Source organism: Arachis hypogaea, chromosome 11, assembly GCF_003086295.3.
Source record: "Arachis hypogaea cultivar Tifrunner chromosome 11, arahy.Tifrunner.gnm2.J5K5, whole genome shotgun sequence".
In the NCBI taxonomy this organism is placed as follows: domain Eukaryota; kingdom Viridiplantae; phylum Streptophyta; class Magnoliopsida; order Fabales; family Fabaceae; genus Arachis; species Arachis hypogaea.
In genome coordinates, this window is record NC_092046.1 from 47425757 (window position 1) to 47497845 (window position 72089).

Consider the following 72089-nt stretch of genomic DNA (forward strand, 5'->3'; position numbering starts at 1 on the left):
TCCCTCAATTTCAGCCAGAAAATACCTGAAATCACAGAAAAACACACAAACTCATAGTAAAGTCCAGAAATGTGAATTTAACATAAAAACTTATGAAAACATCCCTAAAAGTAACTAGATCCTACTAAAAACATACTAAAAACAATGCCAAAAAGCGTATAAATTATCCGCTCATCAGTCAGCAGCTAGCAGATTGCTCAGAGGTTTTGCAATTTTTGAAAAATCCTTTGTAAACCTCCTATAGAATCCTGCATGCCCCAAAAAGCTTCTAATTGCCTTAACATCGACAGGTGGTGGTAATTTTTCAATTACTTCCACTTTAGCTTGATCCACCTCTATTCCCTTGTTTGAAATTTTATGCCCAAGGACAATTCCTTCAGTCACCATAAAGTGACATTTTTCCCAGTTTAAAACTAGGTTGGTCTCTTGGCATCTTTTCAGAACAAGTGATAAATGGTCAAGATAGGAGCTGAATGAGTCTCCAAACACTGAAAAGTCATCCATGAAGACTTCCAAAAATTTCTCTACCATATCAGAGAAGATAGAGAGCATGCACCTCTGAAAGGTTGCAGGTGCATTGCATAGACCAAAGGGTATCCTTCTGTAGGCAAATACTCCAGAAGGACCTGTGAATGCTGTTTTCTCTTGGTCTTGAGGATATACTGTAATTTGGTTGTAACCTGAATAGCCATCCAAAAAGCAGTAGGATTCATGACCTGCTAGTCTCTCTAGCATCTGGTCTATGAATGGTAAAGGAAAATGATCCTTGCTGGTGGCTGTATTGAGCCTTCTGTAGTTAATAAACATACCTCGCCCTGTAATTATTCTTGTAGGAACCAGTTCATTCTTTTCATTATGAACCACTGTCATGCCTCCCTTCTTGGGGACAACGTGGACAGGGCTCACCCAGGGGCTATCAGAAATAGGATAAATAATCCCAGCCTCTAGTAACTTAGTGACCTCTTTCTTCACCACCTCCTTCATGGCTGGATTTAACCGCCTCTGTGGTTGAACCTCTGGCTTAGCATCATCCTCCAATAGGATCTTGTGCATGCATCTTGCTGGGCTAATGCCCTTAAGATCACTTATGGACCATCCAAGAGCTGTCTTGTGTGTCCTCAGCACCTGGATTAGTGCTTTCTCTTTCTATGGATTTAAAGCAGAGCTTATGATCACCGAAAAAGTGTCACCTTCTCCCAGAAATGCATATTTCAGGGATGGTGGTAGTGGTTTGAGCTCGAGTTTAGGAGGCTTATCCTCTTCCTGAGGAATTTTTAGAGGTTCTTTTATTTCCTCTGGTTCCTCCAGATCAGGCTGAACATCTTTAAAGATGTCCTCTAGCTCTGATTTGAGACTCTCAGTCATATTGATCTCTTCCACCAAGAAGTCAATAATATCAACGCTCATGCAGTCATTTGATGTGTCTGGATGCTGCATAGCTTTGACAACATTTAACTTGAACTCATCCTCATTGACTCTCAGGGTCACTTCCCCTTTTTGGACATCAATGAGAGTTTGTCCTGTTGCCAGGAAGGGTCTTCCTAGAATGAGAGTTGCACTCTTGTGCTCCTCTATTTCCATCAAAACTACTTGCTTTGATGGGAGGTGTACAGATGCTACTCCCATATGCAGCTGTAATGGGGTTAGCATATGACCCCAAAGTCCTTCTGGACTGCTCATTTCCACTTAGGTCCATGATGGAGAAAGGGAGATGATGTGGATTGCAAATAAAATATACTTTTTTTTTTTTGAATACCGAAATTAAAATAAAATAAAATAATTGAAAATTTGAATATAAGTTCGAAAATTAGAAGAAAATGAAATAAAAGCAAATCGAAAACTAAATTAATTAAAAAGATTTTGGAAAAAGAATGCTTAGTTAATTTCGAAATATGAAAGAGAAAAGTAGTTAGGTGATTTTTTTTGAAAAAGATTTTGAAATTAGCAATCAAAAAGATATGATTGAAGAAATTAAAAAGATTTGATTTTTGAAAAAGATTTGAAAAGATCAATTTTTTTGAAATCAGAATTTTGACTTGACTAAAAAAAGGTATGATTTTGAAAATCTTTGACTAATTTAATGCAAAATTTCAAAATTTATGAATAAAATAAGGAAAAGATATTTTTTTAATTTTTTAATTTTAATGAGAAAAGAGAAAAACAACAAAATGACACTAAACTTATAAATTTTAGATCAAAACAAAGAGAACAAACAAGAAAACTTTGAATGTCAAGATGAACACCAAGAACAAATTTTTGAAAAATTTTTAAGTAAATAAAAGCACAAGGGACACCAAACTTAAAATTTTTAGAAAATCAAACACAAATTTTCGAAAATTTAAAGGAAAACATAAAGAAGACACCAAACTTAGAATTTTTAAAGATCAAGAAAGACTAAGAATATGCAAATTCAAAAAATTGAAAGAAAATACAGCATGCAATTGACACCAAACTTAAAATATAAAACTAAACTCAAATGAAAGACTCAAATTTAGTGACTCTAAACCAACAAAAATAAATTATTCCTAATCTAAGCAACAAGATAAACCGTCAGTTGTCCAAACTTGAACAATCCCCAGCAACGACGCTAAAAACTTGGTGCACGAAATCACAATCACACTTTTGCAATTCCGCACAACTAACCAGCAAGTGCACTGGGTCGTCCAAGTAATACCTTACGTGAGTAAGGGTCGATCCCACGGAGATTGTCGGCTTGAAGCAAGCTATGGTTATCTTGTAACTCTTAGTCAGGATATCAATAATTCTCAGATTTAATCGGAATGACTAAAAGGACATGGATTAAATAATACTTGTTATGCAGTAATGGAGAACAGGTTGAGGTTTTGGAGATGCTCTGTCTTCTGAATCTCCGCTTTCCTACTATCTTCTTCTTCACGCACGCAAGGCTCCTTCTATGGCAAGCTGTATGTTGGTGGATCACCGTTGTCAATGGCTACCATCCGTCCTCTCAGTGAAAATGGTCCAAATGCGCTGTCACCGCATGGCTAATCATCTGTTGGTTCTCACTCATGCTGGAATAAGATCCATTGATCCTTTTGCGTCTGTCACTACGCCCAGCTCTTGCGAGTTTGAAGCCCGTCATAGTCATCCCTTCCCAGATCCTACTCGGAATACCACAGACAAGGTTTAGACTTTCCAGATCTCAAGAATGGCTGCCAATAATTCTAGCCTATACCACGAAGACTCTGATCTGAATCAGGAGGCTAAGAGATAAACACTCAGTCTAAGGTAGAACAGAGGTGGTTGTCAGACACGCGTTCATAGGTTGAGAATGGTGATGAGTGTCATGGATCATCACATTCATCAAGTTGAAGTGCGAGTGAATATCTTAGAATAGAAACAAGCGTGATTGAATGGAAAACAGTAGTAATTGCATTAATTCATCAAAACACAGCAGAGCTCCTCACCCCCAACCATGGGGTTTAAAGACTCATGCCGTAGAAGATATAAATTCAGAAATGAAATGTCATGAGGTACAAAATGAATCACTAAAAGTAGTATTTATAATAAACTAGTGACCTATGGTTACAGAAAATGAGTAAGCTAGAATAGTTAGTGTAGAATCCACTTCCGGGCCCACTTGGTGTGTGCTTGGGCTAAGCATTGAAACTTTCACATGTAGAGATTTTTCTTGGAGTTAAACGCCAGCTTTTGTGCCAGTTTGGGCGTTTAACTCCAGCTTTTATGCCAGTTCTGGCGTTTAACGCCAGAACAGAGCATGGAATTGGCGTTAAACGCCAGAAACAAGCAGCAAGCTGGCGTTTAACGCCAGACATGCATTCTAAAGGCGTTTTGCACGCCTAATTGGAGTAAGGATGCTAAGTCCATGACCCCACAGGATCTGTGGACCCCACAAGATCCCCACCTACCCCACCTCTTCTTCTTTCCTCTTCACACCTTTTCATAACTCTCTTCCCCAAATACCCTTCACCAATCACCTCCATACCTCTTCCCCAAATACCCTTAACCACTCACATCTATCCACTCTTTCCCATAAACCCCACCTACCTCCAAAATTCAAATTCTTTTCCCTCCCAAACCCAACCCTAATGGCCGAAACCTACCCTTCTCCTCACCCCTATATAAACCCCTCAACACTACTCCATTTTCACACATTACAACCACCACTCCTCCCCCTTGGCCGAATACCCCTTCTCCCTCCATCTCCTCCATTTTCTTCTTCTTCTACTACTTCCTTTCTTCTTTTGCTCGGGGACGAGCAAACCTTTTAAGTTTGGTGTGGTAAAATCATTGCTTTTTGTTTATCCATAACCATTAATAGCACCTAAGGCCAGAGAAACCTCAAGAAAGAGGAAAGGGAAGGCAATTGCTTCCACCTCTGAGTCATGGGAGATGGAGAGATTCATATCAAGGGTCCATCAAGACCACTTCTATGAAGTTGTGGCCAAGAAAAAGGTGATCCCTGAGGTCCCTTTTAAGCTCAAAAAGAGCGAATATCCGGAGATCCGAAAAGAGATTAGAAGAAGAGGATGGGAAGTTCTCTCTAATACTATTCAACAAGTCTGGATCTTAATGGTTCAAGAGTTCTCTGCAAACGCATGGATCACTAGGAACCATGATCAAAGTATGAACCCGAATCCAAAGAAGTGGCTTACCATGGTTCGGGGGAAATACTTAGATTTCAATCCGGAAAATGTAAGGTTGGCGCTCAACTTGCCAATGATGCAAGAAAACGCACGCCCTTACACTAGAAGGGTCAACTTTGATCAAAGGTTGGACCAAGTCCTCATGGACATATGTGTAGAAGGAGCTCAATGGAAAGTTGACTCAAGAGGCAAACCGGTTCAATTGAGAAGACCGGACCTTAAGCCTGTAGCTAGAGGATGGTTGGAGTTCATCCAACGCTCAATTATTCCTACTAGCAACCGGTTTGAAGTTACTGTAGACCGGGCCATCATGATCCATAGTATCATGATTGGGGAGGAAGTGGAAGTTCATGAGATTATACCTCAAGAACTCTACAAGGTGGCTGACAAGTCCTCCACTTTGGCAAGGTTAGCCTTTTCTCACCTCATTTGCCACCTCTGAAATTCGGCTGGAATTGACATAGAGGGAGACATCCTCATTGAAGAGGACAAGCCCATCACTAAGAAAAGGATGGAGCAAACAAGAGATCATGGACCTCAACAAGAGCATGAGGAAATTCCTCACCATGAAATCCCTGAGATGCCTCAAGGGATGCATTTCCCTCCACAGAACTATTGGGAGCAAATTAACACCTCCCTAGGAGAATTAAGTTCCAACATGGGACAACTAAGGATGGAACACCAAGAGCACTCCATCATTCTCCATGAGATTAGAGAAGGTCAAAGAGCTATGAGAGAGGAGCAACAAAGACAAGGAAGAGACATAGAGGAGCTCAAGAGCACCATTGGTTCTTCAAGAAGAGGAAGACGCCACCCTCACTAAGGTGGACCCGTTCCTTAATCTCTTTGTCTATTTAATTTTCTCTATTTTTCGTTTACTATGCTTTATGTTTATGTTTGTGTCTTATTACATGATCATTAGTATTTAAGTGTCTATGTCTTAAAGTTATGAATGTCCTATGAATCCATCACCTTTCTTAAATGAAAAACGCTTTAATTACAAAAGAACAAGAAGTACATGAATTTCGAATTCATCCTTGAAATTAGTTTAATTATTTTGATGTGGTGACAATACTTTTTGTTTTCTGAATGAATGCTTGAACAGTGCATATGTCTTTTGATATTGTTGTTTATGAATGTTAAATATGTTGGCTCTTGAAAGAATGATGAAAAGGAGAAATGTTATTGATAATCTGAAAAATCATAAAATTGATTCTTGAAGCAAGAAAAAGCAGTGAATACAAAAGCTTGCGAAAAAAAAAAGAAAAGAAAAATGGCAAAAAAAATAAAAAAAAGGGAGAAAGAAAAAGAAAAAGCAAGCAGAAAAAGCCAAAAGCTCTTTAAACCAAAAGGCAAGAGCAAAAAAGCCAATAGCCCTTAAAACCAAAAGGCAAGGATAAAAAGGATCCAAGGCTTTGAGCATTAATGGATAGGTGCGCCCAAAAGGAATAAAATCCTGGCCTAAGCGGCTAAACTAAGTTGTCCCTAACCATGTGCTTGTGGCGTGAAGGTGTCAAGTTAAAAGCTTGAGACTGAGCGGTTAAAGTCGTGATCCAAAGCAAAAAGAAGAGTGTGCTTAAGAACCCTGGACACCTCTAATTGGGGACTCTAGCAAAGCTGAGTCACAATCTGAAAAGGTTCACCCAGTTATGTGTCTGTGGCATTTATGTATCCGGTGGTAATACTGGAAAACAAAGTGCTTAGGGCCACGGCCAAGACTCATAAAGTAACTGTGTTCAAGAATCAACATACTGAACTAGGAGAATCAATAACACTATCTGAATTCTGAGTTCCTATAGATGCCAATCATTCTGAACTTCAAGGGAAAAAGTGAGATGCCAAAACTGTTCAGAGGCAAAAAGCTACTAGTCCCGCTCATCTGATTGGAGCTAAGTTTCATTGATATTTTGGAATTTATAGTATATTCTCTTCTTTTTATCCTATTTGATTTTCAGTTGCTTGGGGACAAGCAACAATTTAAGTTTGGTGTTGTGATGAGCGGATAATTTATACGCTTTTTGGCATTGTTTTTACATAGTTTTTAGTATGATTTAATTAGTTTTTAGTATATTTTTATTAGTTTTTAAATAAAAATCACATTTCTGGAATTTACTATGAGTTTGTGTATTTTTCTGTGATTTCAGGTAATTTCTAGCTGAAATTGAGGGACTTGAGCAAAAATCAGATTCAGAGACTGAAGAAGGACTGCCGATGTTGTTGGATTTTGACATTCCTACACTCAAAGTTGATTTTCTGGAGCTACACTAGTCTAAATGGCGTGCTCTTAATTGCGTTGGAAAGTAGACATCTAGGGCTTTCCAGCAATATATAATAGTCCATACTTTATGTGATTTTAGATGACGCAAACTGGCGTTCAGTGCCAACTTTCTGCCCTATTCTAGCGTTAAACGCCAGAAACAAGTTGCAAAGCAGAGTTAAACGCCAGAAACAAGTTTCAAACTGGCGTTTAACTCCAAGGAAGACCTCTACACATGAAAGCTTCAATGCTCAGCCCAAGCACACACCAAGTGGGCCCAAAAGTGGATTTCTGCATCATTTACTTATCTCTGTAAACCCTAGTAACTAGTTTAGTATAAATAGGACTTTTTACTATGGTATTTATATCTTTTGATCATTTTTGAGACTATCCTTGTATCACTTTTGATCTTTTGATCACGTTTAGGGGGCTGGCCATTTGGCCATGCCTGGACCTTCTTCTTATGTATTTTCAACGGTAGAGTTTCTACACACCATAGATTAAGGTGTGGAGCTCTGCTGTTCCTCATGAATTAATGCAAAGTATTATTATTTTTCTATTCAATTCAAGACTATTTCTTCTCTAAGATATTCATTCGCACACAAGAACATGATGAATGTGATGATTATGTGACGCTCATCATCATTCTCACTTATGAACGCGTGCCTGACAAACACTTCCGTTCTACATTCAAACAAGCTTGAATGCATATCTCTTAGCCTCCTGATCTATGATCAGAGTCTTCGTGGTATAGGCTAGAATTATTGGTGGCTATTCTTGAGATCCGGAAAGTCTAAACCTTGTCTGTGGTATTCCGAGTAGGATCTGGGAAGGGATGGCTGTGACGAGCTTCAAACTCGCGAGTGCTGGGCCTAGTGACAGACGCAAAAGGATTACTGAATCCTATTCCAGTATGATCGAGAACCAACAGATGATTAGCCGTGCGGTGACAGCACATTTGGACCATTTTCACTGAGAGGATGGGATGTAGCCATTGACAACAGTGATGCCCAACATACAGCTTGCCATAGAAAGGAGTATGAAGGATTGGATGAAGGCAGTAGGAAAGCAGAGATTCAGAAGGAACTAAGCATCTCCATACGCTTATCTAAAATTCTCACCAATGAATTACATAAGTATCTCTATCCTATTTTATGTTTTATTTATGTTTTAATTATTAAAACTCTATAACCATTTGAATCCGCTTGACTGAGATTTACAAGGTGAACATAGCTTGCTTCAAGCCGACAATCTCTGTGGGATCGACCCTTACTCACGTAAGGTATTACTTGGACGACCCAGTGCAGTTGTTGGTTAGTTGTACGAAGTTGTGACAAAGAATTAAGATTATGAACGTGCGTATTAAGTTTTGGCGCCGTTACCAAGGAATGAACAATCACGATTTCGTGCACCACTGTATGATCCTCTCGGATGAAAATAAATCCATATGCGCTGTCACCGCACGGCTAATCATCTGTCGGTTCCCGCTAGCATCGGAATAGGACCATTGTCCTTTTTCACACTGTCACTGCGCCCAACATTCGCAAGTTTGAAGCTTGTCATAGTCATCCCTTCCAAGATCCTACTCGGAATACCACAGACAAGGTTTAAACTTTCTAGATCTCAGGAATGCTGCCAATGGTTCTAGCCTATGCCACGAAGATACTAATCACACGGACTTGGTCCGTGTATTAGACATCCAAGAGAGTATACTCCAGCTGTCGTCCAATGACTACGTTGAACATCATGTAGATCGCTTTGTGGTTGTCAGGCACGCGATCTTGGCTAAGCGAGTAACGAAGATTGGGTGATTGTCACGGGTCACCCCTTCATTCTGACTTAACTGAATTAAGAACGAGAGTATATCTTGGAGAAGAAGTAGGCATGAATTGAATAGAAAACAGTAGTAATTGTCTTAATTCATGAAGAACAGCAGAGCTCCACACCTTAATCTATGGGGTGTAGAAACTCCACCGTAGAAAATACATAATTAAAAAGAGGTCTAGGCATGGCCGTGAGGCCAGCCTCCAAACATGTACAATGGTCTCTCCGATCAAAGTGATCAAAAGATATTCCAAAGATCAAAAGATATAAAATAAATCTCTAAAAGTAGTTTTTATACTAAACTAGTAACCTAGGATTACAAAAAATGAGTAACTAAGTGTAGATAGTGCAGAAATCCACTTTCGGGGCCCACTTGGTGTGTTCTTGGACTGAGTGTTGAAGCTTTCACGTGCATAGGCTGTTCCTGGAGTTAAACACCAGCTTTGGTGCCAGTTTGGGCATTTTACGCCAAGATATTTTAGGCTGTATTTGAACATCAGTTTGGGCCATCAAATCTCGAGCAAAGTATAAACTATTATATATTGCTGGAAAGCCCAAGATGTCTACTTTCCAATGCAATTGAGAGAGCGCCAATTGGGCTTATGTAGCTCTAGAAAATCCACTTCGAGTGCAGAGAGGTCAGAATCCAACAGCATCTACAGTCCTTTTTCAGCCTCTGAATCAAATTTTTGCTCAGGTCCCTCAATTTCAACCAGAAAATACCTGAAATTATAGAAAAATACACAAACTCATAGTAGAGTCCAGAAATGTGATTTTTGAATAAAAACTAATAAAAATATAATAAAAACTATGTAAAAATAATGGCAAAAAGGGTATAAATTATCCGCTCATCACAACACCAAACTTAAATTGTTGCTTGTCCCCAAGAAACTAAAAACAAAATAGGTTAAAAAAAGTGAATATATAATGAATTCCAAACTTATCAATGAAGATTAGCTTCAATTAGATGAGCGGGACTTGTAGCATTTTTGCTTCTGAACAGTTTTGGCATCTCACTTTATCCTTTGGAGTTCAGAATGATTGGCATCTATAGGAACTCAGAATTCAGATAGTGTTATTGATTCTCTTAGTTCAGTATGTTGATTCTTGAACACAGCTATTTTATGAGTCTTGGTCGTGACCATAAGCATTTTGTTTTCCAATATTACCACCGGATACATAAATGCCATAGACACATAACTGGGTGAACCTTTTCAGATTGTGACTAAACTTTGCTAGAGTCCCCAGTTAGAGGTGCCCAGAGCTTTTAAGCACACTCTTTTTGCTTTGGACTATGACTTTAACTGCTCAGTCTCAAGCTTTCACTTGACACCTTCACGCCACAAGCACATGGTTAGGGACAGCTTGGTTTAGCCGCTTAGGCCAGGATTTTATTCCTGTGGGCCCTCCTATCCATTAATGCTCAAAGCCTTGAATCCTTTTTCTACCCTTGCCTTTTGGTTTAAAGGGTTACTGGCTTTTTTTGCTTGCTTTTTCTTTTTCTTTCTTTTTTTCTTTATTTTTTTGCCTTTTTTTTTTTGCAAGCTTTATATTCACTGCTTTTTCTTACTTCAAGAATCATTTTTATGATTTTTTATATTATCAATAATATTTCTCCTTTTTTATTATTCTTTCAAGAGCCAATAATTTTAACATTCATAAACAACAAATTCAAAAATATGCACTGTTCAAGCATTCATTCAAAAAACAAAAGGTATTGCCACCACATCAAAATAATTAAACTAATATCAAGATAGAATTCAAAATCATGCAATTCTTGTTCTTTTGCAATTAAAATATTTTTCATTTAAGAAAGGTGATGGATTCATAGGACATTCATAGCTTTAAGACATAGACACTAGATACTAATGATCATGTAAGAAAGACACAAATATAGACAAAACATAAAGCATATAATTTTCAAAAAAATAGAAAAAATAAGAACAAGGAAATTAAAGAACGGGTCCACCTTAGTGATGGCGGCTAGTTCTTCCTCTTGAAGATTTTATGGAGTGCTTGAGCTCCTCTATGTCTCTTCCTTGCCTTTGTTGCTCCTCCCTCATGGCTCTTTGGTCTTCTCTAATTTCATGGAGGAGGATGGAATGCTCTTGGTGCTCCATCCTTAGTTGTCCCATGTTGGAACTCAATTCTCCTGGGGAGGTGTTGATTTTCTCCCAATAGTTTTATGGAGAAAAGTGCATCCCTTGATGTATCTCAAGAATTTCTAGATGAGGAATTTCCTCATGATCTTGTTGAGGTCCATGCGTGGGCTCTCTTGGTTGCTCCATCCTTTTCTTAGTGATGGGCTTGTCCTCTTTAATGGGGATATCTTCCTCTATGACAATTCCAACTGAATTGCATAGGTGACAAATAAGATGAGGGAAGGCTAACCTTGCCAAAGTAGAAGACTTGTCCGCCACCTTGTAGAGTTCTAGGGATATGATCTCATGAACTTCTACTTCCTCTCCATTCATGATATTATGGATCATGATAGCCCGGTCTACAGTAACTTCAGACCGGTTGCTAGTAGGAATTATAGAGCGTTGGATAAACTCCAACCATCCCCTAGCCATGGGTTTGAGGTCAAGCCTTCTTTGAACCGGCTTGCCTCTTGAATCTCTCTTCCATTGAGCGCCTTCCACATAAATGTCCCTAAGGACTTGGTCCAACCTTTGATCAAAGTTGACCCTTCTAGTGAAAGGGTGAGGATCTCCTTGCATCATTGGCAAGTTGAATGCTAACCTCACATTTTCTGGACTAAAATCCAAGTATTTCCCCCGAACCATTGTGAGCCAATTCTTTGGGTTCGGATTCACACTTTGGTCATGGTTCTTAGTGATCCATGCATTAGCATAGAACTCTTGAACCATTAAGATCCTGACTTGTTAAATGGGGTTGGTGAGAATTTTCCAACCTCTTCTTCGAACTTCATGTCGGATCTCCGGATATTCGCTCTTTTTGAGCTTGAAGGGGACCTCGGGGATCACCTTTTTCTTGGCCACAACTTTATAGAAGTGGTATTGATGGACCTTTGAGATGAATCTCTCCATCTCCCATGACTTGGAGGTGGAAGCAATTGCCTTCTCTTTCCTCTTTCTAGAGGTTTCTCCGGCCTTAGGTGCCATTAGTAGTTATAGAAAACAAAAAGCTTTAGCTTTTCCCATACCAAACTTAGAATGTTTGCTCGTCCTCGAGCAAAAGAAGAAAGAAAAGAGTAGAAGAAGAAGAAATAGAGGAGATAGAAGGGAGGAGAAGATTCAGCTAAGGGGGGTGTATGTTGTGTGAAGATGAAGGTGGTAAGGAGGGGTATTTATAGGGTAAGGGAGAGAGGGTATTCGGCCATGTGTGGGTAGGTTTGGGAGGGAAATAGTTTGAATTTGAATGGTGAGGTAGGTGGGGTTTAATGATGGATGGATGTGAGTGGTGAAGAGAATGTGGGGAAGAGAGTAGGATTTGATAGGTGAAGGGTATTTGGAGAAGAGTGTTATGGAAAGGTGTGAATAGGAGAGAAGAAGAAGTGGGGTAAGTGGGGATCCTGTGGGGTCCACAGATTTTGAGGTGTCGAGGAATTTGAGTCCCTGCACCATTCTGGCGTCTAAACGCCCATTCTGTGCCAAATCTGGCATTTAACGCCAGCTCTGCTACCTTTCCTGGCATTAAACGCCAGTCTAATGCCCATTTTTGGCGTTAAATGCCAATCTGTTGCCCATTTCTGGCGTTTAACGCCAGCCAGATGCCAGTCAGCCCTTTCTGGCATTAAACGTCCAAAGTGCTACCCATTCTGGCGTTTAACGCCCAGAATACTGTCAGGCTGGGCGTTAAACGCCCATTCTGCTATCCTTACTGGCGTTTAAACGCCAGTAAGCCTGTCCTCCAGGGTGTGCTATTTTTATGCTATTTTTCATTCTATTTTTTATTTTTTAGCTGTTTTTGTGACTTCACATGATCATCAACCTAAAGAAAACATAAAATAACAATGGAAAATAAATAAATATAATTAAATGACATTGGGTTGCCTCCTAACAAGTGCTTTTTTAATGTCAATAGCTTAACAGTGAACTCTTAGAGAGCTTCACAGAGATTTAGAGCTTAATGATGGCCTCCCAACACCAAACTTAGAAGTTGAGTGTGGGGGCTCTGTTTGACTCTGTATTGAGAGAAGCTTTTCATGCTTCTTCTCCATGGTTACAGAAGAAGATCATTGGGCTTTAAACACAAGGTAGTCCTCATTCAATTGAAGAACTAGCTCTTCTCTGTCCACATCAATCACAGCTCTTGCTGTGGCTAGGAAGGGTCTTCCTAGGATGATGGATTCATCCTCATCCTTTCCAGTGTCTAGGATTATGAAATCAGCAGGGATGTATAGGCCTTCAACCTTCACCAAGACATCCTCTACAAGTCCATAAGCCTGTTTCTTTGAATTGTCTACCATCTCTAGTGAGATTCTTGCAGTTTGTACCTCAAAGATCCCTAGTTTCTCCATTACAGAGAGGGGCATGAGGTTTATCCCTGACCCCAAGTCACACAGAGCCTTCTCAAAGGTCATGGTGCCTATGGTACAAGGTATTAAGAACTTTCCAGGATCCTGTTTCTTCTGAGGTAATTTCAGTTGAACCAGATCATTTAGTTCATTGATGAGCAATAGGGGTTCATCCTCCCAAATCTCATTACCAAATAACTTGGCATTCAGCTTCATGATTGCTCCTAGATATTGAGCAACTTGCTCTTCAGCAATATCTTCATCCTCTTCAGAGGAAGAATACTCATCAGAGCTCATAAATGGCAATAGTAAGTTTAGTCGAATCTCTATGATCTTTATATGAGCCTCAGATTCCTTGGGTTCCTCATTAGGGAACTCCTTAGTGGCTAGTGGATGTCCATTGAGGTCTTCCTCATTGGAAATTACTACCTTTTCTTCCTCTCCAGGTTCTGCCATGTTGGTTATAGTTATGGTCTTGCACTCTCTTTCTGGGTTCTTTTCTGTATTTCTTTGGAGAGCACTAGGAGGGAGTTCAGTAACTCTTTTATTCAGCTGACCCACTTGTGCCTCCAAATTTCTAATGGAGGACCTTGCTTCAGTCATAAAACTGAGAGTGGTCTTAGATAGATCAGAGACTACAGTTGCTAAGTCAGAATGGCTCTGCTTAGAATTCTCTATCTGTTGCTGAGAAGATGATGGAAAAGGTTTGCTATTGCCAAACCTATTTCTCCCACCATTATTGTTACTGAAGCCTTGATTAGGCTTCTGTTGATCCTTCCATGAGAAATTTGGATGATTCCTCCATGAAGGATTATAAGTGTTTCCATAAGATTCTCCCATGTAATTCACCTCTTCCATTCTAGGGTTCTCAAGGTCATAGGCTTCTTCTTCAGAGGAAGCTTCCTTAGTACCTCCTGATGCAGCTTACATTCCAGACAAACTTTGAGAAATCATATTGACTTGCTGAGTCAATATTTTGTTCTGAGCCAATATTGCATTCAGAGTATCAATCTCAAGAACTCCTTTCTTCTGAGTTGTCCCATTATTCACAGGATTTCTTTCAGAAGTGTACATGAACTGGTTATTTGTAACCATTTCAATGAGTTTCTGGGCTTCTGCAGGCATCTTCTTCAAATGAAGAGATCCTCCAGTAGAGTGGTCCAATGACATCTTGGACAATTCAGACAGACCATCATAGAATATACATATGATGCTCCAACATGTCAGAAGGACACCTTCTGATCAATTGCTTGTATCTTTCTCAAGCTTCATAGAGGGATTCACCTTTCTTCTGTCTGAAGGTTTAGACTTCCACTCTTAGCTTGCTCAACTTTTGAGGTGGAAAGAATTTGGCCAAGAAGGCATTGACCAACTTTTCCCAAGAGTTCAGGCTATCTTTAGGTTGTGAGTCCAACCATGTCCTAGCTCTGTCTCTTACAGTAAAGGGGAAAAGCATAAGTCTGTAGACCTCAGGATTAACCCCATTGGTCTTAACAGTGTCACAGATTTGCAAGAATTCAGCTAAAAACTGATGAGAATCTTCCAATGGAAGTCCATAAAACTTGCAATTCTACTGCATTAGAGAAACTAATTGAGGTTTAAGCTCAAAGTTGTTTGCTCCAATTGCAGGAATTGAGATGCTCCTTCCACAGAAGTTAGAAGAGGGTGCAATAAAGTCACCTAGCATCTTCCTTGCATCTCCACCATTGTTGTTGGGTTCGGCCATCTCTTCTTCTTTTTCGAAAAATTCTGTCAGGTCCTCTCCAAAGTGTTGTGCTTTAGCTTCTCTTAGCTTCCTCTTTAGAGTCCTTTCAGGTTCAGGATCAGCTTCAACAAGAATGTTCTTATCCTTGTTCCTACTCATATGAAAAAGAAGAGAACAGAAAAAAATAAGAATCCTCTATGTCACAGTATAAAGATTCCTTTATGTGAGTAGAAGAATAGAAGAGTAGAATGAAGAAGAGAGAAGATGAAGAATTCGAACACAGAGAGGGAGAGAGTGTTCGAATTATAAGAAGAAGAGAAGTGTTAGTAAATAAATAAATAAATAAAAAGAGATGAGAGAGAGAGAGAGAATTCGAATTTTAAATTAAAATAAAAGGAAAATATTTTTGTTTTTATTTTAATTATTAGTTAGTGTTCGAAAATTATAAAAAGGAATAAAATTAAATTAAAATTTAAAACAATTAGTTTATTAAAAAGAATTTTGAAAAGTGGTGAGGAGTTTTCGAAAATAAGAGAGAGAAAAGTAGTTAGGTAGTTTTAAAAAAGATAAGAAATAGTAAACTTTTTAAAATCAAATAAAAAGTTAAGTGGTTAATTGAAAAAGATTTGAAAATCAATTTTGAAAAGATAAGAAGTTAGAAAAGATTTTGAAATTGATTTTGAAAAATATATGATTGAAATTTATTTTGAAAAAAGATTTGAAAAGGAAATTGAAAAGATTTTATTTTTGAAATTAAAGTTGATTACTTGATTAATAAGAAACTAAGAGATATGATTTTAGAATTTAAAGATTGATCCTTTCTTAATAGGCAAGTAACAACTTGAAAATTTTTGAATCTAAACATTAAATGTTAGCATTAATTTCGAAAATATGAAATAAAAATAAGAAAAAGATTTTGAAAATCAAATTTTTAAAATTTTCGAAAATATTAAAAAAATGAAAAAGATTTGATTTTCGAAAAAGATTTGAAAAAGATAGAACTTTTAATTTGAAAATTTGACTTGACTAATAAGAAACAACCAAATTTTAAAACTTTTGACTAAATCAATTCAAATTTTTGAAATTTATGAGTAAAATAAGGAAAAGATATTTTATTGATTTTTTATTTTTAATGAGGATAGAGAAAAACACAAAAATGAAACAAAACATAAAATTTAAGATCAAAACAAAAATGCATGCAAGAACACTTTGAGTGTCAAGATGAACACCAAGAACACTTTGAATGTCAAGATGAACACCAAGAACTTATTTTTGAAAAATTTTTAAGAAAAGAAACACATGCAAGACATCAAACTTAAAAATTTTTAAACTTTAGACAATAAGAATTCAAAAATGCATATGAAAAACAAGAAAAGACTCAAAACAAGAAATGTAAAGATCAAACAAGGAAAATCATCAAGAACAACTTGAAGATAAATGAAGAACACATGCATGAATTTTTCGAAAATTTTAAGAAAAGTTAGAACATGCAATTGACACTAAACTCAAACAAGAAACACAAAATTTTTTGTTTTTATGGCTTTATTAATTAATTTTTTGGATTTTTCGAAATTATGTTGGAAAAAGAAAAATAAAAAGATACAAAATTTTTAATAAGAATTCCAGGAATCATGCAATGTTAGTCTAAAGCTCCGATCCAAAAATTTAGACATGGCTTAATAGCCAGCCAAGCTTTATGTGAAAGCTTCGGTCCAAAAGATTAGACATGGCCAATGGCCAGCCAAGCTTCAGCAGAGCATTACATACAACAGCCAAATTGATGGGAATCAAAAAGCTCCTCAATGATAAGTGGAAGCCTCGATCCAAGAAAAATTAGACATGGCTTAACAGCCAGCCAAGCTTCAACAGATCATGATGAAACTCTAGAATTCATTCTTAAAAATTCTGAAGAATTTTTAGAAAATTAAGTATTATTATTGATATTTTTTTTTGAATTATTTTTTGAAAATAAAATTAAAAATAAAATGCTTAAACATAAAATAAAATTACCTAATCTGAGCAACAAGATGAACTGTCAGTTGTCCAAACTCGAACAATCTCCAGCAATGGTGCCAAAAACTTGGTACGCGAAGTCGTGATTGTTCGTTCCCTGGCTACAGCGCCAAAAACTTGGTGTGGGAAAACGTGATCTCAAGACTTCTTACACAAACTCGCATAACTAACCAGCAAGTGCACTGGGTCATCCAAGTAATAAACCTTACGTGAGTAAGGGTCGATCCCACGGAGATTGTCGGCTTGAAGCAAGCTATGGTCATCCTTGTAAATCTCAGTCAGGCAGATTCAATTGGTTATAAGGTTTTGATAATTAAATTATAAATAAAACAGAAAATAAGATAAAGGTACTTATGTAATTCATTGGTGGAGATTTCAGATAAGCGTCTAGAGATGCTTTGTTGCTTCTGAACTTCAGCTTTCCCACTGCCTTCTTCCAACCATGCGTTACCTCCTTCCATGGCAAGCTGTATGATCTTCTCGGATGAAAACAAATCCATATGCGCTGTCACCGCACGGCTAATCATCTGTCGGTTCCCGCTAGTGTCGGAATAGGACCATTGTCCTTTTGTACACTATCACTGTGCCCAACATTCGCAAGTTTAAAGCTCGTCACAGTCATCCCTTCCCAGATCCTACTCGGAATATCACAGACAAGGTTTAGACTTTCCGGATCTCAGGAATGCTACCAATGGTTCTAGCCTATACCACGAAGATACTAATCACACGGACTTGGTCCGTGTATTAGACATCCAAGAGAGTATACTCCAGCTGTCGTCCAATGACTACGTTGAACATCATGTAGATCGCTTTGTGGTTGTTAGGCACGCAATCTTGGCTAAGCAAGTAACGAAGATTGGGTGATTGTCACGGGTCACCCCTTCATTCTGACTTAACTGAATTAAGAACGAGAGTATATCTTGGAGAAGAAGGAGGCATGAATTGAATAGAAAACAGTAGTAATTGCCTTAATTCATGAAGAACAGCAGAGCTCCACACCTTAATCTATGAGGTGTAGAAACTCCACCGTAAAAAATACATAAGTGAAAAGAGGTCTAGGCATGGCCGTGAGGCCAGCCTCCAAACGTGTACAATGGTCTCTGCGATCAAAGTGATCAAAAGATATTCCAAAGATCAAAAGATATAAAATAAATCTCTAAAAGTAGTTTTTATACTAAACTAGTAACCTAGGGTTACAGAAAATGAGTAACTAAGTGCAGATAGTGCAGAAATTCACTTCCAGGGGCCCACTTGGTGTGTGCTTGGGCTGAGTGTTGAAGCTTTCACGTGCATAGGCTGTTCCTAGAGTTAAACACTAGCTTTGGTGCCAGTTTGGGCGTTTGACTCCAATCTGGTGCCAGTTTGGGCGTTTTACGCTAAGATATTTTAGGCTGTCTTTGAACGTCAGTTTGGGCCATCAAATCTCGAGCAAAGTATAGACTATTATATATTGCTGAAAAGCCCATGATGTCTACTTTTCAACACAATTGAGATCGAGCCAATTAGGCTTCTGTAACTCCAGAAAATCCACTTTGAGTGCAGGGAGGTTAGAATCCAACAACATCTACAGTCCTTTTTCAGCCTCTGAATCAGATTTTTGCTCAAGTCCCTCAATTTCAGCCAGAAAATACGTGAAATTATAGAAAAACACACAAACTCATAGTAAAGTCCAGAAATGTGAATTTTGAATAAAAACTAATAAAAATATAATAAAAAGTAATTAAAACATACTAAAAACTATGTAAAAACAATGCCAAAAAGGGTATAAATTATCCGCTCATCAAAAACCTTAATAAACCTCTCAATCATATCAGAAAGAATGGACAGCATTCACCTTTGGAATGTGGCAGGTGCATTGCACAAACCAAAGGGCATGCGTCTATATGCAAAAACACCATAAGGGTAAGTGAAAGAAGTCTTCTTTTGGTCTTTAGGATCTACTACAATCTGGTTGTAGCCTGAGTATCCATCCAAGAAACAGTAGTACTCATGTCCAGCAAGCCTCTCCAACATTTGATCCATGCATAGTAGAGAAAAATGGTTCTTCCTTGTGGCTTCATTAAGCTTCATGTAATCTATACACATGCGCCATCCAGTCACTGTTCTTGTTGGTAGTAACTCATTTCTTTCATTTGGCACCACTGTGATTCCTCCTTTCTTGGGGACTACTTGAACAAGACTCACCCAAGGACTGTCTGAGATTGTGTAAATCACCCCTGCTTGCCACAACTTCAGCACTTCTTTTTGCACTACTTCCTTCATTGTTGGATTTAATCTTCTTTGTGGCTGTATTGAGGGCTTAGCATCCTCCTCAAGAAGTATTTTATGTATACACATTGAAGGACTAATCCCCTTTAAATCTAAAAGTGTCCACCCTATGGCATCCTTGTGTTGTTTCAACACCTTAATGAGCTCCTCTTCTTGTTCCTTGCTCAAGGTTGAATTGATAATTACTGGGAAAGTGTCATTGCTCCCCAAGTAAGCATACTTCAAGCTTGGGGGCAGGGTCTTCAACTCCAGCTTTGGTGCTTCCACTTTTTCTTTGTTTCCCTTGTCAAGCATGATTGAGCCTTCCATAATTTCTTGTGGTAGCTCACCACATGATGTTTGTTGCTCTTGTTCCATTGCATCTTCAAGTTTGTCTTCTTCTAGGACTCCTTGAACCAGCTTCTCCATTGTGTCTACCATCATGCATTCACCAATGGACTCCTTTGGGTAGCTCATTGCAGTAAAAATATTGAACACCATCTTTTCTTCATGCAGCCTTAAGACTAACTCTCCCTTTTGCACATCAATTATAGCTCCAGTTGTTGCCAAGAATGGTCTCCCTAGTATAATTGATGTATTAGTCTCTTCCTCCATGTCAAGCACCACAAAATCAGCTGGGAAGATGAACTCTCCCACTTTAACCAACAAATCTTCCACTACCCCATGGAGAAACTTGAATGTCCTATCAGCTAGTTGAAGTGCTATCCTTGTTGGTTTGGCCTCTTCAATTCTCATTCTCTTCATCATGGCCAAGGACATAAGATTGATACTAGCTCCCAGATCACACAATACTTTTTTAATGCTAATATCCCCTATGATGCAGGGGATTTGGAAGCTCCCAGGATCCTTCATCTTTTGAGGAAGCTTCTTTTGTATGATGGCACTACATTCCTCTGTGAGCACCACAGTTTCTTTTTCTCCCCAGTTTCTTTTCTTAGTCATGAACTCTTTTAGGAACTTGGCATAGAGTGGCATTTGCTCTAGTGCCTCAGCAAAAGGTATGTTAATTTGAAGCTTCTTAAAGATATCCAAGAACCTAGAAAATTGGTTGTCCTTCCCATCTTTTCTCAGCCTTTGTGGGTAGGGTGCTTTTGGTACATAGGGCTTCAAGACTTGCTTTGGTGGAGCTGGACCAGGTGTCTCTTCTTCCTTCTTAGTTTTTGAGTCATTTACAGCTTCTTTTTCTTGCAAGTTGTGGTTTGAGGAGATCTCCTCCACCACCTTCCCACTTCTTAGTGTGATGGCCTTGCATTTCTCTCTTGGGTTGGTCATGGTATCACTGGGAAATGTATGTGTAGGCATTGGTATCTGTTTAGACAAGCTCCCTAGTTATAATTTCAGCTTTGAAATTGCTGCCCCTTGGTTCCTTATGTTGGATCTAGCCTCCTCTTGGATTGCATCTATCTTTTTTTCAGCTTGCAATTGTCTCTCTGCAATAGTGGTAATACTCCCTGGCAATTGTGACATAGCAGCCTCCAATCTTGTAAAGTTGTTGCTGTTATCACATGGTTGTGGGGCTGAGGATGATACATTTTGAGAATGGTTGTTGTATGATTGTTGGTTGGATTGGTATGGGGCATTGTGTGAATTATGGTAGGGTCTATGGTTGTTTGATTGATGGTTGGGGTTAAGGTTGTGGTACTGGTTAAATTGATATGGTTTGTGGTCTTGTTGGTTTTGTTGGTTCCTCCACCCAAAATTTGGGTGGTTCTTCCAACCTGGGTTGTATGTTTTGGCATTAGGGTCATATGGTGGTCTGGATGAATTGTTCACATGGTTGGCTTGCTCCTATTCACATTTAACTTCTGGGTTATCTTCTTCTTGCATAGGTGCTTGAGCATGGATAGCTGAGACTTGATTCTTCTCTATTTGCTTGGTTAGAGCTGCTAGTTGAGCTGTGATCACCTTGTTTTGAGCCAGCAGAGCATCCATAGAATTGAGCTCTAATACCCCCCTTCTTGGGTTTCTATCGGAGGCATAGAAATACTCATTGTTGGCCACAGTTTTTATGATGTCTATGGCCTCTTCAATTGTCTTCTTCTTATTGAGAGAACCTCTTGAAGAGTGATCTAAGGCCTTCTTTGATTCTTGTGACAATCCTTCATAGAAAATGTGCAGCTGTACTCATTCATTGAACATGTTCGGAGGGCATTTTCTTGTCAACTCTTTGTATCTCTCCCAAGCTTCATAGAGAGTCTCCCCATCTTGTTCTCTAAAGGTTTGCACCTCATCTCTCAACCTATTAACTCCTTGGAGCGGGTAAAATCTTGCCAAGAACTTATTCACCACCTCTTCCCAAGTTGTCAAACTCTCCTTTGGAAAGGATTCTAACCACTTTGATGCTTTATCCCTGAGAGAAAAGGGAAATAAAAGCAACTTATAGGTGTCCGGGTGAACACCATTAGCCTTCACTGTATCACAGAATCTCAAAAATGTGGTTAGATGTTGGTTTGGATCTTCTTGAGCATTTCCTCCAAATGAACAGTTGTTCTGAACAAGAGTGATTAGCTGTGGTTTGAGCTCAAAATTGTTGACATGTATATTGGGTCTCAAGATGCTGCTCCCACAATTTCCAGGATTGAGATTGATGTAAGAGCCTAACACTCTCCTCTCTTGTGGGGGAGCATGGTTGCCCACTACTTCATCTGGATGGTTGTGTGCTTCACCTTCCATATTTTGAGTTGGATTCTCTTTCTCTTCTTCTTCACCAACCACCCTTTTGCCAAGCTATTGCCTCCCTTTTCAATCTTAGAAATGTCCTCTCAGGTTCAGAATCGTAGGAGATTACAGCTCCTCTCCTTCCTGTCATATACAACACAGAACACAATCTAAAACAAGGATGAACACCCTCTTGGGAGAAGGGTGGGTGAGTCAAGTTACTTGATACAGAGCCTCAAACAGTTAATGTGCTTCTTGTTAGAATGGATATATAAACAATGAATGATTGAAATTTTAGTTGCAAAGAAAATAAAGAAAATAAGGACTAGACTTAAAGTAATTAACAAGTAAAAAAAATAAAATGCTTAATCTAAGTACCCATTAACTTAATCATTGTCAATTCAAAACCAATCCCCGGCAACGGCGCCATAAACTTAATGACCGAAATTCACTAAATCAATATAATGAACACGTCTTTGGCAAGTATACCAACTATCGTCAAGTAATAACTCACTATGAGTAAGGTTGAATCCCACAGAGATTGACTGATTGAACAATTTTAGTTACTGGTGATTTAGTCAAGCTAATCAAGAATAATTGTGAGTGCAGAATTCTAAACAGCAAAATAGTAAATAACTTAAAATAAAAGAAAGCAATAACGTGCAGGAATGTAAATGACAAGAATGTAAAGTGCTGAAAATATAAATGACTTTATTGTAAATGGGGAGTGGGTTGATAGCAGAAATTAAAGAAAGCTATAAAAGAATGGGGAAGATTCATTGGAGTTGGGAGATATTGCTCTCTTTGGATTAAATTCATATCATCTCATCTTCAATCATGCAACTCATTGACCTCTTGGCAATCATGATTGATTGAATCCCAATTCCTTGGTGATTCAATCTCTCAAATCTTGATAATCAGCCAATTCTTTGGTTTAATTGCTCATGAAGAGAGATAAGCTTGGTCCCTGATTTTACCACACATCATCATAGATCCAAATATTTAGGTAGATTTCATGTCACCGTATCCAGTCCCAAAACCCAGATCTACTCAATGTGAGAAGGGATTTCAAGCATGATTTCATGTTTCCTTTTCCAAGGCTCCCATGAAACCCAATTTGTATTCAACCTCTTTTCCAAGATGATTGAACACTAAGCATGAAGAACGAAATTCCTTCTAGCAAATCAAAGAGAAGATGAAGAGAAGAAGAAATTCACTATCAATTAATCCATCAAGTATAATAGAGCTTCCTCCCCAAATGAGAGGGAAGTTAGCTACTCATAGCTTCAGGTACAAAAACGGAAATTCAAACTGGAAAATAAAACTAAGTACGAAAGTAAGAACAATTCAAAAAGTTCAAAAGTCTCCAGAAGCTCCAAAAGTCCTTTTCTAATTCAGGGTACCTCCTATTTATACCAATTTTACTAGCTTCTCAGGTGTACTTGAAGTTTCTCAAAGTGGGCCTTTCACACTTTCGTTAGTCCAGTCCATTTGGCTGAATATTCTGCTCCCAGGATAACGTAGCACATTTCAGGAAAGCGTTGCGTTCGTGCGTCCACGCGCACGCGTCACCCACGCGTGCGCGTCATTAAGCTTTTTGGCACTTTCACGCGTACACGTCACCCACGCGTACGTATCATCTTCAGCGCTTTTGGGAAAGGCACAGCGTTAGCGTCAAAGGTGTTCTTCCACGTGTACACATCACCCTCGCGTACATGTGGCCTTCAAAAATGCCACTTTCTCACCGCTGCTTCATCCATGCGTGTGCATGCTCCTTTAAAATTAGCATTTTCACGCGTACGCGTCAGCCACGCATACGCGTGACCCTTCGAGAATGTCACTTACACGTGTACGCGTCACCATTCGTACGCGTCACCAACGCGTACGCGTTACTAGCCAAATTTTTCCCACTCTGTATCGCATGCGCTCTTGTTAAAAACGTAGCGCCAAAGGTGCTCTTCTTACTATAGTGCATAGCGCTTTTCAGGAAAACGTAGCGCCAAAGGCGCTTTTCTTTCCTGGGTTGCATAGCGCCTTTGAGGAGAACGGAGTGCTCTCTAGATTCTGCTGTGGAGCGCTCTTGGGGGAACGTAGCGCCAAAGGTGCTTTCTTGGAGAGTGCATGGAATTGTTGTGAAAGCGCAGCGCCAGAAGTGCTCCCCTGTATCCAAGTTCTTCTCTATTTTTCTTCTTTTTCTTGCTTTCTTCATCCTTTGTTGCTCTTTTTACCTGAAATTCAAGCAAGACTCATTTCAAAGCAATGTCCCATAAAGTCATCATATAGTTCATATAATTGCATCACTTGAATAAGATTTTACCAATTCAAGCAAGACTCATTTCAAAGCATTGTTTTTTGGCTAACAATAGGCCTACTTGATGAGTTGCTCATTGAAAGAGGCTTCATGTTGCTGAATAGAATTGGAAGTGGCCTCTTTGTGTTCTTCCTTTTGGTTGGCCTCTTACTATTAAAGGGCCTATTTTGTATTGGAGGTCTAATTTGTAGTGATCTTATAGGTACTAGTTGAGTTGAAGGCTGGTTGTCTTGAGGAGAAAACAATGGAGTAGGATTTAATAGAGGGGGCATGTTTGGTATCACCTACTTAAAGAGAAAATAAATGCAATAAAGTTAAAAATTATAAGGTTCTCCTTAAACATAAAATAAATGAAATGAAGCTACAAAATGAGAAAATATATCAAATATTTGGTATTGTAACATCCTACCACACAGAGCTTTATGCTTAACCCGTAAAATAGAGGTGTTGTGGTATTACGACCTCTAAAATAGTGGTGGTAGTAGTAGTAGTAGTGGTAGTGGTGGTGGTGGTGGTAGTTGAAAGGATATTATAACGAGGAGCCTCAAAGGATAGCTTAAGCAACGAGTCATAAAAAGAAAAGTGCATCGCTCACGAAGACGTGAAATCGGGGTAAGCCAAAAAGGATAAAACGTGAAAATAAAAAGAATAGAGTACCAAACTAACAGATTATCAAGCTCCAAACTCGTCCTGCGAAGTCAAGGCCAGCCGAAGAACATCATATATATATATATCCCCAAAACATAAGACAGTAACCTGCTTCTCCACGTCGACTTCTAAGAGAGACAAACACAAGTTATATATACATAGGAGAATCTATAAATATAAATACATAACCAACAGTCCAAAATATAACATCCCAAAACTAAACTTCGCTTGCTCAGAAACTCCAAGCGCTCAGCGAGGTGCCGCTTGACCTGCATCAGAAAAACGACAACATATGTATGGAATGAGAATCGAAAGTTCTCAACATGGTAAAGGTGCCAACGTACATAATATATAAGGTTCCGGGAAAGCTAGAGGCAATCCTAGAACTCCAATACTCAGATTTAAAACTTAGTTATAAACAAGAAATCAGGTAATCTATCTAAGGTACTTAGGTTCTAATCTAAAACACAACTCAACCCCTCAATCTCACTCTCCTCTAATCCTCCAAACTCAGGTGGAACTACCGTCAGCGTTACCTCCGCCAGCATGAAGGATCTCTCAGTTGCATAGACATACAATGTAGACAAGAAAAACACAGATAGAATGCAGTTACAACAGGTAGAACATATAGCAATTATACATAGTTAATCAAATAAGCAAACACAAGTAATGCACACTCAAACAAAACAGACGAATGCATATGATGTATGCCTGCCCTATGGCTAATGAGTCTTATCTGTCGGTTATAAAGCCAAACCCAACATGTCCGGTAGCTAACCCTTGACAGAACACCAAACACGAAGCAAGTGGGACAACGCTGCAATCTTTGCATCTTACCCGTGTACTCGGAGCAATGGGACAACCTCACCCTTGCCTCTTTCCCAGGCGATGATACAATTTTCAACCCAGAGCAAGTAGTGACAGAATTCAACCCTTACATCTTATCCGGAGTCTCGAACTCTTATCCAGAGTAAGTGGATAACACTACTACATCTTACCCGGAGTCTCAGCTTATACCCGGAGTGAGTGGACAACACCACCACCTCTTACCCAGTCACATATATCTCATTATCATCCAATTCATTGAGATAGCATACTTTAAAATCATTCCTCATAATCATTCGTTCAAATTCAATCATCATCACTCCTTCATTATCATCATCATATTTATTAGCCACTCCTTATTTAACATCACCGACCATTCATTAATTCACATCTTAAACAACTTCAAATACACTCAAAGTAATCCCCTAACCATTTCATCCCATCCACAACATTCCCATATTCCATTTTGATTAGAGCTTCGGATTGAGAGATATGGTGGAATGAAATTGAAGTTAGGGTTTGAAACACTCCCCTCTTCTCCCTTTGTGTTTCAGTGTGGAATGAAATGTTCTAAAGGAGAGAGAGCTGAGTTATGCTTTTATATGATGGGTCTTAGGTCCAATTTGGATCCGGTCCAACCGGTTCAGTCCGTTGGCCTGATTTTAGACTAAAATCTTTAAAAAGTAGTGCCAAAATTCGTATTTTTACTATTTCTACCTTTTTGGATTAATATAATTTAATTTTCTAACTTATTTGATTAATAATTAATTTATTAACTAATTATTTACTAATTATGCAGGGTTTATAGGTATCACCACAGGTGGTGCTACAGCAGGTGCTGCTGGTGCTACTTCTGGGACTGTTGCTGGTCTTGCATCTGGTAGTATAAGAGAAGAGAAGATAGATATGCTTGTAGCAATCTAGTCTATCAATTTTTTGAGGTGATTCAGTTGCTCATCTCATCCTTTAATGATAGATTGAAGCTCTTTTAATTCTTGGATCAATGGTTGAAAAGCTTCTTCCATCAAGGGTTATGGAAAAAAAAAGGTTGGTCGTGTTAGAGGAAGTCATAGTGCATGAGAGATAGTATTTCAAGAAGACTATAAGAGTAAAAATGTTGGAACAGTTGTAGTTCAAAGGGTGGTTGTTCATAATGCTCATACGGGTGGTAGTGGTAAGATAGATATGAATTTAGGTCCCATAGAGGTAATTAGAGGTGGTGGGATGGAGTTTAAAAGTATTGCAGTTGAGGACAATGTTGAGAGTGAAAGTTATTAGTTTATATTATTACACATTCAGTTTTATATGTTCTTTTAATAAACTACTTTAATTATTTATTTTATTTTTAAAAGTCACAACTCCTTTCTTGATGATAAACTTGTTGGTGATGAATTCATCTTAGTGTGGGTTGATGGAAGGAAATAAAGACTAACATTTTCATTTTGTTGGCTTTGATTTGTTAATGTGCTAGTTTTATGTTTTAAAGACTTGTGTATATTGTTACTATTTTGTGAATTATGATATTGTTTAAACTTTAAGTATTTAAAGTATGTCAAATGGGGATATTTGGTTAGGTTTTTCGAATTTTGATGTTTAAAGACGCAATGTAATTTATTTTGTTTTGTTAACATATACTGAAGAAAAAAATTTCAATTTCTTTTCATTTTTTCTAATTTTTAAACTCTTTTTTCGAATTTAATATTTATTCAGGTACCCGATTATCCAAGCCAATCCAACCCAAAAGTAATCGGCTTGGGTTGATTCAACCACAACACCATAAAATACCTCACTCAACCCAATTACAGCCCTAGTTGTATGGATATGGTTAATATATAATAAAAAGTAATGTTTCGATAACTCATTACCGTTAATTTTGTAGAGGAAATAATTCGACGGTAATAATTTTTTAAATTATTTTTAATTTAAAGTAATCCAAATTTTACCGTTGAAAATTGTTACGAAATTGTCCGACGCTAACAGATTAAGTATTATCGTTGGATTAAATTCGACAGAAACCACATATTAGATTTGTCCATTTTACAAAAATTTACTATTGGATTTTATTCAATGAAATGTTAGTGTCGGATGTGAAAAATCCGACAGTAATGTATTTTCGTCACAGTTTTTATCGGCGATTTACATCCGACGGTAGAAAAATTATTGTTGGATTATAATTAGAGTTTTGACGAAAATTCTGACGATTTTGAACGTATTTCTTATGGTGGCTATGAATTTATGAAGTAGTTCATCTCGTCTTCCTCCTCATTAGGTATATCCATAGGTTTTTCTTCTACTTCACCATTAGATACATAGTTAATTTGATGAGGATTAGTTATCGGGTCTCTTCTAACAACAGACCCTTCATGGCTTTCGTAAATCTCCTTCCAATGACTCCTTTAACATTCCATTTGGATCATGATTTGAACCCTCCATGCTACCCTCAAGTGGCGCGTTCAAATCGATCATCATCCTTCTGACAGTGTTGCTTGACTGGGTATTGAAACTAATTTCCAAAGAATTTCCTTATGTGAAGTTGATCAAAATAACAAAACATTTTAACGTGTGAATCACGGGATGACAAGAATGCTAGTGCAGGACTATCTCAACATCACGATCTTTGTGTAGTAAGTACCCGTGTCAAAAAAGATAGAATACTACTGTTAATATTACAAAATAATTATTGCTTGTTACGAAACAAAGCCAAAGGGATGAATAATATAATACATTTTGTGCTAAACGGTGTTTTCCAAACTTGTTAAGCATCGCAGTTTAGATAAAATACAGACAAATACAAGTTGAGATGAACTAAATACGACGGATCCATTTTGATCTCTTATCATTTTTTTCATCATAATAAATTGATAATAAAGGTGTGTGAGATATCTTAATTTATATGTGAAAAAGTATATTAGTAGTAAGAGCAAATGAAAATTAAAAATAAATGAAAAAGATAAGTAGATGAGAACATTAAAAGTAGATGAAATTACAAATAATTGAGCAAAAAAGTGGATAAAAATTAGAATGTAATAATAAAAATGTTGATTGAAAGAAGAATGAATAGAAGAGAGTCGAATGGGATATACACAAAATAATTTGGGGTATTTATAAGCGTTGGAGCTGGCTCAAAACCGAAAAAGGGATAAGGATTGATTTGGTGGGAAGTCAGACCGAATTTTACTGCAAATTTAAATAAGTAATGGAAGTAATTTAAATCTAAATAGGTGGGAGTCTACCTGATTTTCCTACAAATTGATGGTATCCAATTTAATTTTCATGCATTTTGTTTTAGAAAAATATTTTATTTTAATAAATAATTTTAATATATTTTTTTATTTATTTCATTTAAAAAATAAATAAAATTTAATAATTATTTCATAATTTATTTATCACTTTCTAATTTAGTAGACGTGAATATTACTAGGGGTAATTGGTAAGAATGCTAATAGAAAAAAGGCAACAAAATTATTATAATATCAATTCGTAATTAATATTACTAAATTAGGCTACCAATTTAGAAAAGAGATTATATATATGGTAATAATATTTTTAAGCAGAATTATTCACTTATTCTGCAAGTAAATAATCACTATTGATTATAGAAAATTTAAAGGCCAATAAAATTAACCATAAAAAATTTAACTAAATTTTATAACTATTAAAATTTATCTCTAATTGACAATTTTAATTTCTAATTAAACATTAATTTTGGAAATACCGTTAGCTGAGATTTCTAGATGAAAAAATACTTTCCATCAACCTCTTCCTATCTTCTTTTTGCTCTTCGTCTTCTTCCGTCACCATCAATATTCTATCTTTCTCTTTCTCTTTCTTTGTCTCTTTCTCTCTCTCTCCAATGTGATGAAGCACATATCATCTAAATTCATGGAAAAATTATTATAAAGGATCATTAGGAAGATTTAATTATTAAAAAGGACCTTTAATTTTAAAATTATTTAGAAAGACTTATTTTTTAATATTTTAAAAAAAGGACCAAATCTTTTTTGTGAAGAGACAAATATATCCTTACATTATTTTTTCATTTATTTCTTTTTTTTAACATAATTTTTTTTTAATTATCTATGACACTCAAATCCTTATTCTTCATCTATAACTCATAGAGACATTTGTTGCTGCCAATCACAAAACTTAAGACTTGGGAGTACCTATGAGTATACTCCTGGCAGGTAAGTTGATTTTCTGGTATATTCTTGCAGAAACATTGCTATTGAGTAATATATTTCTTTCAAACTCGTTTTTAGATTTTAATGTCTCTTCCCTCATTATTGGTTATTTATTGTTTTATATTTTTGCATAGACATGGAATCTACTGTTCGTCGATAAATTTTTTGTTATTTTCACATTGAAGGTAATATTGAAGTTGTACCAAACCAGAAAATTATTTATCATGGAGGAAAAATCATAGGAGAGCTAATTGAAGAAGGATGCACACATTCAAATTTAATGCATAAGATATGGCTTCGAACCAAGGAAAATATGCAGAATAAACGCATTACCTACACAGTCAAGTTTAACCAATCTCAACTCATAGATCTCATTGATACTGATAGTGTTAACTAATTGATCACATTCAATGATGATACAGCTCATGTATATATCATGGAGGTAGAAAAGACTAACCATGATATTGCACCTCATGAGGACAATGACGACAACGTTCATGACAGGTATGTATTCCAACTGGGTTATCTTTTTATAAATTTTCTTATATTAGTGATTAGTGAATTGTTATGAAATTAATTTAATTTTTTTTATGATTAGTACACTATCAAGTAATTCAACTCAAGGAGTCGACGTCGTTACTAATATTGATGGTCAAAATCCATTGACACCAATTCTATGTACAACCCAACTTGTCCCTACACCTCATATTATCAATGGCTCTGCTAAGTGAAATGATCTTATAAAGGAAGAAGGACAGATTTTTCAAAATGCAAGTAAGCTAAGGAAAGCATTGTTTGAATATGGTATTGCTCATAAGTTTACATACAAGTTCTTAAAGAACAGTCCGGATAAAATAATTTGTGTGTGCAAGGTTGAAGGTTGTCCGTGGAAATTGTCAGCTTATGCTATGGAAAAAAATACTTCGTTCCTCGTGATGAGACATTTTATCAAGAATCATAAGCACTCAACTCAAGATGTATTGGAAAGTACTCACTCTTTCATATCTAATTTGGTGTCTTCAATTATTGTCGACAAGTTGAGATTAACTCCTGACAAGTTGCCTAATGACATACGAAATGATATTTTCAAGGAATACGGATTTTCACTAACATATCACCAAGTTTGGGCTGCAAAAGAGAAAGCATTAGCTGAAATTAATGGCGTACCTAAAGATTCATATATGCTAATTCCTTGGATATGTAATCGTTTAGTGAAAACTGATCCACAAACAGTTGCAAAATGGACATGCTCTCCTAGTTATCAATTTGAAAAGCTTTTTGTTGCATATGGGTGTTGTGTGACAGGTTTTCTTCGTGGAGCAAGGCCTATATTATTTATTGATGGTTGCCACTTAAGTGGTCCATACAAGGGAACTCTTCTAGCTGCCTCTACATGCGATGCAAATAATGATTTATTCCGATTGCATATGCAATTGTTAGCGCTGAAAATAATGAGAATTGGCTTTGGTTCCTATCTAATTTGAAAGAACTAACTGGGTCAATTCCAGTTACGTTAATATCTGATAAGCATCCATCAATTATTGCAGTTGTGGAGCAAGTATATGACAGGGATAGACATGCTTATTGTTATCGACATGTGAAAGAAAATTTTTGTGCAGAAACTAAAAAGTTACAGAGGGGAATACGCGATGAAGTAAAAGAAGATGCAAAAAAACTACTAGACGCAGTTTGTTATACCCGTTTTGGCACAGAATTTACAGAAACTGTGCAACAACTTCGTGCATTTTCACCAGAACTTGCAAATTGGTTAGAGACTAAAGGAGATATTAACAAATGGGCAAAGTCTCAATTCCCTCATCGACGATGGGACCTCATAACTACCAATATAGCTGAATCATTTAATTCATGGATAAGAAAAGAGAGGACTCATAGTATTTGTGCTTTAATAACAGAGCATAGAGACAACTTGCAAATCTGTTATATACTGCAAAGTTAGAGATGACTAAATGGAAGAATGAAGTTGGGCCAAAGATTGATAAAATATTGATGGAGCATGTAGCTAGAAGTGAGTTTCTTAAAGCAGTGAGATATGGAGATCATAATGTTATGGTTAGAGGGTCAAATGTTGATGTACGTGTGAATCTACTACGCAAAGAATGTACATGTCTTGAATGGCAAATGACTGAAATTCCATGTCCACATGCTTGTGCTGCAATTAAATTATTACATGGCAACATCTACACCTATGTAGAGGAGTGCTATCTGAAAAGTTCACAAGAAAAGATTTACGCGAGCAGTATGATTCCAATTGAAACTCATGACATGCCTGATGTCAACAACCTGACCCTAACAGACTGGGAGAATAATATTTTTCTTATGTCACCTACAACAACTCGTCCTCCGGGAAGACCATGCAAGAAGCGCCGAGAGTCACAATTTCAAGATGTGCATGTTTACAAATGTAGCCGATGTGATCAGAGTGGTCATAATCGTTCTAAACGTAGAAATCCTAATCCAGAAAAGATATGAATTTTTTTAGGTAGTTCTAAATTTATAGATTGTCACATTTAGAATTGCAATATTGGTTTTTCTTAAGTTATGCATATTAGGTGATTCTGCTGAGTTTCTTAATTGTATCTGCACTTAAACTTTATAGTTTTACTTTGATTTTTAATTAAATTTGTGTAATCTTACACTTGAATTTTGTAGTTTTATGTTGATTTAATAGCGTTTCTGCAAATATGCACTTGAATTATGCAACAGGTTTGGCTTTAGTTCTATTGTGCAATTCTGCATTAAAGTTGCTGCACTTAGTAAATAAAAATCTACAATTTAATTTTTTTCTATGATTTTGCACTAATGTTCTGTAATTTTCTGCACAAACTCTGCAATTTTACACTAAAATTGTGTAACTCTGCTCATAGTTAAACAAAACAATCTTAGAAAAAGAAACACTTTCTATAAAATTTTCAATTGATATTTTCATTACAAGTCAAAGATCCAATGAATAATTGTGCTTCCATACCAGTCTTCCAGTAAAATTAGACCACTCTAATATTTTCATACCATTATTCCTTATGCTTCATTGATAGCCTTGATAGTTGCTAGTTACTAATAATCATGGATAATGATCATCACACTCATAAAAAAGAAATTCATATTTCAAATCAATTCAGGTTCATAGACTCAATGAGGCTGTAGAGAAACATTTCAGCTTCTCTTTCAATCTGTTTTCAAGCAAGAGATAGAATTCATGTTTGAAAGTAACCTTATTCTCCCTACAGCCATGTGTACTCAATGATGTTTCAATGTAGATAATACATTTCACTCTAATCAACTCTTTGAATTTTCAGATAGGGAGAAGCCGAATCTCGAAGCCGGAACAGAACAGTCACTAACCATAACATAGAAGCCTACTTTGCACCTAAAAGTGACTTAATGATAGTATCACTTATACCATCAAGATAAGGGAACAAGTGAACAGATCCTTTGAGTTCATGATACTGAATCCAGGGAAGATTTTCGGCGATGTATCGTTGCACTATAGCAGGCACCATCAAATCTTCCTCTCTATGCCAAAGAAGATGGACAGAAGCTTCATTATTTGGAAACGAGTTTTTAAAATCCAAAAGACTAAAATTTCATTTACCAAATCCAATATTTAAGTCACGGTGGAGAGTCTCGTATTCTCCTTGCTGTCTTGCCTGAGCCTGTAGAAACAAAGTACAAAGTGAAATCAAGAACTTTGGTTAATTCTCTGGCAAAACAATCACCATAAACTTTTATTATTATAACCAATATAAATTATTTTAGGTCACTAAATTGTAGCCACCTAAAGGCTAGTAGTGATACTTACCACATGACCCTTTTTATTAGACCAAGTTGTTGAAGTAAGCTCTTTATCTTTGAAATCCTGCATTTTTTTGTGTAAACATAATTAAGAGTCATGACATATAATCAGGTTCTTCTAATTAGACAAATAGAAAGAAATGCTACAATCATAAGCAACGCCAAAGCATTGTGTTTAAAGTCCATGAACAATTTTAGAACACAAGTTTAGAAACAAAAACTGATCCATCTTTATTTTCAGTCTCATACCAAACACACCTTGAACATAAACCCTTCAAATTCAGATTCATTCATTTATTAATGTATTTTTCAATATAGACAACAAGTGTTATTAGAGTTCTTACTAGGGCCAAAGATAACGCTCTTAACATCAATAATGCACTACTATATTCATTAAAAAAATTGTAACTTAGATTTTGTTTAATGCATATGCCCTTATAACTTGAAAGAAACAAAATTGAAAATCACATAATCAGTAAAACAAAACAGTGACTAATAGCATCATCAGGTTTGAATTAAGGCATTTTCACATCACACTAAAATCTTATTCATAAATTGAAAATGTTCAAACTTCATCATGTATTGCAGTTTTCACCTTAAAAGCTATACAATTTTTAATTTCAAGGATACTAATATAGCTCAAAAGCTTAAGGCAGGGACTTGAACCTGAAATAAGCGTGTGGCTTTGGGGAGCTTCAGGTGGGGCTTGCTGCTGCGAGCGACTGGAGGAGTCAAAGGAGCAATGGTCGACGTGGGACGAATGAGTTTCACCGCCGGCGACGAGCTTCAGAAGACGATTCTGCCCGAAGATAACGATTTTGCCTTTGACAACTTTGCTGGATGGTAATGAAGACGAATCTCTTTTGACGCGACGAAGACGACATCGATTCCACCTCTGATACGACGATTCTACCTTTGGCGAATCTTCTCAAGCGCGCGCCACCGACGTTTTCCTTAGGTTGGGTATGGAGTGGGTTTGAGAATAGGTGAAGAAGATGGGAAAGAAAACAAGGGGAAGGAGAAGAAAGATTATTGGATATTATTGTCTTTTTATTTTTTATTTTTCATTTTTATTTTTAATAATATATAAATTAGTCCTTTTTAATAATTTTAAAATTAATAATCCTTTTTATTAATTAAGTTTTATTAATGGTCCTTTATATTAATTTTCCCTAAATTCATTCTCGTACCACTTCGTTTGTTAATTCAGAATTATAAAAAATCCCAAACACCTCGATCGCCTCATCAACTCTACCTTCACTTCCGTCAAATCCTCCCTTTCCTACAACTAGTGTGATTTCCGCGCGTTGCGTGAATTGTGTACATAATCTATTTTATTGTATTTATGTATATTTTGTTTATAAAAAAATTAATACATATTTATGAGGAGTTAATTTATTTAGTATATAAATAGATTGATTAATTAATTTTTTTTATAATATTGATGTTCAATCTCGTTAAAAAAATAAATATATAAAATTTGATCTTATAGCATTTCTAAAACTAAGTGTACACTTATAAATATTCCTCAAACTTGATCCACAACTATTCTGAATTTCTTTTTTCACATATATGACATGTTAGAAGTAGTAATCCTTGGTATATTATCCAATTGGTTTTGTCTAAACAAAGCCTGGATGCTTCATTTTATTTATTGGTCCAGTCAAGCCAACCATAAATAATTCAAAATTTAGAATACTAATTTGGATACCCCTTAAAAAACTAAAAGATCGATCTAATTGAACTTCATTTAAAACATATTAAATCAACACTCTAATTTCAAAACAGACACAAAATCACTAAATAGCAAAACCATATATATATATATATATATATATATATATATATATATATATATATATATATATATATATACCTAGTTCTGTGTTATCACTATTACTTTCAAATGATGGTATAGCAAATATTCGTAGCCAACCATAGCACACAAAAAATAACTATTTTTTTTATTTGATTAAAAGTCCTACTTCTTTCTTATCAATCAAACAAAACCAACAAAAGTAAACTCATGAATCAATAAAAGTAAACTCATAAAGACAAAAGCATTTTTATTTTAAACTTTGATATATATTTAAACCAAAGGCACCCTTAACCCTTGATTCAAAGATCATTGGCAATTGAACATGAACCTCATGTCTCAATCTCTAAGCCATTCTTATTTCATTCTTTCAATTCCTTTATTATTTGCTCCAAAAGTCACATCTTTCCAAACAACAAATAGAACCATATGTTAAAAAGACATGAAAATATTTTTTTATTGCCACATGCCTCAGTTCCAAATTGAATGTGAGCACTTATGCCCTGAATATTACTATCTCAACACATTAAGTATTGATAATAGTTAAAAATACAAATCTCAACAATAAATGAAACTTTTCTAGTCCTTGTCCCTTGTTGCGGCTGCAATCAATCTTGCATCAATCTACGAGCGCAGCCCGTTCCTCCTGTCATAAAATACATGGAGTACAAACACAAATAAAAATGCAGCCATTTTAACTTAGAAAGCCAAAAGAATCAAGTAGTGATATACTCTACTTGTACCAACCCCTCTCATTAACAGTTTGATCTTGTACCATCAATTTGTCAATTCGAGCCTGCTTTGTTGGGTCGTATAAACTCAAACGAATAAAAAAACACAATTTGATGTTTTATTCTTTCTTTTGCTTTTGTCTTATGTTTGATCTTCCTAAAGATATAATCTAAAGTTTCTCCATCTTTACCTTAGCATTCATTCTCTCAACCTCCCCTTATAGGTCTGCCTCCCTCAGAGACACTGACTATGTACCTTTCTTGATTCTTTATTAATTCTCTTTGAGTTTAAATTCGCGTACCAATTTCAAATGGTAAATTTGCGCTCAAATTTTAAAATTCAAAAGAAAAAAAACCGCTCAAATTGGAGTGGGTTTCACTGAAACTACATGCTTAAACCAATGGATAATAAACTCTCAAACCAACCTAAGGTTACCCGGTTTAAAAGACACTACACAAAGCTAACAATGGTAAAAGCCAGATCTGTGAATAAGGGTGAATTAAATCGTGTTAAGAAAATATAAAATAAATTTCTACTTAAAAAAAATTACCTCTGCAACACCGTCATGGTAGGATCTCAGAGCTCTCGTTCTCTTCACCGTGTCATCAACTTGCTTCTAGCTACTCCTTTTTCACTGTTGGCAGGAACACCACTCGCAGCTGCCGCTGTTCTAACGGCGGTTCCTCTGTTTGCATTGTGAACAAAGATTTTGTGTTTACTTCGGTGACGGTGCTGAGATTCCGTACCGGCAAGCAAAGAGAACGATGGAGAGAGATCTGAGTTTTTAAATTTTAAAATGCAGTAGCTTATGAAAATGGTTGTCGCTAAATGTCCAAATTTTGTCATTTTAGATATATATTTACTTTGATACCTTTATTTTTTTAGTGTGCCATGTGTCGTTCAGACAGGTTAGACACTTGTCAAGTAAAGAACCATTTCCTGCTTTCTTTTTATAGTTTTATATATAAAGGAGATATCTAACTGATAGAGAGTGTTAGCAAGTACCATTATTGCAACATTTTGAATTGAATATATATTGAATAGTACTAATTAACTCCATGTGAAGCATCTACAGGAATATAGTTTGCGTTTCGCAAATGTTAATTTTATCATATTAATGGCTTATCTCTTTATATATAATTTTATGCACATAATATAATGATGTTTTATATAGTCAAATAGTGTTTGATGTAGTACAACTCTTTTATTGGCCAAGTTTCTAATTAAACGGGTAGTTGCTGATTGATATATATATATATATATATATATATATATATATATATATATATATATATATATATATATATATATATATATATATAAATTTATATATTTTATGCATTACTAGTATTTTTACTCATAATAATATTATAAAAATATAATTTTTTTAAAATTACGATCTACTTTATTCTGACAGTATAGATTATGCATAGTACAAAAAAATTTTAAAATCAAACCACTTTTACAAAAAAAATGTAGATTGACAAAAATCTCCAACTAAAAAGATCAATATCTTTGTAGATAAAAAAATTAAATAATAAGATTTTTAGTTATTATTTTTATATAAAAAGTCTAATTTTTATTAATAATAAATTTTAATATTCGTTATCTAAACTTTGAAATAATTTAACGTGTATACTTTTACATTTAATTAGGTGTTAAGTCTGTTGCATAAATAGAAATAATTAATTTTTACACTTGCTAATTAAAAATAATATTTTTCTCTCTATGTATATAAAAATATAATTAGATATTAACATAAAAAAATTATACTGCTAGTTATAAAATTAATTAAAAATTAATTTTTTTTTTAAACAATTGAATCTTGATTCTAACTTTTAATTATAACATTAGTATTCCCTCCAAATTATATGTAATAAATATTTGAAAGAAGAGAAATAAAAATATAGATTAGAAAGATAAGTAGTGAAAATTTAAAATTAAATAAAAAAAACTAAAAATATATATAATAATAATTTTTTTATTTGAATTATATTATTTTGTTAATTTTGTTTTCTGTAGAACAGAAAGGTAGAAAAAATAAAAAATGAGAGAAAAGAGAGAGAAAGATAAAGATGAAAAATGAGAGTGAGAGTAAGAGTTTGTTAATTTTAAAAGAAAAATTTTATTTCAATTGTAATAAAAAATATCGGATGACATATCTTAATTTGTCAAATTATTAATATAAAATATAAAATATATATAGAGTGAAAATGGTAGAGAGAAATAGAAAAATGGAGAGAGGTAGATGAGATAATTTAGGAAGTAGTTTATTAATTTTGGAGAAAAAGATTTATTTCTCAATTTTAATAAGAGAGTGCCATGTGACACATTTGGTTATTAAATTAGATAGTTATATATGATACATAATATAGGTATATTTCAATTTTAATTTTAATACAATTAAAGAATGACATGTTGCACATTTTGATTGTCAAATTAGTAAGTAGTCATTGATATTGATAATGATATATAAAAGAGATAGAGTGGTTGAAGAAATAAAAGCGATAGAGAAAAAAATAGGGAGGAAGGAATAACTCTTTAATTTTAAAGGGAAAGATTTGATTTCAATTGCAACGAGGGAGTGACATGTGGCACATTTTGGTTGTAAAATTAGAAATATATAATAGATGTCAAGGCTGCAACAAAGAGTGGTAAGATTGGTTAGAGAGTAAACAAATCTAACAGTTGAAAACTTCATGCATAGGTGAGACGTGGAGACATTTGCTGCTAGTAGTTTAAAGTGGTCCAACCTATTAAGGTATTGTAAGCAGATATGGCGTCGACTACGATGTAGTCAAAACTTAACGTCTTTGACCTCAAGCCTTTACCAAAGGTGGTGTACAATGAGATGAACCCTAAAGGTCGGATCGGCGTATTTCCTAACCCGAAAAGGTTGTCTGGATACGCCTTTAGATCCTTTCTTCTAGCCTAAACTTGTCGAAAGTGGGCTTAAACAGTATATTCGCCGAACTTCTTTGGTCCACCAAAGTTCTATGAAGATTTGCATTGATAAGGATCATTGTTATCACTATTGAGTCATTGTGGCCAGATGTCACCCCTTATAAATCCTCTTTGGTGAACGAGATGGTCAGTAAATCGAGAATTCTGTTGTCTTTCTCGACTTGATATACTTCTTTGAGATGTCTTTTACATGATGATTTTGAGATTCCTCCTCCTGCAAACCTTCCGTTTATCATATGTACGTGCCTCTCAAGAGTTTGCAGGGGATGATCTTGCCGTCCTCCATCCTCATCATCTCTTTTCCTCTTTCTTTGGCCGTCTGATCTCTCAGCCAAGTATCTTTCTAGCCAACCTACCCTGGCCAGCTTTTCTACGATATTCTTTAAGTCATAACAATTATTGGTAGAATATTTGTACAGTCTGTGATACTCGCAATATTCTGTCTAACTTCCAGCCTTTTTATGTTTGATAGGCTGAAGAGGTGAAAGATTTTCGGTGTGGCATATCTCCCTGTAAATATCTACAAAAGAAACTCAGAGTGAGGCATAGTTATGGTATCTTTGAGACTTTTATGAGTTATATTCTTTTTTTATCTTGGCTTCCTTCTCCTTGTCCCGACTTTGGTAAGACAAGTTGGGCCTTGGGAGAGACTCTCTAAGTCGAAAATTTTTCTCCATGTTAATATATTTTTCTTCCCGTTCTTGTACTTCATACAAGGAAGTCGGATGTCGCTTAGATATGGATTGGGAGAACGACCCATCTTTAAGGCCATTAACCAACCCCATTAGTACTGCTTCAGGAGGCAAGTTTTGTATTTCAAAGCTGGCTTTATTAAATCTCTCTATATAATCTCGGAGTGTCTCTCTGACTTCTTGCTTGACCCCTAGCAGGAGGCTTGGAGTATGCTTGACTTTGTCTTTCTAAATTGAAAATCTGGTAAGGAATTTCCTGTCAGGTCATCAAAGCAAGTTACCGACCTGGGTGCTAAGTTATCAAACTATTTCATTGCTGCTTTAGTCAAAGTTATCGGAAAGGCTTTGCAACAAATTGCATCAGATGCGTTTGGTAGGTACATCCGACTTTTGAAATTGCTAAGGTAATGCATCATATCGATCGTTCCGTCGTAGAGATCGATGTCAGGGGATTTTAAAGTTTATGGGAACCCGAGCTCGCATGATCTCTTCAACAAACAGATCTTCACCTCCAAGAGAGCTTTTCTCTCAATCTGTCCAATTGTTCCGGCTTCGGAGGTCGGCTTCTAACTTCAAGAGCTTTTCCTCCAGCTCTTTCCATTGTCGCACTTCTTTTCGTAATTCTCTTTCTGCTTTCTGTTGTCGTTCAGTCTCCAACTCGAGTTGTTCTAATCGTCCACGGTGGCCGTGAACTAACCCTAGTATCTCCGTCGGATGGGGAGGTTCTTCATCTTTGAACGGGTGGACCTCCAAATAAATCCCTGGAGATGAGGGTTTCCCGATATTCCTTCTCTGTGGGGGGCGATTGTTCTCTCTCGGGGCGTCAAGTCGTCATGGTGGGGCTCTGGCTCCGACTCAGACGCTATGTGACCGTCTTCATACTGGTTGTTCAACATATGTGGATGTAGACTTCCAGATACTCGGCAATGGCGCCAATGTTCTGAGAGTTACCTGAAACGGTGATTTGGACCTGAACATGAGGTCCAGACTCCTTCTGAGACAGCGCTCGACTTTTGCTAGTGCCGAGGTGCCGCCATCCGAGTTCCTCGTAAGGAGGTGGGGTGGTACCTGCAAGAGAATGCGATATTTAAGTTAGCAAAAGTTTTAAGCAGGTTTTTAGTAGATTGGGTTCTGAATATACCTGAGGGTGTTAGTGTATTTATAGTAGAGAGACAACCATCTTTTAGAGTAGTTCCACCTTTGTGGGTGGATAACCATTTTCTTTATCTTCGGAGCTTGTTGAGATCTTTTTTCTAGATAAAATAAAGATAGTAGGAGATATTTCAGGAGATGGTTGCCCGACCTCTATGAGATCGAGTAAGTAGAGGAGGCCATCCTTTTTTTAGGTAAACCTTTATCTTTATTAGACCTAACTTTATATTTTTGGGTCAAGGTATAAATAATATCTAACAACCTCAATTATATAATATTATATCTAAATTTTAAAATTTTAAATATTTAAAAAATTTTAGTGACAACATCTAAATAAATAATCTTCAAACTCAATATATAAGTATTATGTTAACAAACAAAAATTCTTTATTTATATTACCATAAAGATTTATACAAATCACCTTGCAAATAAAGTTCATAACCATACATTGAAAATAACAGTGAATAATCTAAAACCATAATTCTTATTTATTATTAGCACCACAATTTTTCTTTCCTTCTCAAAAAATTTAAAATCATTTTCATCAATTAATAAATTTAAAATAAAATAAATGATAAAACTCACAACCGTGCAGCAACAAGGCAACAACAACCTAGTTTAAATTTATATCTTATTAAAATTTAAAATTAAACTTTTAAATTTTATTAAATTCTTAAAAAAAATGTACTATATTAATTCTTGACCTATTTTTTATTAACACGTGCTGATCTGATATAACTTAATGACGTGGATCTTTAGTGACAGTGTCACCTTATAATTTAGCCAGGTATAACAGTATAATGACGTATCGGTCAACGACACGTAACATGCTGACGTAGATGGTTGTGTCACGTGTCGCAAAATTATTAGTCTATGTGTCATCCACTATATCATTGTTAGATATATGCACCAAATTAGTTCCTTATTTTACATCAAATGACTCATTTTAGTCTCTGAAATTAAATGTCGTGCACCAAATGAATCCATTCATAAATTTTTTTCTATTTTTTTATAAATTCAAAATTTTTAATATCTTTAAATACATTAATTTTAATTTTATCTTTTCACGAGTTATTTAAATATAAGTGTTTTTATAAGGTGATTTTAAAATTTTAGTTTTAATTATACAAAGTTTTTCTACAATATTTTATTAAAAGAATTATATGAGATATATATTGATATTGTAAGTTAAGAGTATAATAATATTTCTTAATTAGGGTTGGAAGTGAGCCGAGTTGAGTCGAGCTGGACCAAATTCAAGCTCGGCTCACTAAAATTGAGCTTGACTCACGACTCGACTCATTAACAATCGAACCTATTTCTTAAGCTCAAGTTCGGCTCAGCGAAAACTCACAAGCTGGTTCGAACTCACGAACTGACTCAAATAATAAGAACATAATCTATAATCTTATATCAATAAATTATAACTTATATATTTTTAAAAATATTTAAAAAGATCAATTTTATATATTATTTATCTATCAATAAATTATAAATTTTTTATTTATATCCTACATCAAAATTATATATAAAAAATAAATATAAAATTTTAAACAATTAAGATCATTAATATATATACATAATTAAATATTACTATTTCATATGTATATATATAATCGAGCCAACTTACGAGCTAATGAGCTGAGTTTATCCAAACTCAAGCTCGGCTCATTTAATTTATGAGCTCAATTCCAACCTCAAGCTTAACTCACCAACTCACGAGTTTAGCTTATCGAGCTATAAACGAGTCGAGCTCGAGCTATTAACGAGTCGAGCTCGAGCTGGCTTGACTCACTTCCAACCTTATTCTTAATACAAACTTTTTAATATTTAACACCTTAATAAATACTTTAAGAATACTTGATAAGGCACTTGTTAACTCATATAAATTCATTATCTGTTTTAAGAATGTTCGATTCCATATATAATTGACTTTTCACTAAATTAATAAAATAGATTTATACTATCGATTATAATAATTCATTTTATCTATTAGCTCGATGGCCCTTTCATATATGACACTATTAATTAATATAAATACTTATTGTAACTATGGTTTGAACAATATTAAAACAGATACAAATAAACTCAAGAAGCAATAAAAAATTTTTAGATTTAACTAACATGTGCTCTAATAATATGTGTTAAAATTATTAATAAAAAAATTATTATAAAAAATTGTATAATAAAAAATATAATTAAAATTAGTGTATCAAAAAAATTAAGAATTTCAAATTTACAAAAAAAGAGAAAAAACTAATGAATGAACTAATTTGGTGTATAATATTAAATTTTATAGATTAAAATGAGTCATTTAATGTAAAGTAAGGGATTGATTTGGTGCATATGTAACGATGATATAGTGAATGACACGCGGACAAATAATATTATGATATGTAACATAATCCGACTCGTAGTAAAATAGCATTATGACACGTGACATAACCATCCACGTCAGCATGTCACGTGTCACTAACCGACATGTCATCATACTGTTATACGTGACTAAATCGTGATGTAACATATATCTCTAAATGTCTACATCATCAAGTCATGTCAGCGCATTGTTAACGAGAAACGGATCAAAGATTAATATAGTATAATTTTTTTCAATTTCAAAAATATAATTAATATAATTAAAATTTCAGAAATAATTTTAGTATATAACCAATTTTAAAAACTTTTTTAGATTTAATTTTTTAAATTTTTAATAAGAGATTCTCATAGAAATGAAAGCTGCAGTTCCGGTAAATTACAACCATACAGTAAATTTATTTTAATTTAAATTTTATTAATGGCTATGAATTCAGTCCAAATTCAGTTTTACTTCCCCCACAACCGTGCTTGCCGGACTTGCCTTAACTTCTTCCAATAGAAAATTTAAAGTTTCAATAAAAATTTCAACAGGACCGCTTTCACGCAATAAATAATGCAACTTCCCTGGAACCGTGCTTATCATAACCTATTATAAAATAGGCCAATTCTATGATATCTATCATTGTTATTTAACTTATTTTTTGTGATAAATTTTAAATTTTAAAAATAATTTATTTTAATGATTTTTAAATTAAATATTAATTTTTAATTTTTTTTAGTAAATAGTATTATTTTTTAAACACTATAATATTTACCTATAAAAAATATTAAACTTTAAATTTTAAATTTGAAATAAATATAATTTGAGTCAATGATAAAGATTATTTTTAAAAGATCATTTATTTTTTAAATTAAATTAATTATATTAATCTTTAAAAAATAAAATATAAGTTAAATTAGTATCTTTGTTAATTAGATGATAATATATCATATTAAATATTATGTAGCATGATGACATAGAAAATTAATATCACGTATCACAAAGTAATTGGATGATATCACATATTATCTAATATGTTATAAATTTATTTAGACTCAAATTAGTTCTTAAAATACACATGTAAATCATTTTTATACCTAAAATTTTAAAAATTATTTAAATTAGCCCTTATATAAATCTCTCTTTTTTTTCTTCATACTATTAGATTTTTAAAATTTTTAATACTACTAATTTTAATATCATTTTTTAGATCTTAATAAACAAAAATTTTTTTACATAAAATAATAGAAATAAATAATTTATTACAAAGTTATTTTGTCATTTATATTTTAAAATTTTTTATTTTTAAATTTTATTTTTTTAGTGAAATTTTTTATTTAGATCATTTTATCAAACTATTATTAATTATATACTTAAAATTTTATTTTTTTAAATCTTACTAAATAAATATAGTAGTTATTTTAAAATTTAAATTTTTATTTTTTTTAATTTATAATTTTTGTTATTATTTAACTTATGTGATAGAACTCAATAATTAAAAACCAATTTAATTGAAAACTAATTTGCGAGATCTCTGTTAAATCTTAATATTTTAATGTAATTTTTTTATTAATATTATTACTATTTAGTTATTTCCGTTTTTCTATGTATTTTTAATTGTCATTTTTTTAATTTAATTTGTTAAAAAGAATTTTGAACTAAAACAAATATAGAAAAATAAAAGTGGACAACTAGTTTTAGATTAGACTAAATTTTGACTGAAATTTAAAAGATTAAAAGTTTAAAATAACTACTATATATATTTAGTGAGATCTAAAAGATTAAAATTTTTAGTATATAATTAAAAACAATTTGATAAAATTATTTTATAAAAAAAAATTCACTACAAAAGAACTAGAATTCAAAAATATAAAATCTAAAATCACAAATAAAAATAACTTTGTAATGATTTAATTATTTTATTATTTTATTTGAAGAAAAATTTGTTTATTAAGGTGTAAAAATTGAGATTAATATTAGTTGGATTAAAACATATTAAAATGTTAATATTATAAAGAAAAATAAAAGAAATACATATATAAGGACTAATTTGATCAATTTTTTAAATTTTAGGGATAAAAATGACTTATGTATGTATTTTCAAATATTAATTTGATTCTAAATAAATTTATGACATTTGCCAGATAACACTGACATGCCACATGTCACTAACTTGATACGTCGGCCAATTACTTTGTGATACGTGATATTAATTTACTATATCATCATCTAACTAATGAAATGATCAATTTGGCTTACGTTTTAACTTTTAGGGACTCATATAACTAATTTAATCTTTCGATAACCAATTTAAAAAATGAATAATCTTTCAAAAAAAATTTAACTTTTAACTCGATATAATTTTGTGAAAAAATAATAGTGTTAAATCCAAGTTTAAATGGGATTGGCTTAAAAAACAAATTCCACTTAATACCATATAAATTGCTATTTTTGAATAAAATTGGATTAATTTATAAAATGAAGATTAAATGAATATATGTAAACAGCAAGGTTTTGAAATCTAGTAGAGTTTGAAGTTTAAAGGTTTAAAGATGTAATTGAAGTTCGATAGGGATGGAATTGATATAATAAAATAATATATTTATATATAATATATAATTTTTGAAAAAAAAAGGTGATTTTTGTGTTTTATTATTTTAAATTAGTTAATTACTAAAAATTATATTGATTTCACTGGTTAATCGATTCTTTGACCTATATTTTTAATTCTTTGATCGGTTATTGGTCAACTAATTGTTTTATCTAATCTGATTTAATAATTGATTTTTAGTTAATCCGATTGAATTAGTAGTTTCGATCCAATTTTTAAAACTATAGCATATAAAATTATGTTGATTTTTAACTTCTAAATCAATTTAAATAATACTACAAATGTAATTTTATTTCAATGGCAATAAATTATGAACATATTTTATTGGTATTGTAAACAAGATAATTATAAAGTCACCAAAAAAATAAGATAATTATAAACGCATTTTATTTTCAGTAGCAATAAGATAGAGCAAAAAATTTATAATTTTTTTTGTGAACAATCAAAATATGTAGTTACAATTTTTTATTTATCTTATTGTTACTACAAATAAGATAAATTTATAATTATCTCATTTTCAGTACTCAAATAATTAAAAAATAAAAAAATATAATTTTTTTAAATACGTTTATATCTGTAAATAATGTTAAATTTTTATTTTATTTAAACAAAAAAACTTTTCTATTTTTTTTTAATTAAGGACCCATGATGGTAGGGCTGCACACGGATCGGATCGGATCGGATATAGCCTAAAATTCTATCCGATCCGCACTGCACTCATCGGATCGGATCGGATACGATATCCGCATTTTTTTAGGCCGGATCCGATCCGATCCGCATACTTGCGGATCCGATCCGATCGGATATCGGGTATATCCGCATAATTAAAAAAAAAAACTATTTTAATATTCTATTTGACTATTTTTACAAAAAAATTCAAAAAATTCATTTTTTATCTGTTTAAGCCTATTTACTCCTAAAATATTATCAATAATAGTTCTTTTGAATAACAAAAACAAAATAATAACACAATATTTAAGTTTAATTATTCTAAGTTGAAGGACAACATAAAAAATTAAAAACAAAATATCATAAAATTCATAAATAACACACTAAAATTCATATCACATTAGGGTTTATTTTCTTAAACTATGCTATTTATATGTGATGTGTGGATATGCGAATTTGCGGATCGGATCCGCGGATATCACTGCCAAATCCGCAATTCGATCCGACTATAGTGCAGATCCGATCCGATCCGATCCGATGACTCTGCGGATCGGATAATATCCACAAAATTCAGATCAGATGCAAATAATTACCGCGATATGCGGATATTATCCGATCCATATGCAGCCCTACATGATGGTTATAGAAAAAGGATGATGAACATTTTTCTTAATGTAGATGGAGTAAAGATAGGATCGACGATACTCCATTGCCATATGCTATATTGCAACCTATTTTGATAATTTTATTTATATAAACACCTACTCCAATGAAAATAACAAGAAAAAAAAAATCTCATGTAAGAAAGTAAGCCATTAAATAAATTAAAAGGATTAAGAAAAGAAATATCTATATTATCAAAATTAATAAATGAAAAATTAATGCTTTTATAACTAATGTCATTTATAATAAGACTGAATTTCTTAAATTAATATAAAATGAATTTTTCACAAAATCTTAATTTTACAATTAATTTTATTTAAGAAATTCAAAGTCCAAAAAAAGCTTATATATCCCATGAAATCCAGAAAATTATCATTTCGATAAAGATTTTTCATATTTCCACCATAATTTTGACTCTCAATTAAATTCTATAATAGATATTCTCGAAAAGAAAATTTAAACTACACAAATAATTATCAAAATAATAAAGAAAAAATATAAGATAATTCTAGTCTAATAAATGAAATAGAACAACTATTTAAGAAATATTGTTTAGAAAATATTTTCAAGAAAGAAAATCAACAAAATATAATTGATATGTCAAAACTAAAAGTAAAACCATTAAGACTATGAACATTGATGAAAAGTTAGAAGAAATAATTATTTTGTTAAACAACTAAAAATGATTCAAAAAGATGAAAAGTTTGAACATAATTTTAAAAAATAAAGAATGAATCTATGTGGATGAACTATTTTAAAAATTATAAAAAATACTAAATTTAGAGAGATTGAGAACCCAACTCCTTTATTAATAAAAAAATTAATTGAAATAATACAAAGAAACTTTTTTTTAGCAAATTCATATCTTCGAATGAGAGAATCTAGAATTAGAACTCATTTGAATCAATCTAAAATAGATAAATATAATAATGAATATTCTAAAATAAAAGAATTAACAAAAAGGTTAAAAAATTAACTGAAATCCTTAACAAAAAACCATGAAAAATAGGAGAATAATGTATATAGTAGTAAAAGAAACTAAAGAAATATTCATAATCATACCTTCAATAACTTAGGAAGAACTTTATTTAAGAAAAATAATCATAATGATAATTAACAAAAAAAATTATCTAATTAATTGTTTAGACGCTCTTTCATTGATAAACAAATGATGCTTGATAATGGTATTCGAGAGTAGAATTTGTCTAAATAGATTCAGAAAATCATAAACTGGAACTAGAAAGTACTATTGTTTTAATTCAAAGAGATACAAATAATGCAGCAGACTCTATGACCAAAGTAATTATTTTTTAAGAAGAATCTTATTTGGAGTGGTTTTAATTACGGAGTGATTTATAATATTGTATTCCCTTATATATGTTTCTAACCAATTAATTTAGCTTGTTTTTGTTTTTTGTATTCTTTTTCCTTTTTTTTTTATGTTTAGTTAACGGTACATATGATATAACTACTACCATTAAATTTTATGTGATAAATTGATAGAAAGATATAAGGTGTCTACCGTTTACTATCGTGGAGAACTAAATTATTTTATTTTTAGAGACTAATTAGTTCGAAGTCGAAGATCTAATTATCACTTTACTCGTAAAATTAGTCCCTCCAATATTAATTCAATTAAAATTTTATATTATTTTTAATTATTTTATTAATATAATTATATAAATAACAAAATTTTATTAATTCTTTATTAAGAAGATACCATATCTTTAAAATAATATTAATTTTATTTTATCAATTAATTTTAATATAAATTTTAATTTTAAATTATTTCACTTCTTAAAAATATTAACAGTAATACTCTAAAAATATTTCATTAGAAATGATCTTGTATCTTCCACATACTAGTAAAACTTTTTACTATTAGATTAAATTACTTCTAGTGGTATGACATCAATAAATTCATAGTGATGAAAGTTGAACTTGTGCTACCATTTTCTTTAAATTATACATGAATCCAAGTATGAATATTTTCTCCTACTAATATCACCACACAATTATCTTCTCCCCTTCAAAATTTCATCGTTTTTCTTTCTAGACAAGATAGCCAGATATTTGGCATTTGTTTAGACATATATGTAGTTGGCGTCATTATTTTGTTAAAAAAAAAGATATTTTTTAATTAATTTTTTTTTTTTTTTTAGTATGTTTGATAAATTTTTAATTGTAAAAATAAAAGTACTAAAAAAATAAAAAAATATTTTTTTTGAGAAGTTATAATTTACATTTTTTTTAAAAGATTTTTTTTTTTAAAAAAATATTTTTTATGTAATAAATAAAAAAAGTATTTTTATATTGTTATACCCAAACATAATTGATAGATAAAAAGATTTTTTTACATAAAATATTCAAATATAAAATTACTTTTAATTTTCTATAAGATCTTTTAAAAAAAGATAATTCAAAAAAACATATTTTCTTAAAAACTCACCCAAACAAGCCCATAATACCCCTTGCTGCAGCGGCAATATACCATGTGTAGAAGAAGGTAGAGTTGCATGCAAATCCACACGTACTCTTATCTCCTTTTTCTTCAATCATAACTAGATATTGAAAAGGAAAAGTATAGCTATTTTAAATAATGTAAATAATAGATATATTAGATATTCATTTTACTAGGTATACAGATAGTTATTTTAATATTAAGATTTAGATGATTAATTTAGAAGTGTAGTGTATTTTTATTTAATTAGTGATTATTCATGTTATTCAAGATGGTTATTATTTACCTAACACTCTCCTATTAAAAAACAAAAATCTGGCAGTAAAGTGACAAATAAAAACAGAAAAAGAACTATTGGTGATTTTTGCTTTAATAATGATGATTTTTAAGTGTGTATTTATTTGATAATTAAAAATAAAAAATCTTTTCAAATAACTTCTTGATGCAAATTATTTTAATTTTTATACTTTATGATTATTATTTAGGAATTTCATAAATATAAATGCACAATGGTTTACAATGAATAGGAAGATAATTAAAAAATCATTTTTAATGTTTAATAATTTAAATAAATTATAAATAAAACACACCAAAAAATTAAATTATAATAAATAATATATTTTCGTCTTTATATATTCTTAAAGACGAAGATACTTATACAATATTACAATTAAGTATTTTAATATTTATTTGTGCCTATTATAATACATTTTGAATTTTAGGCCCTATTAAATTAACCTTTTATTTACTACATGTGTATAATAAAAACAAACGTAAAATTAATTAAGATATAGTAAGAACTTTATTATTTGGCATGTTGACCAAGAATTACTGTATGTTTATAGAATATAATTTTGTTTTGAATCTAATTTTTCTTAGGCTGTTTTATAAAAAGTTTTATATATATATATATATATATATAATCTTTAAAAATAACTATTTTAAAAAACAAAAATAATTGTATTGACTATTTAAACTTTTTATACTATTAACCCATTAAAATTAGAATTTAATTTTGATATACTGATCTTACGTAAATAGTTTTACATATACATTCAATTAGGTAACACCACATCAATAAAAATAACTATCTTTTATATTGATCGTATGAATAGTCATCCAATCAATATAATTATACAATGTATAAAATATTTTATACTTATCAATATATCAAAATTAAACTTTTTAAATTAAACTTTAAATTAAACTCTTTTACTTTTAACCAAAATAAATTATAATTCAGCCTGAGATGATGATAAGAATTAAAAAGTCAAATGTCTTTCCTATCTTGTTATCAAAGATTACTCTGGCTTATAACTTTATAGTTAAGAACAGATTGTTATTTTTATTTCAGTTAAAAATCAAGTTGTCATAAAAGAAAGGGTGCTGAATCGAGGGTTGATGCCACAATAAATAAATAATCCAAAATTGAAATACGAGGGTAGTTCTCTTTGTGACGGTGGTAGGTGGAGTGTTGCGAGATCGAGGGCTTTCGTCTGTTTACTAATATTCTCTCTCTTTTCGTGTGTCTCTGATTCTCTTTCAGTTCTTCGAAAAAACAAAATTTTCATTGCGCACAGCTTTGATTTTTCATCTTTTTTTTTTCCCCTTCCTTTTGCTTCGCGGCACAAAACGGTGCGTTTGATCGAGGCTGAAGATTTGCAGTTTCCGGGTAATGCTTTTTCCTTCGAATTTTCCTCGTTGATTTGCAGGTTCTCCGATTTCGTCGATTTTGGAGTTCGCAGATCTTGCGACTTCGGCAACTCGAGATTGTGCTTGTTTTTTGGAGCAGTGAATTCTTGAGTCTTTTGGATCTCGAGTTAAAGCTCCGTTACGGAGGTTAGGATTTTTTGTTAGAAGGCGAAATTAGGGATTGTATAGTGGGAATAGGGAATTGAGTTTTTGGTTGGCAAGGATTAGGGTTTTTGGAGGAGATGGCTTCGAATCCTCCATTTCAGTTGGAGGATCAGACGGATGAGGATTTCTTCGATAAGCTGGTTGAGGACGATGATGTCCACGTGGCACCTGTTAAGCGCATGGCCCAAGATGTAAGCAGTGATTCCGATGATGCCGCCAAAGTGTTTGCAAATCTGGGAATCGGTGATGCCGATGCCAGCGTCGCTTCTGAGAATTCAGGTGTTGGCAAGAGTGGGATTGAGCTGAATAGAGAAGATGATGGCAATAAATCCAATGTTGGAACCGTTGCAAGTGATTATGAAAAGGGAGGTTTTATGGCGTCCTTGAGTGAAGGGACTGTAGATCCAGGAATTCATGGAACCGGATCCGATGTTTTGAAGGATTCAAATGCCAGCAAGAGCAATGGAACTGCCGGTCCAGAGATTAAGCAAGTCGGTTGGAATGCTTTTAATATGGATTCTAGTGGAGGCGAAGGCTTTTCCGACTTTTTCAGCGAATTTGGGGATCAGTCTAGCGGGGATTTTGGTGCGAAAGTGTATGGTGGTTCTAATGGTGAAGTGAAACATGATAATGGAATCCAAAGTGATGGATTTAACAGTTCGGTTACGTATGCGCAATACCAAGAGGGTCAAGCTTATGATGCATCTCTTGGAAATAGCACAAGTGGTCAAGATCTCTGTAGCAGCCAGGACTGGGAGAGTCTTTATCCTGGATGGAAGTATGACTACAATACTGGGCAATGGTATCAAGTAGATGACAATGCAACAGCTGCAACTCAGGGAAGCACTGATGGCAATGCAGCAGTGGCAGCAGGTTGGCCTGCTGCTTCTGATGCTGCAGCAGAGATCTCCTATGAGCAACAACCTTCTCAGTCAATTGCAGGAACATTAGCCCAATCTGGTACAACTGAAAGTGTATCTAACTGGAATCAGGTTTCGCAAGGGAACAATGGGTATCCAGAACATATGTATTTCGATCTTCAATATCCCGGTTGGTATTATGACACAATTGCCCAAGAATGGCGCTCATTAGATACTTACAATTCATCAGTTCAATCCACGGCTCAGGGACTAGAAAATGGTCATGCTTCTACTGGTTCTTTTTTGCATACGGATAATAATTTGTATACAGAATTCGGCCAAGCTGGCAGTTATGGCTCACAGGATGTTAGTGGTCAAGCTGTGGATGGCAGATGGAGTGGTTCGTATGGTGTTAACCATCAGCAAGGCTGGAACTCTTACACGACTGAAACTGTTAATAGAAGTGGGGATCATGCATCTTCTGTTGGAAACAAGCAATTGGATCATTCTTATGGATCAAGTATTTCTGTAAACAAAGATCAACAGAGTACTTCTAGTTCATTTGGATCAGTTCCTATGTATAATAAAGTGAACCACAATCATCATCAATCTAATGGTAATGTTGGAGTGCAAAGCTTTGCTCCTAGTGCAGATCATACTCAACATTTAAATTATTCAAATACAAAGTATGATGAGCACCAAAGTTTCTCAAATGATTATGCTGAAAGTCAGAAATCCTTTAGTTACTCCCAGCAATCATTTCAGAGCGGGAATCAGTATTCTTACGCTCCTCATGCTGGAAGATCATCAGCTGGACGTCCTCCCCATGCCTTGGTGACCTTTGGATTTGGTGGAAAACTTGTTGTAATGAAGGATTCTAGTCTCATGAGCTCATCCTTTGGTAGCCAGGTTAATTCTTAATTTGCTCTAAAGTGTTTTGATCTATGCTTACATAGTTAAATCTTAATTTAGTTTCTACAATGATTAACTCTATCATTGGCTTTCTCTGAAGGATGCTGCTGTTCAAGGTTCAGTTTCTGTGTTGAACGTGATGGAAGTTGTCAGGGGAAGCATGGGTTCTTCCAGTGATTATTTTCATGCACTGACCCAGCAATCTTTCCCAGGACCTTTGGTTGGTGGGAGTGTAGGAAGTAAAGATTTGTACAAATGGATAGATGAGCGGATTGCAAACTGTGGATCACCTGATATGGATTATAAGAAAGGTGAAAGGTTGAGACTCCTTCTCTCCTTGCTTAAAATAGCCTGTCAACATTATGGGAAATTACGTTCTCCATTTGGCACAGATACCATACTGAAAGTAAGTTAAATCTATATGCTTGTGAATTATTTATCGTTTCCTTGTTTTTTGCCGTTGTTCATTTAATTTTCCATACCTTTAACAATGAAGTTCTGTTGAGAGATGTTATGTGCAATGAAGCAACTGCAAAAGTATTAGTTTCTGCTGTTATATGCATAATTGCATATGTTGCACACCTAGTTCTCTACCTTCTATATTTGCTACCCTTCATGTTGCTGTACTATTGATGCAGATGGAATCTACCTTTTCTTTTTCCTGCATGTTTCAGTCAACTCTTTTTGAACGCTTTATTAAATTATAATGATCTCCAACGTGGCTTCTATTCCCTATTCTCTTTCCATGGTTTAACAATTATGGAAAGCTGATTTCTCATTCATAGTGCTGTGAGTTAACAAGGAAAGAATTCGGGTAGACGTGGACAGTGGTATCTACTCTAGCTTAGCAAGAGGAGGACAGCTTTTATGGCTTTCAAGGGGTGCTAATATAAGGTTTCAAACGTTCTAATAATAATAATAATAATAATAATAATAAGTTAATAACAAGGCCTCAAATGCATACAGGCAGACTGAAGGAATTCAGTTGGTGATTAATTTGGCTGCTGTAACTGTCTGGATTATCTGTACCCAATGCCCTGAAATATTTTTGGTTGATTTCGATTAGTTATGAATTATGATTAACTTTATTACTTATCATGTTCCTTTAGTTTAAATTCAGAGTCATTAATGTTGTAATGCTGTTCATCTCATGAAAAACCAGGTTTGGTAACTTTTGGAATTAAATGCAGGAAAATGATACTCCTGAATCAGCAGTTGCAAAACTCTTTGCATCAGTCAAGATGACTAGTAAGGATTTCACTCAGTATGGCATCCTGAGCCATTGCCTGCAAAACTTGCCTCCAGAAGAAAGAATGCGGGTGGGTATTAATTCCTGACTATGCTCCCATCCTCTAGGGTTTGTTGAATTTGCAAGCATTAATTATTTTGATTTTGATCTAGGCTACGGCTTCTGAGGTACAAAATCTTCTTGTCTCGGGCAAAAAGAAGGAGGCTTTGCAATGTGCACAAGAAGGTCAATTGTGGGGCCCTGCACTTGTACTTGCTTCACAACTTGGTGAACAGGTCAGCTGCAAGTTTTAACTAATTGTATACTGGACAACTATTGATCCTGAATTGCTGAGCTAGACAGTTCCTTATGTGTTCTACAATCCTTTTTCATAATGACGTTGTTGGGGGAATGAATTTGGTAAATATTTGCACTGCAGTTCTATGTTGATACAGTTAAGCAAATGGCCCTTCGACAACTGGTTGCAGGGTCACCTCTGCGCACATTATGCCTTCTAATTGCTGGACAACCTGCTGAAGTTTTCTCTGCTGACAGCTCAACTGGAGGGAATCCCAGTGCCTTTAATATGCCTGAGCAGTCTGCACAGGTGATATCAATAGGATAATACCATAATACACGGATTGACTTGTGTAATTTTAGATGTTTTCTTACTTTACGGTTTCAGTAGTTGCAAAGTTTATTGGTTTTTGATTGATTGGGAAAGTTAAAAGTCTTGTTTTTCAGTTAGGATCTAATGCCATGCTTGATGATTGGGAAGAGAATCTGTCTGTAATAACTGCAAACAGAACCAAAGATGATGAACTAGTAATTATTCATTTAGGTGATAGCTTGTGGAAGGAGAGAAGTGAGGTATACTTTTTCTCAATGTGTTTTTTTATTATTGATTTTTTTCTCTTTTAAAACTAATTTCAGTATCTTTTCTTATTTGATATTTGTACTTTAGATCACCGCTGCACACATATGCTATTTAGTTGCTGAAGCAAACTTTGAGTCATACTCAGACAGTGCAAGGCTCTGTCTATTAGGAGCAGATCACTGGAAATTTCCTCGAACTTATGCTAGTCCAGAAGCTATCCAGGTTCGATGAAATCTCGTGAGCTCTTAAGTTAGCTTTTCCACAAAATTGGTTGTTCTATTGCTTTTACATGTTTTGAATGTACTTTGGGGATCTTTAAAATTAAATCTTTGGTATTCTCCAATCCTAGGTCAATCAGAAAAATACTGTAACATTTTTAAAACCTTGTGATCTCTCTGTGACAGAATTTTGCTACCTTGACATGTATCTGTAAAATAATATTATCCTCAATATGATTCACTTTTTGTAAGTTGTGTTTCTATACCTGCTCAAAACTTCTCTAATGGTTACATGAACAGAGAACTGAATTATACGAATATTCGAAGGTGATTGGAAACTCCCAGTTTATTTTGGTTCCATTCCAGCCATATAAGCTTATATATGCCTATATGCTTGCTGAAGTGGGAAAGATTTCAGACTCGTTGAAGTAAGTTCATATTTCGTGATCTATGATTCTAGCTTTTGTGTTCCCAAACTAATAATCATTATTCTCTGACATCAGGTACTGTCAAGCAGCATTGAAATCCTTAAAAATTGGCAGGACACCGGAAGTAGAAACATGGAAACAATTGGTATTGTCTCTTGAGGAGAGGATTAGAACCCACCAACAGGTACTTCCTTACCATGATTGAGTCTTCATTGTTTTGATAGTCTTGGCAATGTTCATCTCCTTTAACAATATCTATTCAGGGTGGATATGCTGCAAATTTGGCCCCTGCAAAATTAGTGGGCAAATTGCTCAACTTTTTTGATAGTACTGCTCATAAAGTTGTTGGTGGATTACCCCCGCCTGCTCCATCATCATCACAAGGAGCTGTACATGGAAATGAACAGCATCATCACTCTGTGGCACACACGCAGAGAGTAGCCAGTAGCCAATCAACGATGGCCATGTCATCCTTAGTTCCATCTGTTTCTATGGAACCCATAACCGAGTGGACAACTGACAATAATAAAATGACAATGCCCAATAGAAGTGTTTCGGAGCCAGACTTTGGTAGAAGCCCCAGACAGGTGTGTGATTAATATGAAAGGTGTATTTTGGACATTTTCTGCTTCTGCTTTTCATGTGTTTGGTTGAGTTCTAGTATTGTATTGTAACTTCAAAAATAAAAGAATGAAGTTGTTCTCTTTCATCATAGGAAACTTCACCTGATGCACAAGTACGAGAGGCAGTATCAGGGGGAACTTCACGCTTCTCCCGCTTTGGTTTTGGCTCACAACTTTTGCAAAAGACGGTGGGGTTAGTCTTGAGGCCTCGCACTGGCAAACAGGTATTATTAGTTGTTCAATATTCCATGCTTTATTTTCTTTTTCTATTCACAGTGATTGCCAATTTAAAGGGCTTTATTCTGCTCTATGAAGGCTAAATTGGGTGAAAAGAACAAATTCTACTATGACGAAAAACTGAAGAGATGGGTAGAGGAAGGTGCGGAACCTCCAGCTGAAGAAACTGCACTTCCGCCGCCACCAACAAATGCTGTTTTCCAGAATGGTTCAACTGAATACAACTTGAAATCTGCATTACAAACAGAAGGATCACCTTCCAATGGTGGCTCTGATTTGAGAACTTCAAGTTCTCCTGGGATGCCACCAATGCCACCTAGCACAAACCAATTCTCTGCACGTGGCCGCATGGGTGTTCGATCAAGGTAATATAATTTTTAATCTTCAATGATCATGTTGCTATTGGAAGCAGAGTTCAACTTTTGCTATATGCAGTAATTGTCTGTTATCGATGTAAATTTGTCCTCCTGTTGTTGGTTTATCTACTAATTAAGAAACTGGAAGATTGAGATCTTTCAGAACCGCAAGAATTGTAGCCATAAAAATATAAATAAGTATCAAGGGTGGTTTTTGTTCTAGTTTGTAGACTAACTATAATGTACACATTAGAAATATCAAATATGAAAAGTAATGAAATTAGGAAGAGCACATGTGAATCCACTCCTGGCTGCTGGTTGGTTTAAGTGGTGCACCACTTGTTTCCCTTTATATAGTGGCTGAGGGTTGAGTCTTGGGAATGAAAAAAAAAAAGTGCAAGGAAATGTTTCTTATAGTGGATTGACTGGCTCAAACCAAGTTCGACACATGGTATTTGTAATTTAAACAGGAAAAAGATAAAATAGTATAAAAATAGAAAATTTAAAGGAAGATCATATGAGTGCTGCCTCTTGTTTGCAGCTCGATTACTTTCCTGAAACAAGGGGAAGAGTTTATTATCAATAGTCATTCTCTGTCATTTAATGCATTTGAATGCATAGAATTGATATAGCTTATATGGATTATCCAGGTATGTTGATACCTTCAACCAAGGTGGTGGAAGCTCTGCAAACTTATTTCAATTGCCACCTGTTGCATCTGTCAAACCTGCTCTTGGAGCCAATGCAAAGTTTTTCATTCCGTCTCCTGCACCATCATCAAATGACCAGACGATGACGGGTATAACAGAAAGCAATCAAGAAGATACCTCGAGTAATGAAAATCCGTCTACATCTTCAGGGAATGATTGGTCCCCCCAACCCCTCAGTCCCAAGCCACCATTGCCCAAACAAAAGTTTCCAAGTATGGGTCACATCTCAAACCAGGTAACAATGACAAATAGTGGCAACCCTGGTTCCCTTCAACGGCGAGCTTCATGGGATAGTAGTGTTAGCACTTCATTTAGCCCGTTGAGGAAGGGTGAAGTTAGGCCTCTAGGGGAAGCTTTGGGAATGCCACCATCAGTGTATATGCCTAATCAGTTTTCTTCGATGAGCGCACCTCCTACAAGGAGTGGCAGTGGCAGTTTTAGTGATCTTCATGAGGTTGAACTTTGAGCAGATAATTCAGCTGTAAATATCAAATTTTATTTATGGTCATAATCATAGTTGGTTGGGATCTGAGACACAAGAATGGTGGTACAAGATCTCTTGCCCTGCCCCAGTGTTCTATATAATATACATCATAGGTGTTATTTTACTTTAAATGCCAAGGTCACAGGTGGCTTTAGGTGCTGGTGGTGGTGGCCTTCTAGTAAGGGATAGGCCCACTTACTTTGGCGAGCAGTAACCAATATGAAGAGCCTCCTCCAACTCGGTTCTTTTCATGTCCATAAACAGTTGAACTCTGAAACAGCAGCCATCTCCAACCTCGCATCTTCGTTGACCCTACTCTCCCCCACCAACGGGCAGCATTGCGGTGCCATAACCGATCACCGCTGCAATCCATGCTGCCACAACTCTTGTTGTACAACAATGCTACACTGCTATGAAGGGCAGCCGCCCGTGGCAACCTCGATCTGCAACCCCATCTCCTGCCTTCAAAATGCCCAAATTTGATCCCTTCGCTACTGGCTCATCCTCCTGCATGCTTGAGAAACACTGCCTCTTTCTCTTTGATTGTTTGGATTATTTTATTTTATTTTTTGACAACGGTCTCTAAACAGATATAGAAATGTGTAGGAATTTAAACTTGTTTGGATAAGAAAACAAATATAGAAACGAGACAAGCAAACAATTTTGTTTGTGTCTTTATTTCCATGGCCTTAGTATTTCTATATTTCTGAACTTTGATATTATCAAACAATTTTGGTTCACGCGTACAAGCCTAGGTTCCTGCTTTGCATAGTTGTGTAGACTGTAGAGGAAGAGTTGATTTCGATCTTGATGACTACCAGCTACGTCTTCAAATAGATGTAGAGAGATCGGTTCCAGTTGTATGAAAATACTAGTTGAATGTCCGCACGGGAAGCCAACTAAGAATTCTAATATAACAAAATTATTGTATACAATAGTTTTAACACGATAAACTTTGACCACAACCAACCTTTCAAATTGTATATAAATATATAGATGCAACAAACAAAAGAAATAACAAAAACCACCAAATATTTAAGTACAATGCTTTTAATAAAAAAGGGGGATTTGGTGAATTTATACTAAGAACTTGTTTGAGTGAGTTTTTAAGAAAATTTTTTTTGAGTGAGTTTCTAAGAAATTTTTTTTTAAAGATCTTATATAAAAGTAAAAATAATTTTATGTTTAGATATCTCATGCAAAAAGATCTTTTCATCTATAAATTATATTTGGGTATAACAATATAAAAGTATTTTTTTGTTTATTTATTACATGACAAACATCTTTTTTTTTTTAAGGAAAATAGATCTTTTAAAAAAAGATATAAATTATAACTTCTCAAAAGAGATATTTTTTAAATTTTTTTAGTGTTTTTACTTTTATTACTAGAAATTTGCCAAACATGCTAAAAAATAATAAAAAAAAGATCTCGAGTAAACTACAATTTTTAATCATAAAAGTTGAAAACGTTTACATATTTACCCATAGAAGACGAAAATTACTATTTGTACCCATAAAAAATTAAATAAAATTCCTAAACTACCCTTCTTTCCACCACTACCACCATCGTCTCTCCCCCCTCTCCCTCTCTCTCAATGTTTTCAACTACTCCAATTTCAAACTCTACCACCACTCTCCTCCCCAACTACCACCGTCACTGTTGCCATTACCATCACCACCACCGCCATCACCACCCTTCCTCCTCCCTCTACCTTTTCGACTCTGATCTCAACTGCAGGCTCTGCTTCCCCCTTCAACCTCTTCTTCTGTCTCACCACGCCAACCATAGAAGCAATAACTTGAAAATAAGAAAGATAAAAGCAAATTCTAATTATAGTCACATTCGTAATTTAATGGATAATCGACTGCCAACGATGCTGGCGCCACTACCGTCTCCCTTTGCCTCGACTGCCGCTCTCACCGCCATGACTCATTTCTCTCTGACACCCTTGTCCAGTGGCAAGGTCCCGCCCTCCTCGCTTATAACGACGCCATTTTCGCCGAGGAGGATTTCGTCAGCATCTCCAAGATTGGAGGCAGCAGCAAGCACAGCCATGCTTGAAAGACCGGCCGCTTCGGGTATACTAATTTCGCCTTTCTTCTCTTCTGCTTCATTTTGATTCCTTGAGCTGAATTTGTTTGTCTTTAGTGATTTTTCTCAGGGTGTTTATCTTCCAAAAGTTTTGGCGGCAAATCCCGGAAAGCGGAAGGAGTTAGGGTGACGATTGAGGAAGAGGGCGAGGCGGTGGTATTGAGCGGCGATGTGATCGATGTTGGGATTGGGTTGCTGAGAACATTGAGAGAGAGGGGAGAGACGATGGTAGTAGTGGTGGAGAGAATGGTAGTTTAGAAATTTTATTTAATTTTGTAGGGTCTGGATAATTTTGCTTGCAAAAGCCATTTTTATGGGTACAAATGGTAATTTTTGTCTTCTATAAATAGATATGTCAGCGTTTTTAACTTTTATGGTTAGAAATTGTAGTTTACTCAAAAATATTTTTTTATCAAGATAGTGACGCCCAAATAAACACTAAACATGACTAAAAAGAAAAATAAGCAATAAAAGACTTGTAACCACTATTTGGTTGAATTAACTTAATAGTAAAATTAAATAATTTAGATATAGAAAACGTTAGTAAATTGTATATGTACTCTAATAGTTGTGAAAGTAACTTTATTTTAGGGTTAAGTGCGATTTTGGTCCCGTATAGGTCGAAAATTTTTTTTGTCTCTAACCTATTTTTGCATATAAAAACGTCCCTAAGGTTTAAAATCAAGTTTTAAAATCGTATTTTTAATTAAATATTAAAATTTTGGACCAAATTACTCATAATAAAAAAAATTATAAAAAAAAAAAGAGAAAGAGAGTGTTTCTACTCCTGCGAAGGGGAACAGAAGAAGAAGAAGAGGGAAGGGGAGAAGAAGTTGTCCACGATCCACTTCTGCCTCCACTTCTACTGCCACGATTTTAAAACCAAGTTAAACATTAGGGACGATTTTGTATGAAAATAAAAGTTCGAGACGAAAAAATTTTTCAGCCTATACCTTAAGAACGAAAATCCTACTTAACTTTTTTTTTTTTTTTTATATTTTAAGTTAGTAAACTTTAAACACTAACCTATAAAATTGATAGTCAAACAAAATTTTTTAATTAAAAAAAGTAAAGTATCGTTTTTGTCCCTAACGTTTGGGGTAAGTCCTATTTGTGTCCCTAACATTTAAATCGTCCTATTTGTATCCTTAACGTTTATAAAAGTGATTCAATGTTATCCTACTATCCATTATACTAATAAATCAGATTATATTTTTCAATTATTCTCACTTGGATGTATTTATTCTCAATTAGGTCTCACTTGGAAGTGTTCGATTTTAATATTATACCCACTATTTGTGTTTAGATTCAATTATGTCCCTAGAAAAGTGAATTATGTAAATGTTGTAGGAATTAGTTTCAATATTTGATGAGCTATTTTTCGGAGTAGATCATCAATTCTATCCCAGATATTTGTATTCTAACTTCAAGAAGAGATTTTTAAAACTCAAACTAAAGCGCTCATGATGTGTAATTGACAACAGAATAATATTGAATCACTTTTACAAACGTTAGGAATACAAATAGGATAATTTAAATGTTAGGGACACAAATAAAATTGACCCAAAACGTTGGAAACAAAAACGATACTTTACTCGTTAAAAAAATTAGTTTGATACAAACAATTCATTTTACATAGAATCAACAAAAGGATTACTCCTCAATAATGTAATATTAAAAAATATATATAATACATTTTCTATCTCATTTATATCATCTATTCATTTTAAAGAATCTTACCTGACTTGAATCCAATTGTAGATCACATGCATATGCCAAGGTCAAATAAGATAAATGTTCTAATCATAGGAGTTGAAAGAAACTAAATCAGCCAATGGAGAATTATGATAAAATTGCTTAAATAAATTATATTACTTTCATAACTAATATTATAATTTATATAAAATAATTCCAATTCTTGAATAGTCTGAAAACTTTAATAATAATAATAATAATAATAATAATAATAATAATAATTATTATTATTATTATTATTATTATTATTATTATTATTATTATTATTATTATTATTATTATTATTATTATTATTATCTCCTCTATGAGTGAAAGAAAACTAGTGGTTGCTGGAGGAGTCAAGAGTTCTGGAAAAGGTTGGAATACCACCTTATGTCATTGTGTGTATAGTCGTGCGGAGAGTTTATTTGTGGCTAAACAGTTTTTTATTTTGTCAGAAAGGTTAGTGACGAAGAATTATTATTATTATTATTATTATTATTATTATTATTATTATTGTAATTTAAGGTAACATTTTCATGTTTATGAACTATTGTTGCTTGTTTTGTTTTGTTTTTTTTATTCCCCGTGTTTTTGTGCTTGTATGATTAGGTTCGAGAGTTTTTTTATGCTATAGTTCAATTGTTGAATAAAGAGATTTTTTTATGCGGATTTAGGGGTGATTGAAAGAACAAAATCATCGAATTAGAATTTTCTTTTCAGTTAGAGAAAAATAACTTTGTTGTAAATATAGTTCTAAATCGACAAATATTCAAAAAATGTCACAATCAATACACAATAATAGGGAGTTTTAAGTCTTGGGTCGTCTTCTCTAAGAGTTATAATAAAATATTCTATTATTGGCTATGGAAAATTTTTGGGTTTTGATTATAAGAGAGGCATGAATTTAAAATGGCAAGTAATTAAATGGAAAACAAGTAAAAGCAATGAAAATGGAAATTAAATGGCAAAAGAACTCTTGGCAAGAATTGGAGAAGTAAGGATTCCTATCCTAGTTGCGGATCACAAACATGGTAATTGTGTGAAATTAATTCCAATTAGTCAATCCTAACATCGAGAATTAGTCAAAAGGGCATAATTGATCTCAATCCACAAGTTCTAGCCAACTCTATTAATGGAAGGCCTAGAGTTAGTGAAAATCAAATCAAATAACAATCCTAACACAATGTAGAATGGACATCCACCACTCAAGTTCACCTAATTATCCAATTTTTCAACTAAGAGTGTGAAAAACTAGGCAAAAGTCCAACCAAACATTTTATCAAACACTTTGAAGGCATAGAAAGAAAGCATGGTAAAATAATAAGAAATAATAAATTCTACAACTACCAAACAAGGAAAGTAAGAATAGCAACTCAATTCAACAATAAACGAGTATGAAACATAAATTGCATTAAATGGAAATCATAATAACAAGAGTGTTCATCAACATACAAAGTAACCAAAATAAGAAATTAACAAGATAAACTAAGGCAATTAAGACAATAGAACAAAGAAAAGTAGAAGAAACTAGATGAAAACAAAAATTAAAAAGAAAAATCACAAAGAAATTAAGTTATAAACCCTAATTTCTAGAGAGAAGGGGGAGCTTCTCTCTCTAGAAAATGACCTACATGATGCTAAACTAACTCTAATTGCTCCCCCCTCTCCACATGGAATGATGTCCCTTTGATATAGCATTCATCAGCTTCAGAAAATCCTAAAACTGGGCTCTGGGGTCCTAGAAATCACCCCCAACAATTTGCATTAATGAGGTCACGTGCTTGGACCTGTGCGTACGCACACTTGCTGATCTTTCACTTGTGCGTGCGTACAAATTGTTGTGCGTACGCACACATGCTGTTGTGCTTCTTGTGCGTACGCATAGTAGGTTGTGTGTACGCACACTCCAGTGTGTGCTTCTCCTTTGATTTCTTCATGTTTCCTCCCTCTTGCAAGCTCTTCTTCCATCTTTACCAAGCCATTCCTACCTATTGCATCTGAAATCACTCACAAACAACATCAAGGTATCGAATGGAATGTAAATGGAATAAAATTGACTAAATTAAGCACAAAAGAGTATGTTTTTATAATGAAGCATAATTTTGGAGGAAAACTTAAAAGCATGCTATTTAAGTGAATACGTGTGAGTTTTTGTGATGAAATCCATTCAAATCAAACTAAAATATATCGTCAAATATGGACTCATCAATTTTCCCACACTTAAACAATAGCATGTCCTCATGCTAAACCAAACAAGGGAGAATGATCAAAGGGTAACAACTTATTAAATGTAACTACCTACATGCATACAACTATACTAAATGCTATCTATCTATATCTACACTATGATTCCTATTGAGTTTGGCAAAAACAAACAATAGAATCTCAATCAATCCAAAGTAGATCATTAGGGTCAAGGCAAGAGATCAATGCAATGTGACCAATGTCCAAAGATTTGATTTGAAATTTTTAAAAACTAACAAGCAATTTGCAAGAAGATACAAGATAAGAGATGGAAACATAGAATTGAGCGATTGAACCCCTCACCAGATGTGTTTACGCTCTAGTCGCTCAGTGTATAGGGCTTAATCACTCAATGCTCCTTTAATCATGTTTTTCAAAGATTTTCAAGTCATCTAACAATCAACTAATATTTGATGAATGAATGCAAATATCATGAGGTCTTTGGAGGGTTGTAATGGGGTTAGGGTAAGGGTAGGATTAATATGGTTAAGTGGACTAGTAGATTGGATCTTTGATTAGTTTAAGTATGCCACCTAATCCTATATCACCCTATTTACATAGAAGAGAACAACCTAACTTCCCATTCGTTTCTTTTCTCACATTCACTCATGCATCTTCTTTCTAATTCACATACATAATTACATATGCACTCTTTATTTACATTCTTATTATCACTTCTTTCTTTCTTTCTTTTTTTTAAACAAAGTATATACACCAAAATTTCTCTTTTCTTTTATCATCGAAAAGAGATGCATATGTTTTAAGTAATGAATGCATGAGTAATTACCCATTTTTCCAAATTTTCTCAATGAATACCCAAAGTAAACTGACTACCAATGTTTTTCCACATTTTCTCCCCACACTTGATTAACACACACACTCAACCCAAGCTAATCAAAGAAGCAATCCATGGACATTAATGGTTTTTCGCTTAGGGAAAAAGGTGTGCTTAAAATTAGAACGAAAGGGGGTTAAAAGGCTCAAAATTGGGTTACAAAGGTAATTGTAAGGGTTGGCCATATGTGTTAGTGAATTCAATTTCAAAAATGGCCTCAATCATACTAAATGCATTCAAAACATCAAATATATGACATATAGACTCAAGCAAATCTAAGATCACAATCACAAAGGAGTATAACACATAAGAACAAAATTTGTGGTTGAAAATGTGCAACCACACAATTAAAGCTCAAATCTCACTTGTTGTTTTGTTCAAGCTCTTTTCTATGTTTCATAAAAGAAATGCTTCAAGCAAGTTCAAAAACAAGTTTTCAAATCAAATCAATGGAACGCCCTAAAAGAGATTTCTTGAAAATTCTTTGTTGTCTTTATCAAAATTATTTCCTATACTATGTAACATGCAAATATTTACTACTACAAAACTATAAGCAACTAAGATATATACAAGCAACTAAACAAAGTGTAATGCAATGAAATACTAAACAAATATTCACAAAATTCATAACTACTAAAAAATAAAAGAATAATGCAAAGTGTTGAGAAAGAGAAATTCACGCCCCAAAATTGCGGATCCTCCTCCACACTTAAATGTTGCACGGTCCTTCGTGCATGCACTCAATCCGGGGGATGAAGAGATATGAGGCTCCACCTTCAGCTGGTGGGCACTGGGGCTTGGGTTGTTGTAGAAAACAAATAAACAAGAATTGAGAAAGAGTTCATGTGAGTGTGGTATGATAAAAGACAATGTGTGCATTCCAAATGTGCACGATTTAGAACACACACATTAGTCAGGTAAAATGGCAACCACAAAAGCAAAAGAAAAAGCATGTGTTCCTTAATTAAGTGGCCTAGGTTGCAAGTAAAGCATAAGCAAGAGTAAAGGCATAGACAAACCTAGGTGACTACAACCAAAGTGAATTGAATATATGAGATATTGGATATTGAAGTTGTGCAAGTGAAAGCACAAAATAAAAAAAAATGGCACAAGCAACAATAACCAATTCAATTATGAAAAAAAAACTACTTGTTCATTCCCAACATAATGCAAAAATTACATGGTAAAGGTACTTGTTGCAAAAAATGACACACTTGATAAAAATCAAGTCAAGTCACTCAAACAAATGCAAAGCATTAACAAGAAACAAGTACCGGTCATGTGAGAATTTGATATGAAAAATCATGATGAACAAGTAATTTCAACTCGATTCACTTAATTCAATGTGCACTTATAAAAATTTTCACCTAATATGTAACAAAATGTAAATGTGGAAATCCAATTAGGTGCTAGTAACTTAAGACAAAGTATAAGTGCATTAATGAAATTCAATCAAGAAGCAACCCAATCAACATCAATCAAATACTTGCAATTTATTTAATCAAGAAACAACTAAACCAAATCTAATATAATTACTAAAACAAAATGATATACAATGAAAACTAAGTAAAACAAGTAGAAAAACAGGAGAAAAGCAAGGGAAGAGAGGGAGAGAGGGGGTGGGGAGTGCCTTAGGACTTAAGAAAAAGTGCAATAAAAATGTTGCCCAAAACAGTACTTGTGCGTACGCACACTAGGTGAAACAGAGGAAGTGAGCGGACGCACAAGGGTGTGCGAACGGTCTGAGCAGAGAGGGGATTAAGAAGTGTGCGTACGCACAGAATGGGTACATGCACGGACCTCACGCGTACAACAGAATAGGTACATGCTGTGCCAACGCTCCCAACAGAATGGGTGCAAGTTGGTGTACGGACGCACAAGCCTGTGCGCTCGCACAGAGAGTGCGAAAAGGGGCATGGGTACGTGCGCACGCACAGATTGCAAAAGAAACAGTGGAGTGCCCACGCACAGGGTGTGCTGGCGCTGCGAACAGAAGGCATAACCATTAGTGTGCGCGCACACAGGCTTGTGCGCACGCACAGGACGCGAAAATTAAAGGTTTTGTGCGCACGCACCAATGTGCGCGTATGCACAGAGTCCTATTTTTCAAAAAATTTTTCTTCAAATTCTAAGGTACTAAGCCTTAGTTCAATCAAAATTTGAATCCCAAACATACAAACATTCAAATATTCATAACCCACAAGCAAATTAACCTATCTAGCTCAAAGATTAAACTACTCCTAAGTCAACCAATCATAACAAAAAGCAACTAAATCAGAATATAAACAAAAAGGGAAGAGTTAGAACAATGTTACCATGGTGGGGTGTCTCCTACCTAACACTTGGTTTATTGTCGTTAAGTTAGATTTATGGAGAGCTCTAATCAAGGAGATTTGTGCTTGTATTCATCTTGGAGCTTCACACAATGCTTGAATCTCCAAAATTCTCAATTGATTGCACCAAGTTTTGATGGAGTTTCCAACAAGCTATAAGCACCCAAAATTAACCTCCTATACAAACAAAAGCAAAATAGAATTTCTCTCTAAACCAAACAAGAAAAACATATTCACAATATTAACATATTCACAATAGCAAATAAAAAGCAAGATATTAACATATTAACATATTAACATATTAACATAAGCAAGATATTCACATATTAACATATTCATAATAGCCAATAATATAACACCATTGCAACTCTCCGGCAACGGCGCCAAAAATTTGAAAGAGCAAAACCGTCGGCTTAGAATTTTCTTCTTGGTTAGAGGAAAATAACTTCGTTGCAAGTATAGTTCCAAACTGACAAGTAATGCTCAAATCAAATTTTAATTCAAAAGATGTCACAATCAATACACAATAACCGGGAGTTTTAAGTCCTGGGTCGTCTTCCCTAAGAGTTACAATGAAATGTTCTATTATTGGCTAGGGAAAATTTTTGGGATTTTGATTATAAAAGGCATGAATTTAAAATGGCAAGTAATTAAATGGAAAGCAAGTAAAAGCAATGAAAATGGAAATTAAATGGCAAAAGAGCTCTTGGCAAGAATTGGGGAAGTAAGGATTCCTATCCTAGTTGTGGATCACAAACATGGTAATTGTGTGGAATTAATCCCAATTAGTCAATCTTAACATAAAAAATTAGTCAAAAGAGCATAATTGATCTCAATCCACAAGTCCTAGCCAATTCTATTAATGGAAGGCTTAGAGTTAGTGGAAACCAAATCAACTAACAATCCTAACACAATGTAGAATGGACATCCACCACTCAAGTTCACCTAATTACCCAATTTCCCAACCAAGAGTGTGAAAAACTAGGCAAAAGTTCAACCAAACATTTTATCAAATACTTCGAAGGCATAAAAAGAAAGCATGGTAAAATAACAAAAAATAATAAATTCTTCAATTACCAAATAAGGAAAGTAAGAATAGCAACTCAATTCAACAATAAAAGAGCATGAAACATAAATTGCATTAAATAGAAATCAAAATAATAAGAGTGTTCACCAACATACAAAGTAACCAAAATAAGAAATTAACAAGATAAACTAAGGCAATTAAGACAATAGAACAAAGAAAAGTAGAAGAAACTAGATGAAAACAAAAATTAAAAAGAGAAATCACAAAGAAATTAAGTTATAAACCCTAATTTCTAGAGAGAAGGGGGAGCTTCTCTCTCTAGAAAATGACCTACATGATGCTAAACTAATTCTAATTGCTCCCCCCTCTCCACATGGAATGATGTCCCTTTGATATAGCATTCATCAGCTTTAGAAAGTCCTAAAACTGGGCTCTAGAGTCCCAGAAATCGCCCCCAACAATTTGCATTAATGAGGTCACGTGCTGGGACCTGTGCGTACGCACACTTGCTGATTTTTCACTTTTGCATGTGCACAGATTGTTGTGCGTACGCACACGTGCTGTTGTGCTTCTTGTACGTATGCACACACGCTGTTGTGCTTTTTGTGCGTACGCATAGTAGGTTGTGCTTACGCACACTTCAGTGTGTGCTTCTCCTTTGATTTCTTCATGTTTCCTCCCTCTTGCAAGCTCTTCTTCCATCTTTACCAAGCCATTCCTACCTATTGCATCTGAAATCACTCACAAACAACATCAAGATATCAAATGGAATGTAAATAGAATAAAATTGACTAAATTATGCACAAAAGAACATGTTTTCATAATGAAGCATAATTTAGGAGGAAAACTGAAAAGCATGCTATTTAAGTGAATAAATGTGAGTTTATGTGATGAAATTCATTCAAATCAAGCTAAAATATATCGTCAAATATGGACTCATCAGTGACCTAGTGATTTAAAGAGTTTTTTTTGTGATATTTGTTAATATTATTAGTGAATTGAGTAATGTGATTGTCTCTGTTAATTTGTTGTTCTAATAACGAAAAAAAAATCAATCAGATGGATGTATTGAGAGATAATATGTTTCATGACTTTCATCATAAGGATAAGTTATAGCAAGATAAAAATAAGATAACGATTTATTCACCTAATAACAAGGCATATGTTAGTGACCTTTGATCATGATGATATATTAGATGTATTTTTTATAAAAAATTATTACAAATAACTTGAGTATGATAAGATAGATGAATATTGGTGACATGTTTCTAGGAGGAGTTTAGGTGTTGGCTTAAGAGTTCTGAATTCTGATAATGAATTAAGAAAGATGTACTTTATGACTTAGAAGAACAATAACCTAATTGATGTTTATTTTGTGAATAGAATGTCATCACTAGAAGTTCTTGAGGAAAAGAAAATTGTGATGAGTTAAATGGAAATTTAAAGAGCAGGTCCTAACATTGAGATCTCCGAATCAAATAGTCCTCCCAAGATTAATGAAAAAGATACATCTATCTTCATTTTAAACCCCTTGCCAAACAAGGAGCAGAAACCTACCCCATTTTCCACTCCAAATCCCTGTCCAATAATAATGAACCCATTACCCTTGCTGTTAATAACCCCCTACCCAAAGCCAACGAAACCGTTATCACATCCAAGTCTAATGCATGTGAGGTATTTAATACACGAATCAAAGAAGTAACAGCCAAGTCAATCATTACTCTTCTTAAGAAAGTCAGCAATGGTAAAAAATAAAGTTAAGTTGACTAACCATGTGGGTAAGTTACTACCTATAATTCAGAGTAAGATAGAAAAAATAAAAAAAAGCACAAAATTGGTATTCATTCTGGACTGGAGATGATGCTTATGAGATATTTGAGGTGCATGGATACTCTATAAACATGGTGGTGGACTTCGGCAAGCAGCTATGCACATGTCAATTTTGGATGTTAATAGATTAATATTTTATTCAAGTTTCATGGTATATAATTTATAATCTTTATTTCCTTTAAACTTATTTATAAGAGAAAATGATAAATAGGTCATTAACCTTTTTATCAGTGGACATTTAAGTCGTTGAGAATTTGAAAATACATTTAAGTCCCTGACTTTTCAAAATTTGGACATATCGATCTCTCATGTTCATTTGGGCATGTCAGACCTAACAGAAAAATCAAACTTCCCATTATACTGACTTGGTTGATACGCATGCACACGTGAGAGAGTTTTTAAAATGAGACAAATTACACAAGGATCGATGTGTCCAGATTTTAAAGAGGTCAGAGACTTAAATGTATTTTTAAATATTCAGGGACTTAAATGTCTGCGGATCAAAAAGTCAATGATCAATTTGTCATTTTTATTATTTATAATACTCACAACTTGTAGAAATAACTTGTGTACATACTTGTGCTACTCTTGCAAGAGTCAACAAGAAGCTTGTGAATTTTTGTCATAAGTGGTTGATCATGAACTCCTACAGAGATACTTATGCACATCATATAAATTATCTAAGTATGATAGCCCACAAGAACCAAAGAGTAAGAAAAAATATGGATCTCTCACAAAGAAAAAGAGAAAGGATGCAAACAAGGGTAACGAAAAAAACAAAAAAACTAACCTTAGTGAGATACTGAAAACACAACTTAAACTATCCACTTATAGATACTGTCTACAAAAGGGGTACATTAAGAGAGTGTGTCCAAAAAAAAAGAGTGATGATGTTGCTGCTACTGCTAAGTCAAAGTCTAATGCTAGAAGAAATATTGCACCACAAGTTAAAATTGATCCAAATACTGAACCATAAGTTGTTACTGATCCTTTTATATTCATTGCACTAGAAATTGGTGGTGCTCTTCCTTAACGTGGTGGACAAGAAGCACTTGGTCAAGCTCTTCCAAATTTTGTACCTTAGGCTATTTATGTGCAAGAAGTTATGATTGAACTATCTCAGCCAAACTACTATTGATGTACAAGGCCACCTAAATTGTAAATAAGAAGAAAGTCCTCACTAACATCAGGTTTTGTCACTGTAGATCTATTGCAAAGAGCAAGTTTAGTCACAGCTTTCAGCTTGACCAACTTTATAAAGTTTGCCCCAACTTTTGATTTCAAGCTACCAAGAAAAAGTGAACTTGTTGATGCATTTATGAATGATGCACAAGGAAGTTGGATTTTGTTAATGATGCATTTGTGTAATCTTTTGTGAATGATGTTAAACAATTAGAGCAACATGATTTTTGTTTTGTTAGATACATAATATACTTTGATGAAAGTCCCTTATTTTAGCCTGTTTAGGTTTAGAAT

General features: G+C 34.1%; 4 protein-coding genes across 4 annotated transcripts; 3 read left to right on the plus strand and 1 right to left on the minus strand.

The window, feature by feature from the left end:
* The first annotated feature begins 30706 nt into the window (after positions 1 to 30706).
* Positions 30707 to 31755, plus strand: LOC140176106 (uncharacterized). Its single transcript, XM_072205981.1, has 2 exons — positions 30707 to 31103; positions 31346 to 31755. Exons 1-2 carry the CDS (start codon positions 30707 to 30709, stop codon positions 31753 to 31755), a joined length of 807 nt encoding a protein of 268 aa, XP_072062082.1.
* Positions 31756 to 31757: 2 nt separating this feature from the next.
* Positions 31758 to 32288, plus strand: LOC112721330 (uncharacterized). The gene has a single exon (XM_025772400.1). It carries the CDS (start codon positions 31758 to 31760, stop codon positions 32286 to 32288), a length of 531 nt encoding a protein of 176 aa, XP_025628185.1.
* Positions 32289 to 33172: 884 nt separating this feature from the next.
* Positions 33173 to 33902, minus strand: LOC140176107 (uncharacterized). Its single transcript, XM_072205982.1, has 4 exons — positions 33867 to 33902; positions 33616 to 33672; positions 33409 to 33469; positions 33173 to 33354 (listed from the first exon to the last, which is right to left on the minus strand). The coding sequence occupies exons 1-4, from the start codon at positions 33900 to 33902 to the stop codon at positions 33173 to 33175; spliced, it is 336 nt and encodes a 111-aa protein (XP_072062083.1).
* A 17144-nt stretch (positions 33903 to 51046) lies between these two features.
* Positions 51047 to 59197, plus strand: LOC112720809 (protein transport protein SEC16B homolog). The gene is made up of 13 exons (XM_025771902.3): positions 51047 to 53351; positions 53455 to 53760; positions 54545 to 54673; positions 54756 to 54878; positions 55022 to 55189; positions 55327 to 55452; positions 55547 to 55681; positions 55978 to 56105; positions 56181 to 56289; positions 56369 to 56692; positions 56821 to 56952; positions 57044 to 57330; positions 57972 to 59197. Exons 1-13 carry the CDS (start codon positions 51660 to 51662, stop codon positions 58495 to 58497), a joined length of 4185 nt encoding a protein of 1394 aa, XP_025627687.1. The 5' UTR covers positions 51047 to 51659; the 3' UTR covers positions 58498 to 59197.
* Positions 59198 to 72089: the final 12892 nt, after the last annotated feature.

Bases quoted from the DNA above. Each gene is read 5' to 3' on its own strand.
- LOC140176106 (XM_072205981.1), top strand. From the start codon at position 30,707: ATGGAAAAAAATACTTCGTTCCTCGTGATGAGACATTTTATCAAGAAT. The intron at 31,104-31,345 runs GTTTTCTTCGTG...CAATTATTGCAG, and splicing joins ATATGGGTGTTGTGTGACAG to TTGTGGAGCAAGTATATGAC.
- LOC112721330 (XM_025772400.1), top strand. From the start codon at position 31,758: ATGACTAAATGGAAGAATGAAGTTGGGCCAAAGATTGATAAAATATTG.
- LOC140176107 (XM_072205982.1), bottom strand. From the start codon at position 33,902: ATGAATGAATCTGAATTTGAAGGGTTTATGTTCAAG. The intron at 33,673-33,866 runs GTGTGTTTGGTA...AAAAAAATGCAG, and splicing joins TTGAAGGGTTTATGTTCAAG to GATTTCAAAGATAAAGAGCT. The intron at 33,355-33,408 runs GTAAATGAAATT...CAAATAATGAAG, and splicing joins TGACTTAAATATTGGATTTG to CTTCTGTCCATCTTCTTTGG.
- LOC112720809 (XM_025771902.3), top strand. From the start codon at position 51,660: ATGGCTTCGAATCCTCCATTTCAGTTGGAGGATCAGACGGATGAGGAT. The intron at 54,674-54,755 runs GTGGGTATTAAT...ATTTTGATCTAG, and splicing joins CTCCAGAAGAAAGAATGCGG to GCTACGGCTTCTGAGGTACA. The intron at 54,879-55,021 runs GTCAGCTGCAAG...TTTGCACTGCAG, and splicing joins CTTCACAACTTGGTGAACAG to TTCTATGTTGATACAGTTAA.